Raw genomic sequence first — 72089 nt, 5'->3', positions numbered from 1 at the left:
TATGTTAGGTCAAAACATTCTCGCTAGGTATAACCTTACAATCTTTATATAGCGATTTATCCCCCTTCTTAAGGAGAAAAAAAATCTATTTGGGTCTTTTCCACCAAAATTTTAAAGGTATTAAGGTGCTTCTACTTCTTCGATAATCTCTAATTTGCTACCCATAATCTAAATGCCCTAGAGAAATCTAAAAATGAAACTTCTCTTTCATTTCACTCCTCAAAACCAAAACTGCCATGCACATCATTATAACTTCTCGATAAAGTCCCAATATGCCTATTAAAATCCCTTCCAATGACAAGTTTCTCAGTGCTCCAGCTTCTCACCACCTCAGCCAAAACCTCCCAAAAGCTATTTTTCTCCTCCTCATCCAACCCTGTTTGCAGATCATAGGTACTAATAACATTCTATGTAGATCCTCTAATGACCAACTTAATCAACATCAACCTATCATTAACCCACTTAACCTCCACCACCTTCCCCCTAACATCTTCATCTACAAAGATACCTATCCCATTCCTATGTCTCATTCTACCCGAGTACCAGAACTTATACCCATCCATATCCCTCGCATTAGAGCCTACCCATTTGGCTTTCTTGACACAAACTATTATAATCCTCCTCTTTTTAAGAATTTTCACGAGCTTTATAGACTTAGATGAAAGAGTCCCTATGTTCCAAGACCCAAATCTCAACATAAAATTTCCCTTATCCCACCTAACCATACTACCACTTACCCCTAACCCCAAACTAGATCCTAGACCCGACCCTAACCCATCACCAGAACTAAACCTCGCCCTTACCCCAACCTTAGTCAAGCCCCAACCCCTATTCCGACCAATGACATAACCCTAGTCCACCATCGATCCCTAGTACCTCTACTTAACAAGATAAGAGAAGAAAATAAGGCGGGCTAAAAAACAAATTGGTAAAGCTAAAATGACACAAATATAATAATAAAAGAAATCTACAGGGAAGAATCAAGAATCAATCCACCAAGTATATCAAAAGTAACAAAGCTAGGAAATAGATATGCTAGTCTAAACTAACTCCTACTATGTAAATGAAAAACAAGAGTCACTAATCCCATAAGAGCCGTCAAGATAATCAGACAAGAAACCAAGAGAGAAAGGATAGAAAAAATATATATCAAATACGACAGGACATACCCATATTTAATAGTCAAAAAATCTAGACAAAATAAACTAGAAGAGATGAAATGAGTGTAGCTGATCTAGGGAGAAGATAAAATTGAGGATGTTTTCTTAAATTGATTAGTCAGATTCTGGCAATTTGATGTAGAAATCGGTCGTTGGAATTGTTGTCATCGCCTTCACCTACTGCTAATACCATCCTCAAACTTGATCTCTTGAGAATATAATGTTCGCCAAAAAATGCACTATTTGTCAATAAATGTACACTGCAAGCTGCTATGGAAGCCACTATGAAAAAGGCTGATAAAGCGATCGACTAGCCGCTTTAGTTCCTACACCAGTACCAACTCTCTTCAAAACTTATCTTTGAACCCCAAAACTCATTTGGAACCCTTTGAACATGATTCAATAGTGAAATTTGATTGTAAAACACATTTGAGATGCAATGGAAATCAAATTAATGAAAAAGAGTCATTATCATAAAATTGTCCCTCGAGACCCTATTTACACTATTTTCAAACTAAGGGTTGAAATGGGATCTAAAGGCCATGAAACTGAATCAACCTTGATAGTAATCCTAATTTGATCTTTTGGACTCATTGGTGATGTAGGATTCTCGAAAAGATGTTGTTTTCACAAAATTAACCCTCAAGACCTAATTTCACAACTTTCCAAATTAAGGGTTACAATAAGATAAAGTCATAAAACCACACCAACCATGTTACCAACCTAAAATTAATATTTTGGATCAGATGGCATAGTCCGTTTTTCATTCGATGCACTGATCAATAAATATTGACCGAAGTCAACTATATGATTTTTCAAGCTACCAAAAACCTCAAACTCGGACAAATCACACCAAAATGTATTGAGAACTATGCCAATAATACCAACACCTATAAATATTACAAAGAAATTATGAGAAGCGATAAAATGGTCAAATCATATTGAAATACATATTTCACAAAAATCACCAAAAATCAAATCATTATAGTAGACCCTCACCCCACTGTTATCTTCCTTATTAGTGAATCAAAAAATAGTACAAAATGATGGATTTCATTGTTGTGTTTTAAGCTCTTTAGTCAATAGGATCCCTGCCTCCCTCTATCTAACCTTATCAATTCAAATGAAAAGGATAGGATCAAAAAAGGCAAATTTATGCAATTTTACCCAAGATAAATTCCTAACCTATTTGTTTTCGTAAATGTAGATGTAGTAGGGGTTGTAAACCATCAACCATTGATATGCTCATATTAGTGACATTATTGTTTTAGTGAAGATCTTAAAATATAAGAAATATTAATCAGTAGAAAATACTTTCTGATGTTGATTCTTGAACCAAAAGATTTGTCCTTTTTAATTAACCGAGGAACTTGGAGTTTTGATGCATACAATTATGTTTAATGTAATGGTGATATATAACTAATGGAATTCTTAGAATAAATGAGGTCACCGCTTTCCCTATTAAAACTAACTTTAGTTTCCACATCTCGAGAAAAAAAATTCTGCACGTTAGCACTCCTGCAAGATAAGGGATGCGCTAAGGCACAACAACTTTCTCACAACTGCGACACCTTTGCTGAAAAGTTAGGGATAGGATAGTAATAGGATAACACTTTTTCAATACATGTATAATTTGTAAAGAATCAGGTACTTCCAGTCTTCGAAAATAGAAGATCCACCCTAGATTCCTATTGAGATTATTTGTCCACTATGTCCTGAGATTAAGCTCTTCGTGAATTAGCCTTCTTTCTTTACAAAAAAGGATAATTACCCTATCCTTATAGTCAAGTGGATTTTTGCTAACCAAAGGTGGTGGGTGGATAAACATCTTGCAATAAAGAATGTTCTCCTACTCACAAGCAGTAACTCCTAATAGGAAGTAAATTAGTATGTATGCGTAGGTGTTGAGGTGAAAGCTCAATCCAAGAAGAGTGTTGTGATATGACTAAGGTACTTATGTTTATGATCTTATAGCTTCCCAACATTTTCAAATCAGGAAAAATCTCTTTCCATCTAAAAGAATTAATGATACTTTGTAAATATTCCCAATATCCAACTAAGTCATCAGAGAAAAATGAATAAAACATATTAGGAATTCTCTTTCATGCTAGATTTGTTTTGATTTTTGATTTGTAATGGTTACCCAGACCCTTTGTAGACTAAACTCTCTTCTATTTAGGCTTACGTAGACTAGGGAACTTGCCTCCTTCACTGCTTCCACTCTAACTCAAACTGAAAAAAACTCGCTTTCGTCGTCAGCCTTGGCACTAAATCACTACCCTCATGATTAGACCATGCCTATGAGATTTGATAAAACAAAGGTATATTAGTGGTTAATACATTTTAACAAGATGAGCTGTTAGGAATATTACAAAATGAAAGACTATGGATGCCAAGATGAAAACTTCTCAACACCAATTAAGGTACATTTAATCATTATTTATATATTAGTTTTAGTTCTTATATTTGGCGTGGGGTAGAGTAGTTTAGTAGCTCGTAAGGCTCACAACCTTGGGGTCACAGTTTAAATTCTATGAAACATCTTATTTTACCAAACTATATTAGGGTTGACTCTAGTAACTAGTAATTAATTCCCAGATCAATATGGCTAGTTTTGTAGCTTTAATTAAGGCTTTAAAGCCCCTCTCATATATTTATAACTAAATAGGTAGGAAACCATACATAACTATTAATGCTCTTTTTCAATTGGGTATAGAGTGCACAATGTTATTCAACCTTTCCCTTTGTCTTTACTACTTGATCAGAGGGTTTATGTCCATTTTCCTATTTCTCTCCATTTTATGTCACTAATAGTAGTATAGCAAATGCATAGCTTCATTGAAACCTATAGGAATATGATTTCCTTCCTCACTAGTATAGTACGGTGGATACCCAAAAATCTATAGATAAGAAAGGCATAGTAATCGATGAAATGCTTCTACAGATTAAAATAACTGTCTTAAAATTTTTTAGATAGTTAGATTGATCCATAATACTAACAAAGTAACACTATGTATGATTGTACTTGACTTTTATATCCAGATTGGAATTGGACGTAAGCGTATTTAGATCCTTCTTGGGGCCGATTTTCACTTTCATATACGGGCATTCCAGACTCTTTAGAAAGTATACAAGTGTTGAAAAAGTGATGTTTAGGGAAAATGGGGGCCATTCTCTTTTCCTTATCTATCCTTATTTACTTGTACATCTTTATTTGGGTGTATACCTCAGTTGGTAGAGAATTGGGCCTTTAATAATAGTTTCAGATTCAATCCTACCATACCTTAACCTACCTTAAACTCTACTATGAATAAGGTTTCATGTTTTAAGCAAACAGACAGTGTTCCTTCTGATTCAAGATCAAACTCTTCTTTTGACTATGATTGAGCCTTGCAATGGTAGAACCTAGTGAACCGAGTGTACTGTTTCCAACCTTCTATGGCATTTTCTTCTCTTATGCTTTTTGCTATATTATTTTTGATATTAATTGTCTTATTTAGCATATTAGTCTAGTCACACAAATAATCCACTCATGGAGTGGGTTTGGTATAGTAGTAGTTTGGTTGTAAGAGTTACTTTTTTTATTTGAGCATGATCGCACCCCTACAAGTCACTACAGTGAGGTTATCATTCTTATTTCTTTCTCTTATTAAGATCTTAGAATGATATATGCAACCCCCTACAAGGTTAATTTAGATAGAAGTATTTTCTTTATAAGATTGGCTTCCCCATTCATTGGTTACTTAGTTATAGTCTCTCTTGGATGTAAAATATATGTTTTCTCTCCATCCCTATAGTGTATGAGAGAATTAGAATGTCTATTAAATTAAATAAAATGTATATGAAATAACCATAAAATAAAACTCTCATTATGGTATTCATGCATATGTAAACCCACACAATTCCATAAAAAATAACAAATAGAAATGATAGACTTTAAAACGTCGCCTTCCTTTCATTGTCCAATCCCGAATACCATGACTTGACTTCAAACATAATTCACCTTTAAATAAGAGTAATCTATCTACGAACAACATTTATAATGAACACTAAATTTATTAGGGTCTGAGTCATGTCTTGTCCTTTGGTCTTCTCTATGCCTCTCATGTCCTTCTTTCCTTCACTTGGGACTCACTAGCACACTCCTTGCTTCTTTCGTGTTTGATGGTTAAGTAAAATAATATACTAGTGTAATTGATTATAGAATTTTATGAATCAAGTATGACGAACTTTCTGTCTCCTCACTCCCTGACTTCATTCACTGATGGAAGGATAGTTGAACTCATACTTGCCATTAAGAGAAATTTCTCCTCGGCAGTACTAGTACGAACTAAACTCCTAACCTTTGAAATTAAGCTTCTTCGATCCTAGGAAAGTTGCTTCTTAGGCGTGGACCTCTGGCACAGGATTAAGTAAGGGCACTAGAGGGGGTGTGTAGGATGTAAAGGTTTTGATCCTTTTGTTACCAGAGATATAAGCTCTCATCATATTTCAGCAGGAACATTGGGCATATTTGCAAGCCTATTCCATCTTAGTGTTCGTCCACCACAATGTCTACACTAAGTAATGCGCATGGGAAATATTGAAATCGTTCTTTCTAGTAGTATTGTTGTTTTCTTTTTAGTAGCTTTTGTTGTTGTCTGAAGTATGTGGTATGGTTCAGCAAGTACCCTAATTAAATTACTTAGGTCTTGAAGTTTGTTCGTCTCCTTTGATTAGTAAACCAACTAGAGTAACAAGTGAATAGAGAACTTTAGTTTATGAGGCTTCTTTTTCTCCGAGTTGTGGTTATGGAAGAAAGAAATTGAGAAGTAGGTATCAACAATATCTGGTTTTATTATGGGGCAGCTCATGAAGATCATATCAATCTATTATGTGCCTCTACATCTAGCATTGGGTAGACCTCGTACAATAACTATTCTTAAGATCTCATTCTATTCTAAAAGCTTATAGCGTTGGTCCTAATAAACCCCAATTTAATACCTTGTAACCCGCTCTTACTTTTACTTAGGAAAGGGTAGACACTGAAGAAAACCACAAGGTCTCAAGTGCTCATCCTTTACCTACTGACAACATAGACACCAAACTAAAAAGTTTGCTATATCTCTCCTCACACCCTCCACCAGTAATGCTGCCTCAAGTCCCTATACTTCTTAGTTATCCTAGGGTGAATATAACATTTAGAGCTATGAGCCTACTAGTGTATCAACTGAATCAAATCTTCAACTCTCAAAACATAAATGCAATTGTTGAATCTCAAAATACCCTCTAAATATAAAGTATCCCTCCTAGACTCTCCTTCGACACCTGATCTCGAATGATACATAACCCACTATCCTCAAACTAATAACCCCAATTCTTTTCTAACAAGATAGATCTTGCATCAACACTAGCCATGATCCTTTTGGGATCTGAAATATCAATTTGAATGATGGATAAGGAATGGATCCTAAGGACAATGGTCACTCCAAAACTAAAAGAAAGGCCAAGCTCCCCATACTCATCGCCTTTTGGCCGAAGGCATCTGCTTCCACATTCACCTTGCTCAAATGGTGTAGAATAAAGATATCATAGTTCTTCAATAACTCAATCCACCCACGCTGCTTCTAAATAAGATCCCTTTGAGTCATAATTTACCAAAGTCTATGATGGTTAGTGAATATCTCATAGTGAAAATCATACAAGAAATGTCTCCAAATCATAAGTGCAACTACTATTATTGTCAACGCCAAGTCATGAGTGGGTTAGTTACACTTGTGCACCTTCTATTGCCTCAAATGTTATGCAATAAATCAAACCCAATGCGTAGGAACGCACCCTACACTAATAATAGAAGTATCACAATACATAGTAAACCCATCGCTCTTTCCTAGAAGACTCGTATTAAGAGCTATAATAAGTAAGTTCTTGAGCTTTAGAATGCTCGCCTCACACCCATCATACCACTAAAATAGAACATCATCCTAGTTAATCTGGACATAGGTGCTGCAATAGTGGAAATCCTTCTATGAATCTTTAGCATCCTGCCAACCAAATAAAACTGTGAACCTCAATTAAAGATGTAGTCCTAGCCCAATCACGAATGGCCTCGATCTTTATCAGGTCTAGCATAATCTTGATCAAATTCCATAATAAAGCTATAGACAAAAACAAAAACTCACACTTTTAGAATTTGGCATAAAGACAATGATCTCTTAAAGTGTGAAGAACAATCCTAAAGTAATATTCATGCACCTCTCTACTCCTTGAATAGGAAAGTATTCTATTAATTAAAACAATCATGAAGAGTCTAAATAAGTCCTAAAAACATGGGTCATAAAGTCCATGAATTCAATTTGGGCATTAGTTAATCCAAAAGACATCAACAAGAACTTGTAATGGCTGTATCAAGTTTTGAAAGCTATATTAGAGATGTCCTCATCTCAAATCCTTAACTGATGGTAGCCAGACCTTAAATCAATCTTAGAAAATACTCTCGTACCATGAAGCTAGTCAAATAGATCACCGATATGAGGAATAAGATACTTATTCTTCACTTTTACCTTATTTAGTTGCCTATAGTCATCACGCATATACATAGAATCATTTTTTTCTTCACAAACAAAATAGGCGCACCCAAATACAAGACACTTGGTCTAACAAATCCCTTACCCAAAAGATCCCAAAGCACAATATTTAGCTTCTTTAGCTTGGTAGGAGCCATATGATCAAGTGCAATAGAAATAGGTTGAGTGCCAGACTCAAAGTCATTAGAAAACTTTAGATTACACTCAGGAGGAAGGCCAAGTATGTTGATAGTAAATACATTAAAAAACTCATGAAATACATAGATAATTAAGTAAAGGACTCTAACACTGATGTCACGAACATATGCTAAGTAAGCCATATAACCTCTTGATATAATTCTACTAGCCCAAAAAAAGAAAATAATCCCCATTGAAGTGCAACTAAAGGAACCTACCTCACAACTAGGGATATGCCAAGCATGACTAAGGTAACAATAAAGCAATCCAAGAACACATGATAGGGGATAACCAATCCATGCCCAGAATCACATCAAAATCCGTCATGTCTAACATAATAAGGTCAACCTGAGTTTTATACACACAAAGAGTCACAATACATGATCTATAAACCTAATCCAATACTAAAGAATCACCTACAGGAGTAGCCATGCATAAAGACACAAATAATGGCTCCCAAGACAACTTCAATTTCGGTGCATAAATAGTAGAAACATATAAATATGTGGATGCTGGATCAAATAAAATATAAGTTGGCTGATGGCATACTAAAATCAAACCTATAATAACAACATCATATTTCTCAGCCTCTGTCCAACCAGGAATACTATATAAGTAACCTGACTACCTCTGGACTTAGTGCCTACTGGGCCATCTGCACTACCTACCTGAGGACCTCTTTTAAAACTCCAGGAACTACTCATCTTACCATGTGCACCTCCCCTAGCTAGAGGCATCACTGGTCTAATCAATGAACTCTTTATAGATGGCTCAATCATTCCTTGCCGGGGATACTCTTTGGCAAAATAGCCCATAATACCATAATCATAATATGCCTTGAGCACTCTTCTCCATCAAAAAGGTTTGGTTAATCCAAAATGGAAACCTCAGCCTAAACACCCTATTTGTATACCCCTCAAAGACTAAAAACTACTTTGCCCATTATAATTACTACAACTAGGCTGACCCTTATATGAGATCTATAATGCTGCCTGCAAGAGCCTACTAGACGAATCTTGATGTGGATAAGATTGATGTTGAGGGTACCTACCCTAAAATTCTCTACCTCTGAACTATGAGTTCTTGTGGCTCCTACATAGATACCCTGGTTACGAGGACTTTTACTGTTGCCCCTTAGGCCTCACAATGTAAATCGTCCACAGTATAAGCATAATCAATGATATCAATGATCGATCTACCCATATTATTAGGCTCAGAGCAGCTATACGGAGTGAAAGTCTTAACCCTCTAATAAAGCAGCAGTAGCAACAGTAGTAGTAGTACTAGTCCTAAAATATCATCATAGACTAACATAAGGTAAAAAGGCCCAAATTTTACTAAAAAAGGCCCCTAACTAGCTAACTAAGGAAATAACTGCTAACATAATAACTGAGTTATAGTACCTACCCACAACTAGCACAATATTACATGAAAACCATAACAAAATATAGTTTAGAGAAAAAGTAAGCCTAGCCTACCTGGATGCCACAAAAGCACAAAAATCTTCTACACTAGCGAGAAAATCAATACCTAAAAAACAAACTTATGCTCTAGGTCAAAAATCGAGCTAAAAATCCTCAATGGGGCCTTCATTTAAAATCATAAAATTAAAACCTTTATAGCGTCCTTCTCAAATCAAGGATCATTTTCCCTAAAATTGGGCATAATGCAAACTCAAAAAGTCCTACAATAGTCCCAACGATTCAAACAAATAATAATAAAAAATTGAGAATTATGTTGAATTTAACTCTAGAACTTGAAAGAAAGCAATGATGAAGTAGTCATAAGGACTTCTCCATCTTTATAACACCCCAAAAATTTTAGAACCTTCATGCACCCTATGTTGTATACATAAACTTAAAAAAGATTGACACGCGAGTTTAATTCATGATTGGTAGGTTGGACATATGTGTTTATTCAAGACCAGTGAATCAAAATAAATTGACTCACGAGTCTAATTCATAATTGATAGGTTGGAATAATGAGTCGTGAATAGGTTCCATGACTCAAGGACCAAGTTGTGGATCAGATCCTAAAATTTGTAAAATCCATCTATTTTCCATGAGTTGGGTTCACGAGTCGTGAATAGGACCTATGACTCGTAGACCCAACTCGTGGATCAGGTTTTGAAAACTATAAAATTATATGATTTACATGACTAGAGTTCACGGATCATGAAAGATTCCAAAACCTATGAACCAAGTTGTGAAAATCTTATTCTGAGAAATTTTATTGGGTCAACTTAGGGGCCTTCTAGACATTTTCCTTATAAGATATGACCCTTACACACTTAAATCCCCCTTTGAACAATCAATTGTGGTTATTTTCAAAATGAATACTATTAGAAACCCTTCATCCTCCCCCAAAATATTCTAAGAAGCAAGAACACCTAGGGTTTGAGATTTAAGGCTCATATTCAAGCTATCTCAAATTCTTTTCATCTATAAGGTATGTTGAACACTCACTCCTTTTAATACCATTAAAAAGTGTGAATTTAATTATTATTTATGTATATTATGCTGATGATTCAAAATTAAAGTTAAGGATTTATGTATATTAAAATTTAACATAAATTTCTCCTGTTCTTTATGAATGATTCTTAAATCTTTTTTGGGGTTTTGAGACTAAAATAACTGTTTGAAAATGATAAATCTTCAGGTATTGAAATATTGAGTGTTTAATGAATAATTATTTAATCCATGGTTACGAGGTCTCTTAAAAGTTTGGAATTATGTAAAGAAAAATAGATAATTTCCCATTACTTGTAACTTTGAAAAATAAAAGCATATTTTGAATGTTTGAAGTTATTAATTGAAGCTTATCCATAAATATGTTAATGATTTTAAAGGTCGGATTCTAGAGTCTTAAAATGTGTAATGAATATGATATTTTGGCATGATATAGGGACTTGCAAGCCGTGGTATGACAATTCCAAAATATGAATGCCTTAATGAAATTCTCCATGAATAAAAGTAGAGAAAATGTTTTAATTGGGCTTAAAGAAGAATATATAGTTTCACCGAGAAGGTGTGGTCCTTATGACTAAAACTTGAAATCATTTTTGCTGACGTGGGAGGTCTTTTCTTAAATGAAGGATGACTGTTTTATGCTTGCTTTGTGTAGTAGTATGCAATTATGTTTATTATATGATGGAAAAATATGACTACCTTAGTCCATACGGCTAACATGGATTAGGGCCTCACCAGTTGGTCATAGGCTGGACCCATATAGCCCGTGGGCTACTTAATATCGGTGTAAACTACATAGTCCAAAAGTAAAGGTTTCCAAATAATTATGTTTTTTACCTTTTTCGGTACTTAGTACTTATTATATGCATTTCAAACTTATGACATAAAATTTATAAATTATTTTAAACTACTTTGGTTTTCCCTCCATAGGTTACATACCAGTACTCATTGTACCGACCTTCCTCGGATGCTACATTCATTGTATTGACCTTCCCCGGATGCTACATTCTTTTATAATGTAGGATCCAAAGCTCATCCTCGCAATCCAATCTAGCATTAGGATTACACTAAGGATAAAAACTAGCAAGTAGTGAGCCATCTATCTTTTGAAGGGACATATTTAATCCTTCTAGTTAGACTTGGTTTATTTTAATTTTATGATATTCACTGGGGCCACGTACTAACATAGATTTTATTCTTACTGTTAGATGCTTTGTAGACTGAGTCAAATAAATATTTTCATCTCATATTTTAGAACTTTAGATTTGAATGTTGATTTCTTTGAACTTCATAACTTATAACACTATTTTTCGTACTTTAACTATAAATATGCTTATAAAGATATTCTAAGGGGTCATCTCAGTCCTTTACTAATCTGTGATGCCTATCACGGCTAGGGTCTCAGCTTGAGTCATGATAAACATGGTGTGAGAGCATAATTACAGGTCTTAGGGTGTTTATGAAGCTATGTTGAGTGGATCCCATTTTGTGGATGTGTAGCATGCCACACTTATAGATTGGAGGCTATAAGATATTTAAGAATATTTCTCTTTATTCATGTTCTACTTCATGCTAGAGAGTCTAGTTTCCAATTTCTTTCTCTAACTCCTAAATTTTTTTTGCATTTCAGATTATGCCTCTAAGAAAAACTAATAGCCAAAGGGCTTCAGCTGGAACCTACACCCCTCACTGGAGCAAATGCTTAAGAGGTTCATCCTACTCATAGGATGCAGAACCAAAATAGAGCATACACTCCTGATTCCACTACTCCTACTTGGAATTCACCAATCTTGACTAGTACTCTCCAAGTTCCTAGGATCGGTACCACATGTACTTAGGCCCCATAGGGTAAAGTTTCCAATGTTAAGTTTAGACAGACCATCCATATACTTTCTTAGTATATGTTATCTCAGTCCTGTTATTCAGGTAATGCTAGGTTATTGTTGGTTCCTTGAATACTGCTCAAGTTGGATAGTTTATACGGCTAAACCCACCAACTTTCATAATATGCAAGACTAAGAAAGATATCCAAAAGATTGTGGATGAAATAGAAAAGATTTTTAGGGTGATGCATGCTAATGATATTGAAGGGGTAGAGTTTGTATCTTACAAACTAAAAAGGTTATCTTATCAGTGTTATGATGAGTAGTAGTAAATCAATGATGAGGATGTTGAACCTGCTATTTGGGAAGAGTTTTTGAATGCGTTCCTTGATCACCTTTTACTTAAGAATTGCAGGAAGCTAAGGCTAAGGAGTTTCTTAATTTGAAGTAGGGGAGGATGAGTGTTAAGGAATATTCTTTGTAGTATACTTAGTTGTCTCATAATGATCAAGAGTTGATGTCTAGAATAAGGATTCATATGAGAAAGTTTTCTGGTCTTTCTAGTGACTTGCTACTAGAATGTAAATATGCCATGCAAAGTAGTGACATGTATATATCTAGGTAAGTGGTTTAAATATAATAGGTAGAGGATGAAAATAAGAAATAGGTTAAAGAAGATGAGAGGTAGAATAAAAGGTCTAGGCCAATGAATTAGGATGCGATTCTACAACATAATGGAAAAGGGGGTAGGTAATAGTTAAAGAAGAGATCTTGGGGTAACTTTCATTTGTCAGCTAGTTTACTAGACCCTAAACCTTTGAGTGATAAGTGATTTCAGTCTAACAGTGTCCCTAAGATACAGAGTACTCAATCTAAGGCTAGTATGGCATAATCTGCTTCATCTTATCCTCTCTGTTGCACCTGTGGGAAGCTTCATCATAGAGTTTATCAATTTAACAAGGCTTTATGTTATAATTGTGTCAAGAATAGTTATTATCGGTGGGAATATCCCTCGACAAAGGTAAATTTTGGAGGCAATAAATCCCAAGCTACTACTTTTTCAACCCCAGCTATAAAGGGTGCTACTTCTGATACAGATGAGGGTTACAATCGTCTGTATGCTCTATCTTCTTATCAAAAATTAGAGGACTCACCATATGTTGTCACAAGTATATTATAGATCTTTTTATGTGATGTGTATGTACTACTTGACCCTGATTCCACCGTATCTTGTGTGACCCCTTATGTGGCTGTGAATTTTGGATTTGGTCCTAAAATATTCCTAAATCTTTCTAAGCTTCTACCTCTATTGGTAAATCTATTAATTGTATGAGGGTCTATAGATTATGTTTTGTCCATTTTTCATTGATACTGTGATAGATCTGGTAGAACTTGACATGATAAACTTTAATATAATTCTAGAGATGGATTGGCTCCACTCGTGTTTTGTTACCTTGGATAGCAGAACTAGAAAAGTCACTTTCTATTTTCCTGATGAACCAGTCATAAAATGGGAGGGTAGTTTGTTAGAACCAAAGAAAAGAATCATTTCTTATCTTAGAGCCCAGAAATAGATGTCTAAGGTTTATTTGTACTATGTAGTTTGGGTCAAATATTCTAGTGCTAAAAGTCTCTCACTATAATCCATTTCGGTGGTTAATAATTTTCTTAAAGTCTTTCCCGATGATCTTCCTAGAATTTCTCCTAATAGAGAGATAGACTTTGGGATTGACCTCTTGCTAGATACTCAATCCCTTTCTATCCCAACATATTAGATGGATCACGCAGAGCTAAAAGTGTTGGAAAATAGTTGAAAGACCTCTTTGATAAAGGTTTCCTCCTTCCTAGTGTCTTTTCCTGGGGTGCTCTTGTGTGAAAGAAAGATGGGTCCATTCATATGTGCATAAAATATCATTAGTTGAACAAGGTTACAGGGAAAAATAAGTATTCTCTTCCCATAATTTATCACCTTTTTGACCATCTTCAGGGTGCCAAATTTTTCTCTAGGATAGATCTTTATTTGGGTTACCATCAGTTAAGGTTATGGAAGTTGATACTCCCAAGAATTCTTTTCAAACTTGATATGGCCATTTTGAATTTTTGGTTATGTCCTTTGGTTTAACTAAACCCCTCTCCCCATGGGGCCTTCATGGATCTTATTAACGGGGTGTTTAAGTAGTTTTTGGGCTTGTTTGTTAATGTTCATTCATGACATCCTAGTTCACTCACAGAGTGAGGAGGAGCATTCCAATCACCTTTGGAATGCCCTTTAGACCCTTAAACAACAATAGCAGCAGCATACCAAGTATATTCCCACTAAATGGGGTCTGGGAAGGGCAAGGGTACGCAGTCTAAACCACTACCTCAGATGTGAGATAGAGAGGTTGTTTCTGATAGATCCCTAACTCAAAATAAAACAATCTAGACAAGGAATAGTAAAAGAACAAGATACAATAGAAATTAGCAAATCCAATAATACCATAAAAAAGATACTCCAAGTAATTCAACAAAAAATACAAGATCTTAAAGTCATACTAGCCTTCTATCCTAATCTAACTTCTCCACAAATTCCTATCCAGGTTCATGTGATGTGCTATAGAAATATAACACTTTCGTTGCTTAAAATGAGCAAAATATACAAGTTTCTGAGGGATTTTTTCTATATTTGATCGATTTTGGGTATGTTTTGTAGAAAACCATTATTTGGATGATAAGTTTGTGAAAATGGTGAAAAAGGCATTTTTGTAACTTTTGGAGAGATTATGGATGATTGGGAAGTAGGACCAAAAATTCAAAGTCAACATGTACATAAAGCAGGTGCTGGAAACTCAACATGACAGCATGTACATAAAGCAGGTTCCAAAAAGTCAAAATCTCAAGAGCTAAACATTGCAGGATTTTTGATCCTACTACCTACACCCTGTGCCTGGGCCATAGGTAGTACCTATGCCGGCCAGATCGTAGTTGAAGGGAGTATGTGGTCACCAACCCAATTTTTTCCTATTTCATTCAGGCTTAGTTTTTAGGGTTTTCTCTTGTACTATAAATACGTTTTATGTACTTTTTAGTAAGAGATACATAAGAGAGAGAAGGGATATATAAAAAGACGCACTTTTAAACATATTTTAATTTCAAAATCCATCTTTGATCTTGGGATTCCATTGTATTGACTTTGATTGATTATTCGATTTACGGTTGTAGGTTTTCCTTCATCTTATCACTATGATTCCATCTTTGATTTTCAACATTAATGCTATTTATTTCTTCATAATCATGAGTGGCTAAAACCCATAGTTAAGGTTGTGGAAACCCTGGTAGATTGACAAAATAGGAGAAGTTCAATTGTTGATGAGAAACCAATACCTATGGCATGTATTGATTTATCTTCGATATGATTGATTTTTAATGGCTTCACACATTAGGATCCCACCTAAATATTTCTACTTGCTCTAATAAAGTGGTAGAAACGAGGAAAAAATAAAGACAATAGTAATTTGGGGAGTTAATAGTCGATCCATTATAGCACAATGGTATATTCGAATGACTATTAGCCTTCATCTAATAACATGAAACTCAAAAGGTGATAGTAAAATGGGACTAGGGTAATGGGTAGTAACGCGACACTCAAAGATTCAATATGTAAAAGAGGAAATCGTCTTGCTCATCTAAAAGACTGTAGAAGGTACATAGCTTATCGATTCTAAATGTAAGGTATTGAGTTTATTCAACGACACACATAAACCTATAGAGTTTAGATGCCAAGGGGAATACAATACTAGTGTTCACTCAAGATTGATTTTTATCCAAGTTAATATTATTCTGTGTTCGATATGACTACACATAAATCCCTCATTTACTTTCCTGTTTTGCCCATAGACTTTAACCACCGAGATCTATCAAACCACGTGTTTTCTTGGGATTCAACCCTAACCTTAGTTAGGTTACTATATCTTGACAGTAACTGTAACATTATCTAAAAGAAGGTGTTGCTTGGACGTCATCAAGAAATTAGCGTTGTTGCCGGGGAGCACAATGTTAATTTGTGGATTAAGGTTATTAAAATTCTTGGGTTTTTAGTTTTTCTTTTTGTTCTTTATTGGGAATATGTCGATGTATGCCTAGAACACGGAGTATAGGCAATCCCTTACACTCAATGAATCCAAATCCAGAGAGGATCCAACAAACACCTAGTAGGATTACTGAGCCAAAGAGCGGTGATAATCCTTAAGAGGTTTGTGATATTATATAAAATATTATTGATTGATAGAATGGTGGTTTATTAGCTCAAACTAAAGCCAAAAGAAGATTAGTGGAAGAAGCTTATAGGATATCTAGGGATGCAGATCTAGCTGAACAGAGACAAGCAACAGACAACAAAGTAGCACTCGGTGGGAATCAAGATAGAGCTAAAGGTGACCATGTTCAAGTTATCCCTGCATATCAGTATGTGCATCGATATATAGATGATGAGGAAGATATGGGATATGTTGAGCCGACAGAGAATGGAGCTATAGTACCTCTGATTTTTCCCCAGGCATCAAATTTGGTATCACGAGTGCCATGATTTAACTTCTACATTTAAAGGGTATGTTTGCAGGATTGCCTATCAATGTTTCAAATTTGACCTTTCAAATTTGCACCTTTAAAATTTCCTTGGGATCTGTAACTCATATACCAATCCAGGGGTAAATCAGGAAGCACTTAGACTGAGGATTTTTCTCTTCTCACTTATAGGAGAAACATCTTTATGGTTAGGGGAATTGCCAAGAGGCTCTATGAAAACTTGGAACGAGTTGCGCAGGAAATTCTTAAATAGGTTCTTTCATTCATCAAGGATGTTACATCTTAAGGAATAGATCTATAATTTCAGGCAGTTGTAGTCAAAGTCCATGTTCGAGGCTTGGTTCAAGTTTAAGAAGAAGCTGAACTTAGTGCCCAATCATTAGTATTTAGGGAAAATCTTATCAGAGATATTTTATAGAGCCCTGAACATCAGCTCCAGATCCATGGCTGACACCATCTCTGGAGGTGGTTTTATGTGACTATATTGGGAAATAACTTTGAAGATGTTAGATTAGATCTCACTACCTAATCGAGAATGGAAAACTTGAGAGGCTGAGAGGGGATCTAGTGCTTATTATATAGGTGCTTCCTATGACCAGAGGTAGCTGATGATATAGTAACTCATGAAATTGCTAAGGACTGATTTAGGGGTGATAGCACAACAGTTTGTAGCAGCAAATTATGAGAAAATGAATGCAGTAGCAGCATTGGGGTCAACTTCCAATGTATATGAGTCCGAATTGGAAGAGGAATCTAATAATTTGGATAGTTAGATGGCAGGTTTTTGAGCCTAAGGAAAAGGGAACCAAGGTCAGAATGATTATGATAGGTACAAAGACCATAGCAGAAAGAGAGATAGTGACTGGAGAAAAAAGGATGACTACAGAGAGAAGGGGGATAGATACATTTCACCTGGTAGACGCAATGCAGAATCTTGAATGGAGGAGATGCTAGCTAAATTGATGAAGGGTCAGGAAAATTAGGAGACCAACCTTAATGAAATTAAGGCTGATATTTCAAGATTAACCTAGAAGGTTGAGTCTTATACCACTACTATCAAGCAGTTGGAGCACCAATTTGGACTGATATCGGTAACTTTAAACTAGAGGAGGCCAGGTATCCTTTCGAGAAACATGTGCAAAATCCAAAAAATGATAGTCACATACTTGCTATTACCATGAGGAGTGGTATCACTACTATGGATCCCCCACTACCTGCTACATAAGTTATTGATAATGAGACACATGCTACTGAGCTAGAGAAGGTAACATAGATAGGGATACAGTTGCTAAAGACAAAGGTAAACTCTTAAAGATGTTGAGGGAATGCACCATTACTGTGCAGTCAAGACTAGGTCCTTGGCGCAGAAAAAAGGTGACCCCAGGGCGTTCACTATACCATGCACTACTAGATCATCCAGATTTTCCCGAGCTTTATATGATTTAGGGACCAACATTAATTTGATTCCACTGGCCATCTTCAAGAAACTAGGCTTGAATCCCCTGGAACCAACTTTGATGCGGCAATTGATGGCTGACCGCACAGTGAAGAAGCCTATAGGAATCTTATGTGATGTGATCATTAGGGTGGACAAATTCATTTTCCCAGTTGACTTCATCTTCTTGGACTATGATGTTGATACCGAGATACCTATTATTTTAGAAATACCATTTATGTCTACCGGAAGAGCTATGGTTGACATGGAGAAGGGTAACTAAAATTCTGAGTTAATAGTAAGGAAATGACATTCAACATTCAACATCCAAAAGTCTATGAAGTAGCCAACAGACATGAGGGTAGTGTCGGTATTTGATTGTATTGATGACCCTGGAGCATATTCCTCTAGGTATCTTGATGAATTATGAGCAGTCAAAATACCCATATTGTGCTGCGATGTTAACTCAAGCATTGCATGGGAGGGAATCCATTGGCTTGTTGGTGAAGTCTGAGTAACCAACATAGCTATGTTGTACCGCAATGTTAATCAAGCGATGAGTGGGAGGAAACCCACTATATTTTAGTGTTTACATCTTGTTGCTTTTAGTTTTGTAGGTTTTTAGCTTTTGGACCTTAAGTAGAATACAGTAAACCTTGCTACATTTATCAATTTATAGGTAAGGGGACTGTGTGATAAGCCCATCATGGTCATAAGTCCCACATGGTAAGTTGAGTAGAAAATTGAAAATTTGAAATTTTGAGGATAAAAAATGTTAAGTTGTGGACATTGTCATCTAATTTTACTTTAGAGACTTAAAAATTAGGTTGTGGGACCACAAGTAGCTGGAAAAATGTTAATAAGCCAAGTTTGGGTTGCGAAAAAGCGTGCCAAATATTTTAGCCCAGTACCTACAAGCCGCAGGTGCTTCCTGCACCAAGGACTCGACCGTGGGTATAGGGTGCGGGTATTTGTTGTGGTTAGGTCAAATTTAGGCCCAATTTTTAATTAAAATTTTGGGCTAACCAACATTTATATATGACCTATTATAGCCCCCCACCTATATAAAAACATTCTAATCCTCATTCTAACTCATTCTAATCCTCAAAACATCAATTTTCTCTTTAAATTTAAACTTCCCACCTCAAAATATAAACCAACCCACACTTAAGAAAAGGAAAAATTGATACTTATTTGAGATCCCAATTGTAAAATACGCTATAAACAAGTTTTAATCTTGGTTTTGCTTGAGTTCTTCATATTATCTTCTAAATTTTCATATAAGGGGTAACTTTCTTGGCTCCTAATGGTGATTTATTATTTTATCTATTGCTGAAACAAGTTGATATGTGTAGTGCATTGCTAAATATATTCGAACTATCATAATTGTATGATGGATCCTTGAAATAACCTAAAATCATAAGGTAGAGTCTTATTTTGATTTAAAATTCTAAGTTTAGTCCCTTACCGGAAGTTGAACCTGAATGAACGAAAGTAATGGCATGAGTTGAACTTCTTTGTTTTCTATGAAAGTCATGATTTTTGATTAGTGTGAATACATTGGACTTGTTGGGGTTTCAAATAGGTTATAAGGGTGTGAAAAGTGAGGATAAATTTAAACTTTTTGAATTTTGAATTTTTCTTCAACTTTCACTATCCCTCACTTTTTTTTGGAAACTATTATTTAGTTTTTCAGGTATACATGGAACCTAAAGCAGTGAACAAGAAAGTAGCTAGTAATTCAAGAAAATGGGCAGAGTCTCCTGAGCATAGTAGTTTGGTTGAGAAGTATCCGAGACAACATCATATTGATGCTGCAATGGCAGTGACATAAAGAGCCATATGAGGACAGATTTTCCAGGCTTCTCAGTCAGCCGCAGCCTGACCTAGGATGAATTCCGTGATGATTTCACCACCGTATACCCCACCCGATAATGATGAGGAAGAGTCTGAACCTACTCTATATGCTAATAATCAGGACCCCTAGTCTGAGGAGGGGTCGTAAAATTCTTTTGAGGAGGCTAAGTTGGATCAGTCATCAGTTGTACCCCAGTCTGAGGAGGGTACAACACAGGCTTTCCATGATGTACAGTCGAAGTAAACATCCACACCTGCCCCACATGCACCTTTCGAGAAGGGGCATCTGAGGTGGTGTATGGCTAGGATACATGAGACATATGATATTGAAAGTCATTTTTTAGAGATAGGCTGGCCTATATGTTGTATCTATGAGGAGTGCCGAATCAACTTATTGGGGCTAGAGAAGTTACCATAGCTTCAGGCAATATTTGACAAATATCAGCTCAGGTGGATGACTAGGCTACTCAGCTCATATATACCGACTATGGTATGGGAGTTTTATGCATCCTATTGATCCATCGTTGTCCTCCTTTTGTGCCATTATCTAGGACTGATCAAATTTGTATGATAGCCATAAATTGATCACATACTAAATAGAGGGGTCAGAGCTGATGTTAGAGAGAGGAGACTATCCATAGAGTTATTTTTTGCCCAGATTATACTACACCTACATCTATAGCAGAGTGCAACCATAGACTTAGGATCGCACGAGATTATTATATTATACGGGATACTGAGTATAGAGCTGAGATAATTGATATGGCTAGGTGGATAGCTGGTTACATTATACCACAGGGTAAGGTAGCCTCAGAGATTGAGGGTCTAGCTATGATCAAGAAGGGCCTATTGACACTAGAGGCCAGATTTGGGTGGTTACTAATTCATAACTACCCATTTCTCACTACTTCAAATAACACATTAACATGGGAAAAAACTGTATTGGTTGCCTGCTTGATGGATGGTTATGATATTGATTTTGTTGCCATCCTTAAGTATGAGCTACATGATAGATCCTTTGGTAAGCTGACTAACCTGCCATTTTATTATATGATTTAGAGACTATGTGATAAGGAAGGTATGCCTGAGTTACCAGGTATTGATAAGAGGGAAAATATCACCACGACTATGCAGGCAAAAACCATGAAGGGTTTGGCACATCCAGGCACTTCTAGGAGATCTAGACAGCTGCAGTTGTACTACAGGCTCAATTTGAATGGATATCAATTTCTATAGAGCTTGATGAGGCACATATAGATGATGCAGGTATTAGTATAGAAATAGAGATAGGGGAGTAGAGAGATGCTCTATATTTGAGTACTCAAGGTGAGGAGACACATGCGCTACTTCTACTTTAGCCCCGACTTTGACCTTAAAGCCAGTTGGTGCATCTTTAGAGCCTTCTCGCCCATTTACTGTAGCTTCTGTGATAGGTATGATTACTGTATCTAGTGAGTTTTTGTAGAGCCTAGTAGATAGCTAGAGATATACAACCGCTCGATTGAAAATTGACCGAGATGACTACCATCTTTAGGCAGATAAGATCAAAAGTCAGGATGAAATTTAAGCAGGATGTCGCTAGATAAGAGGCTGCTTAAAAATTTGCACTATTAGAGCTGTGTAACAAGTTTTAGACATAGATTGATGAGCTGGAGATATGGGTTATATCCGAATATAAAAAAAGGTATGCCAGATTTGATTCATATGAGGGAGGATTCTGATAACCTACAAGCAAAGGTACGCTCTTTTGTAGAGAGCTGTGTCATAGTTGTTCCCTCTATGATAACCTTTGTAGTCCAAATATCACGTCTGCGTGTGTCGAGACAATTTGACTTCTTTGCGATAGATGAGGAGGTCCCAACAATTGGGACAAAGAGAGGTCACTTTCATGATTTCCAGGATCCTATTATGATAGAGAAAATGCCCTTAAAAAGGAAAGACATGAATCTTTAGAGACTGCATTCATACATAGGCAGAGGCATGACAGCAGCAGGTGCATTATTTAGTAGTGCACCGTTGCCACCACCGCCTCTTCCATCTTTTATGGCCCCATCTGAGGAGGCTCCTAACTCGGATGCTTAGTGTATCCCAGGTATGTTCTTACTTCCCTATGTTTTGTTTTGTTTTAGAACGTTGAGGATAGTGCACAGTTTTAGTAAGGGGTGGGCATGCCATGTCGCCATGGGTTTTTGTAGTCATGCTTCTTTTCCTGTCGATCATAGTATAATTGTAGAATCGGTATGTCTAGGATAATTATGTGTCGTATTGTGTTTTTTGTATTGTGATGTTTTGTATAATTAGGAGAGTTTGAGTATTTAGGGTAGTAGTCAAATTTTGACTAATTTTTGATAACCTTCCAAAATTTTGTGATTTAGAAATGTGTTGATGTACATATTTGTGAACTCTATAGATCTTGTTATGGAACTAGTATTAGGGACATGATAACCATTTTCAAACAATTGCATGAACTGAAAGGTAGTAGTTGGTGATATTGACTCTGTGCTATGTGAGTGTGAGAGACTACCTAATTCCCTTTGTATGTTAAATTCAGAACTTGTCGGTTAGCCTTTGTTACATTGAAGGATAGTCTATTAGGAAAGGATCATAGTCTCTTTTTGATTCTATTCAACTTTTAGTCTAAATGACCTTCCATGTGCAAATTATATCCCTTGATCCCTATTTTGAGCTTTATAGCCTATTTTCTTATTTCACCTTTTACCTTCCTAATTATATTACAATGAACCTATTTTGGCCCTGGTCTTCCTTGGACATTGTGTATCTTAACATAAGCAAAAAGCCTAAGTTCGGATGGCTATCATAGAGGTGCATAGTGTAAAATGGGTATGAAAATGGGTAAAATAAGAGAAAAAGTTAGTAGAGCTGGGTGTGGTAGAAAAAGAAAAAGAAAAATAAAAATTGTGAAAAAGTGAAAAAGAAAGAATAAAAGACTACATCCAACCTGAGTGTGCAATAAAAGAATAAAAGGAATAAACAAGGGTGGAATAGAAAGGAAATTGTCTAGTAAGTGAGACCCCAAAGTTAGTGTAGTGACAAGGAGGCTAGTTATTTTGAATGTCCATACCTATCATTTTGAATGTCCATACCTATTATAACACTCCCCAAGCTTGCATTGCAAATCAAGAAAAGTCCTATAGTGATCTTGACTTGACTATCTGAATGCTAAGGTAAATAAATAAGGGCTATCATATGGTATTTGACATGCATTGACTTAAAATTCTTCATTGAGAGTAAGTGTATCGTGACCATCCCTATATTGACATGTATGATTTCATATGAGTGAGTGGGACATTTTTGTTGTGAGGGCACTTGAGTCATGTTGCTAGCTATATGCTTGTTTTGAGTAGTTTAATTTGAACATATGAGTGGTTGTTCATTGTTAATGTAGTTTTCATACCCTTATTCCTTTGTGTCACATTGTTGTGCTTTATATGCATACATAATTGGTTTTGAAAAGAGATATAGGAGGGGATGTTGTGATTTGAAATAAATTTGATGCCTGCCTGCCTTGAATATCTTAGATTCACTTAATTAAGCATAATTTTTGTTCAGTTTATTTTTGTTGCCTGACGACATGCAAACATTCTAAGTTGAAAGTGTTGATGTGCTATAGAAATATAGAAATTTTGACACTAAAAATGTGGAAAATATGCAAGTTTTTGAGGGCTTTTTATTAGATTTAATCTTTTTTGAGTATATCTTGTAGAAAATCATAATTTAGATGATAAGTTCGTGAAAATGGTGAAAAGGGCATTATTGGTTACTTTTGGAGTGATTATGGATAATTGGGATGTTTTCCAGCTTGATTGTGATTAATGTATGTTTGAGAGTCGAAGAAGATCTGAAAACTGACTCCCAACACTGACCAAGTCAACATGTGGCTGCAAGTAGGACCTACGGAGTGCATGTATACAAAGCAGATGCAAGAAAGTCAAAATCCTGAGAGTTGAACATTACAGGATTTTTGCTCCTGCTACCTACGTCCACTACCTGTGCCCTGTGCCTGGGCCATAGGTAGTACCTGGGCGCTGCCAGACCTCAGGTGTAGGGAGTAGGTGGCCACCAACCCGATATTCTCTTATTTCATTTGGGCTTAGTTTTTATGGTTCTCTTGTTCTATAAATATATTTTATGTTCTTTTTAGTCAGAGATATATGAAAGAGAGGAGATATAAAGAAAGATGCACTTTTAAGTATACTTTAATTTTAAGATCCATATTTGATCTTGGGATTCCATTGTATTGACTTTGATTGATTATTCGATTTACGGCTGTGGGTTTTATTTTATCTTATCATTGTGATTTCATCTTTGCTTCCTAACATGAATGCTATTTATTTCTTCATAATCATGAGCTGCTAGAATCCATTGCTAGGGTTGTGGAACCCCTGGCAGATTGACAAAGTAGGGGAAGTGCAATTGTTGACGGGAAACTAATACCTATGACATCAATTACTTTATCTTCGATATGATTGATTTCTTAATGGGTGCACATATTAGGATCCTTCCTAGATATTTATGCTTGATCTAATAAAAGGGATGTAACTTGGAAAATATAAAGACAATAGTAATTTGGGGAGTTAATAGCCGATACATTGTAGCACAACAGTTAATGCGAATGGCTATTAGCCTTAATATAATAACTTAAGACTTAAAAGGTGATCTGGGACCAGGGTAAGGGTTGGTAACGCGACACTCTGAGACTCAATAGGTAATGGGTGAAATACTCCTGCTAATCCAAAAAGACAGTAGTAGTTACATAACTTATCAGTTTTGCATACAAGGTATTGAGTTGGTTCAACAACGCACATAAACCTATAGAGTTGAGATGCCAAGAGGAACGCAATCCTAGTGTTCACTCAAGATTGATTTTTATCCAAGTTAATATTATTCTGTGTTCGATTTGACTACACATAAATCCCTCATTTACTTTCCTGTTTTTCCCATAGACTGTAACCACTGAGATCTATCTAACCATGTGTTCCCTTGGGATTTGAGACCAACCTTATCTGGGTTACTATATGTTGATAGTGATCGTATCATCTAAAAGGAGGTGTTACTTGGACATCATCAAGAAATGTCCTCAGTAAACTGGAGCTACTTAATGTCATGTCTAATCATCTCCCTATAATATTTCTTTGGTCTACCTCTCCTTGCTTAATATCATTCCTAGCCAACCTCTCACACCTTCACACTAGGGAATGTATGCTCCTCCTTATCACATAACCGAACCATCTCAACATTTCTTCCCTCATATGGGCTTCCACCAAAGCCACTTCCACCTTATCTAATTCTATCTTTCCTAGTACACCCATGCATCCACCAAAGCATTCTCAGCTTTGCCACCTTTATCTTTTGGATGTAGGCCTTCTTAACAGGATAACACTCCACTCCATACAACAAAGATGGTCTAATTACCCCTCTGTAGAACTTGCCTTTAAGTTTAGGAGGTACCCTTTTTGTCATACAAGATTCTAGAGGCGGGACTCTATTTCCTCTACCCTACCCCAATCTGATGAGTTACATCTTTGTTAATCTCTCCATTCTTCTAAATTATAGACCACAAATATTTGAAATAATCTCTCTTACTGATAGAATGAGTGTCAAGCTTAACAACCACATTGGACTCATAGGACACCTTGTTGAACTTATACTCCAAATAGTTCATCTTAGACCTACTCAACCTAAACCCTTTAGACTCAAGGGTTTGCCTCCAAACCTCTATTTAGCTTTAACTTTACTATATGTATCATCAGTCAAGACTGGATGAGCCACAAAAAGCAAACAATAAAGCACATTACCTTGAATATTCCATATCAAAACATCCATCGCCAAGGAAAAAATAAATGGACTAAGCATCGATCCTTGGTGTAACTCCATTAAGATGGGAAAGTGTTTCGAGTCCCCTTCCCTAATCCTTACCCGGGTCTTATCTCTATCATTCATATCCTTGATTACCCTAACGTATACCATAGGTACATCTCTGGCCTCCAAATATATCCAAAGGACCTTCCTGGGAACTTTATCATATGCCTTCTCTATGTTGATGAAAACCATGTGTAAATCTCTCTTTATTTCCCGATACCACTCCATCAGTCTCGTAATAAGATGGATGGATTTAGTAGTGGAGCTCTTGGGCCTAAATCCAAGCTATTTTTAAGAATAGTAACAATCCTCCATAACCTCAACTCTACCACCCTGTTACAAACCTTCAAAGTATGACTCAATAACTTGATACCCATGTAATTATTGCAATCCTGAATGTCACCCTTATTCTTATACAATGGAATCATTATACTCTACCTCCAAGCTTTAGGCATCCTTTCCATCTTGAAAATTATGTTAAATAACCAAGTCAACCACTCCATACCTTCTCTTTCTGTGTACTTCTAAAAATCCACCAGAATCTTATTTGGCCCTGTCATTCTACCTCTATGCATCCTATGACTAGCCTCCTTAACCTCTACAACCTTAAGACGACTACAATAACTATAATCGTAAAAAATATCGAAATTTTCCAAACCCCCAACACGATGCTAGTATCCCTTCCTTCATCCAGGATCATATAGAAGTAAGACTTCCATCTCTTCCTCATACGACCATCCTCCACTAAAAATTTGTCATCCATATCCTTAATAATCTTCACCTGATCTAGGTCCCTAACCCTCCTCTCCCTAACCTTGGAAATCCTAAAGAACTTTTTATCCCCACCTTTACTATCTAAAATTGTGTATAAACTCTTGAAAGCAACATCCTTAGCCCTCGTGACCACTAACTTTGCCTCTCACCTAGCAGTCTTTTACTCTTTCCTATTATTCCATTTATTTTCTTCATTCTTATTCTTAGCCAACTTTGCATACGTTCTCTTCTTAGCCTCAACCTTTCCTTTCACCTCTTGGTTCCACCATTATTCCCCTTGGCACTTACTCGAGTGGCTTCTCAAGACCCCCAACACCTCTCTATATGTATCCTTGATACAATTGGAAGCATTATCCCACATACTATTAATATCCCCTCTATTTCCCCAAGCCTTCCTTGCCATCGACTTATTTCTTATATCTAGGGCGCTGGCAAAAGTTAGGCTGCCCCATCTAATCCTCAACTGATACTCCACTATTCTCCTTCTCTAATCCTTTAATATGTCTAATTCCATCACCAAAATCCTATGCTATGTTGAAAGACTCTCACTCAGTAAGACCGTACAATCCTTATAAATAACCCTATCTCTTTTCCTGAGGAGCAAAAAGTTAATTTGAGTCTTGGCCACCAAACTACGGAAGGTAACCAAATAAACCTCTTTAATGGGAAAGCTCAAATTAATTACCACCAATCTAATTATCTGAGAAAAATTCAAAAGTGCCACTCCTTCAACATTCTTTATATCAAACCCATTGCCTTTATGCACATTATCAAAACCACTCAAAGAAGACCCTATGTGTCCATTGAAATCCTCTCTTATGAAAACCTTCTCATTACTACGGATACCCCTCACCATCTTATCTATTTTATCTCAAAAGCTCTTCTTCTCTTTCTCATCCAAGCTTACATACAATGCATACACACTAATAATAATCTAAGAAGACCCTAAAAAAACTAGCTTAATTGGCATCATCCTATTGTTAACCCTTTTATCCTCTACTACTTGTATCCTAAGCTCATTATCTACTAGGATACCTACACCACTATTGTTCCTTACACTTCATTAATACCATAATTTATAACCATCTACTACCTCCGCCTTAGTACCTACCTAGTTGGTTTCTTGGAGACAAACTATATTAATTCGCCTTTTCTTAAGAATTTTTGCTAGATCTAATGGCTTCTCCGATAAATACCCTATGTTCCACCACCCTACTCTCAACATATAGTCTCTCTTAGCCTTTTTACCCTTCCTGTCCCTACCCCAGCAAACTCAATTTCAAAGCCTTCTTTATTTCTATCATCAATTTCTCTTTTTTCTAAGGTAATGTTGCCCTTTATTTGGTTTAAAAGTTATCGTTTTGAAAGAAAAAAATTAGGTTAATGCAGAAGAAAAATCTAACTAAGTCTTCTTTTTCAAAGTTAGGGTTTCGTTGTTTCATCTTTAAGAAAGATTAAATATGAAACCCTAAACTTGGTATTTTATTTTAATTTCAGAAATTTATGATATTTTATAGTATATTTTGAGTGAAATATGATTTTTTATTGTTGTTGTTGTTTTCAAAATTCATTTACAAATAATAAAACTTTATTTTTTGTTTTTTGGAGGAATCTGTTATGAAAAACTTCAATAACTATTAAGATTATACTATCACTTTTAGTGAACCCTTAAGATTATATTTTATGTTCTTAAATGGATTAAAAAAGTTAAAATTTTTAATAGACTATTGTTTGTTAGGGTTAAGAAAAATTGTTGTCTTCTCTTCAACGTTAAAGAGTCCCGAGTTAGTGATTGTGAATCAATTTGTGATGTTTATTCTCTCTTAACGCTTAATTGGTTATTGTATTATAAATATAGGGTTATTGGTGTTAATATTGTAAATGTTGGTGTTTGTTGATGTTGTTGGTGTTGTTGTATTGTAAAATTGGTGTTTGTTAGTGTTGTTGTATTATAAAATTGGTGTTGTTCTATCGTAAAATTGTAAATAATGGTCTTGTTGTATTGTAAAATTATAAATGTTGGTGTTGTTGTATTGTAAAACTATAAATATAATGCCCCGAGATCCCATCCTGAGATGTCACACAGTGCTTATGACCCCGAAGGACCACAAGTTAACCTTTTACTGATATCTGTACCCGTACAATGCATAATATCTGAAATAAATGCGGAAACTAGACATAAGGTTCAACACATCTAGGAATACTTATAATATAGAAAACTGAATACTAATACATCCGTCTGAAAAGCCTCTAAACTATCTGGACTCTGGAGTTGATGGGACAGGTCCCCGACTAACTCCATCAACTGAAAATAAATAAAGTCTGAAGCAATAATAATAAACTGAGATTCATCCTCGAAAGAAGAGGACTCACTGCTACTGCTGCTGACTGGGACTGAACTGCTAAGGATACTCTGGATCCTGTGCCTTTGAACCTATGGTGTCAAATAAAATACCATAGCACAAATGCGTCAGTACAGGAATGTACTGAGTATGTAGATGAGGTAGGCTAATGCAAGGGCTCATGTATGCACAATATCTAAACTGAGTAATCATGAAGATGCCGCGTGAGAACACATACATGAATGCACAGACCATGAACACAATCACCGCAACTCTAGATACTAAAACTTGGATACCACTTTACTGCAGACTGAACTCACAAATGACACTGAGATACTGAATCACTAACTCATCTGATATTGATAACTGAGAGTCTGGATGTACTTACATCAAGGACTGAATTCTGACCTTACTGCTTTCGACTGACTGAATTAGAGATCAACTTTTCTAACAGATTATTGCAGAAGCGATTATCAATGATAATAAATATGATCATGTCTAAATCTAACAATAAGAATACTTAACAAAATCTAAGATGAAGATCAAGCCTTTTTGATGGGAGATCTCTAGAGATGATAATAAGAATACTCAACATGGTGTGAGACTGAGATCAAGCTACTCTAACGGGAGATCTTTAGATATGATAATAAGAATCTGTATATGATACCAAGCCTATCTGACGGGAGTATCCATGTGTTAATGAAACTATCTAGGTTCCTCACTGAGATAGACGATTGTACCACACCATCTTGATTTTTGAAGATTGATACTGAAACTGCAACTGTGGGAAGTAGTTACTTAACCAATATGCCCCAACCTACCATAGGCGGGGTCCAACCTGTAACTCCAGCTGGAAGGGTGTCAATATCGTGCCATGAGTAAAGAACTCTCTCTATTCAATCCTCTCTAATGGATGACCCTTACCAGGAAGTCGGCCTAAGGCAACATAATAGTCAAATACTCTCTCTCTGGAGGTGACAGCCTTTATGATGGTAACTCCTATATCATATGCTAGCTACGCAGTTCTGGAGTTCAAGGATTGCTATTAACGACTCCGGCCTCTCTCACTGACTGGAAGAGCTGCCATCCCTTCTCTCTCTCAGTGCTAGTTTATACTCCCAACTGAAAGAATCTGACTGAATCCTTAACTGACTACAACTAAACTGTATCTGATATTGATCATGTTTCTAAAAAAATCTGACTGATTTACACTGAGATTACTTAGTTTTGTATCTGACGAAAAAAGGTATCAAACCATAGTATCTGACTGATGATATAGAGCTTGAATAGATTACTCGAATTGCTTCTGAGATTAGAATTGAATCACTGGAATACTATTAGATCTGAGATGATTACAGGACTGAGGCTAGATTACTAGCAATCTAGAGATTACAGAAATAACTGAGATTACTGAGATTTCTTAAGTTCTGCACTTTTCTGAGGATACAGAGTTCTATAGTTCACTGAGTTCTGAGAATCATGGCTCGACTGAAATTATCAAGAAACTGACACGGGCTCCAGAGAACAACTCTATTATCGAATATAAATACCCCCACGACTCGATAATATAAAAGTAAAGCATAATCATTCTTGACTAGTCATCACCACAATCATTCATTCATCATCACAAGTATTCAAGGGGTCACTTTAAGTATCTCTGAATCACAATCATATAATAACGTAGGGGAAACAAGCTACTAGATCGTACTCCATTCAACAAGTTTTTACCTCAACTATTTAATACCTAAATCAGTCTTGACATTGTTTGGATATCACATGATTTCGGGAAACTTCATACTATCATGTCACAACTTACTTGCTAACCACTTGACATGTATTAAAAGCTTAGCATATATCAAAGAGCACATAATTGGGGAATTTACTACTATCATATCCCCACTTGTTCACTAAGGTCCTTCAACAAAACACTAGACATGCACGGGTTCACACTTATTTGTGAATTTCCATACTATTGTGGCACAATTCATTTGCTAAGGCATTTTATCAAACACTAGGCATGCATGGACCAGCTCACAATTTGGGATTTCTTATTCAACATACTATAATGGCCCTTATGTTTCACCTAAACTTTTATTAAACCTAGGGGGAACATGCTTTGCTTATTAAACCATTTATATACCCATTTGACATGAACACATCACATAGAAAGAAACACAAGGAAGATTCATCAAAATATCACATGGATTCCACCTACTAGGGTCAAGGCTCATGAATCTTGTAAACAAACATGAATCAAAACTCAAAAATACATGTAATATCAATTTCAACTAATACAAATCATTAACAACTCATAAACATAAAAATCTTTGAGTTTTGAAGAGGGTTCTTGAACTTCTTGGATGAAAGGGACCCAAGAATCAACATCTACATACCTTAATCTTTGAAGTTGGATGAATTCTAATGCTTGACACTCTATCCACACATGTAATAAATAGTTCTCGAAGCCCACACTATGAGGATCATGATTCTTGATGAAATCTTAAAGAATTTATGGATGATTTTGAAATATTAGGGTTCTTGAATTTAAACCCTAGATATTTTCTCCTAAGAGAATTGGAAGAGTAGTTGAAGAAATTAGGGTTTGGATGGGGTTCCTCATATTTATAGAGACCTCCAAAAGGAGGGAAAAGAAAAAAATACCCTTGTAAAAATGTCCTTAAATTGCTGGAAAAAAATAGTTGACGGCATCCGTGACAAGCCGTCAAGTTGGTGATAGATCATCACGAATTGTCGTCACAAAAGGGTGAAATTTTGAGTTTCTGGTTAAGGTTGACGACATTGGTGATAAGCCATAACGGGTGTGACGGATTGTCACAAAATGTCATCACCAGAGTTATAAATCTGCCCAGGGATAACAACATTGGTGATAGGTCATTACGGGCATGATGACTTATCACGAATGTCGTCACTCAATTTCTCAGCCTGACATACTGGAGTAAAATGGCCATAAATCCTTGATCCGATATAGGTTTTTGATGAAATTGGTATCGTTAGAAAGATATTTCAAAGAGATTTCATTTGATATATAGTAGTTCCTTTAATTCAATAAACAAAAGGAGTTATGGTCAATTGAAGTTGACCTAAGTTTTGACGCTCACTAAAACTTGAATGATAGGAAAGCTTTCAACTCGTCCTTGAGTTCAAGGACCTCTATGATCTTTATTCATGCTCAAATAAATTCCACACAATTCAAAGTACTTCATACTTGGGAAGATATTTCTAAAACATTTAGACTCAAATTTTAGCTTTACCAAATACGCTCTAAGGCTCAGACTGGAAGAGGATTTTGTGGGGTGTTACATTATCTCCCCCTTGGGAATATTCGTCCTCGAATGTTGCTTGATAGATTGAAAATATGGATCAAAAAAACCTACTCAAGAAATAGAAACATTTCAAGGCATGCTTACACAACTGGAATAACTGACATATAGAGTTCTCACACTACGTATGCATATCTGATACATGGAATACTCGACTGAATCTACTCATAGCTGAATTGTCATAACACTTATGCATATCTGATGCATTGACTCATAACTGGATTGATCTCAAGAATGCATGACTGATCACACACAGAAAAGCAGAACTAATTTCTACTAAATGCGCATATCTAATGCATGAATGTTCGGCTAAGCTGGCTTTCAAAAGCACGACTTGACAATGCAATAACGAGTGATGCTAACTTCATAATGAAAATCTAAACATACATCGAGATGAATCTAATGGCATGCAACATCATAATACTATGGGGTATCTCCCCCTTGGGACTCTATGTCCCTCTAAACACACTTCGTTAAAATACTGGGGAGGTGCGCGGGGCACCTACAGACTGGGTCATAATTGACCGATCAAGATCTAAAACTCATGCATGACTCATGCTAACATATAAGCTCAAAATGGGAGAAAATGATGTATCAATGCATGTCATAAAGATGAAGGGCTCATAACATACCCGGGTCTATTTCAGGGGATCTTTCCTGATCAAGGAGAGCCTAAAATGCACGAAGTATACCTTTTTGTGTTAGCACCATACATTCTCGCATTCTATGGCCTGGCTCACCACACCTAAAGCAATAATCACTACCGGCTCCACACATACCTTGGTGGCTCCTGCCATACTCTCCACAACGTGGATGGGTACGAACACCACTAGCGCTACTATTGGCTTTAAAGTATGGTTCTTTCGTAGATCTGATAGCCTCAATCACAGCTGCGGGAACAGTTGTTGAAGATAGAGTTGGAACTAAAAATCTCCGACCATACTAAGAACTACTACCACCTTGAGACCCTGACTACGAGAAACCACGACTACCTGTCGTGGCTCTCTTACTCACTCTCTCTCTCTCCTTTATCTTATCTGCCTTAATTTGTTGCACATGAATCATCAATCTAGCAAGGTCCATATCTCTATGAAGCATATAAGTCCAACACTCTTTCAACACTAACCCGGATACACCAGTCACAAACTTACTCATACTCGCTCTATGGTCAGCTATCAAGTCAGGAGCATACTTAGCTAATTGGTTAAATTTAAGACAATACTCTTTCATGGTCATAGAACCTTGACTTAGGTTCATGAACTATTCTACCTTAGGCTCTTTTATCTCTAGCGGGAAAAACCTATCTAGAAAGGCACTCTAAAACTCTAGCCAAGTCACGAGAGCTGAATTCTCCCCTCGACTCTTTTCCCACATCACTACCCAATCATGAGCAACATTTTTCAACCTATAAGATACTAACTCAACACTCTTCTCCTCTAAATAAAGCGGTGGTTCCTCACCTAGTACTAACCCAAAGAATTAGGGCGGGTTCATTTTCAAGAAATTTCTAACCCTGGCTGTGGTGGAATTTTCATCTTCCTGAGGTAGGGCTGCAACCTGATGATTGCCCTGAACACTAGTCATAGCTTGGGCTAGCGCTTGAAAATCTACCCAAAACTCTGCATGTGGCACACTCTCATTCTCAGGATCTACTGGCTGAGGGGGCTGATCATCAACCCTGGACAAAATCTTTACGAGGAGGCATACTCTGTAATTGGAAAAAACAAGTGGATTAGACTGAGAACCAACTTGAGCTCATGCTCACTCGCACAAAATGATCACTGAAAGAAGGGAAACTGATCCTAAGAACATCCTGTAGCCTCTTGCACATAAATGTGGCGCACTATGCACCCATGCACAAGACTCTACTAGATGTAGCTTTTCAGACTCCCTATGACACTCTTGAACCTTAGGCTCTGATACCAAGTTTGTAACACCCAGAGATCCCATCCCAACATGTCACACGGTGCTTATAACCCCAAAGGATCACAAGCTAACCCTTTACTGAAATCTGTACCTGTAAACTGTATAATATTAGAAATAAATGCGAAAACTAGCAATAAGGTTCATCACATCTTTGAATACTCAAAATACAAAAAACTGAATACTAATACATCCATCTAAAAAACCTCTAAACTATCTGGACTGTAGAGTTGATGGGATAGGTCCCCAACTAACTCCATCAACTGAAAATAAATAAAGTCTGAATCAATAATAATAAACTAAGATTCGCCCTCGAAAAAAAAGGACTCACTGCTACTGCTGCTGACTGGGACTGAACTGCTAAGGATACTCTGGATCCTGTGCCTCTAAACCTATGGTGTCAAATAAAACACCATAGCGCAAATGCATCCGTTCAGGAATGTACCAAGTATATAGACGAGGTAGACTAATGCAAGGGATTATGTATGCACAATATCTAAATTGAATAATCATGAAGATTCCACATGAGAAAATATCATGAATGCACAGATTGTGAACACAATCACTGAAACTCTAGATACTAAAACTCAGATACTTCTTTACTGCAGACTGAACTCATAACTGACACTGAGATACTGAATCCCTAACTCATCTAATATTGATAACTGAGAGTCTAGATGTACTTACATTAAGGACTGAATTCTGAGCTAATTGCTTTCGACTGACCGAATTAGAGATCAACTTTTCTAATAGATTATTCTGGAAATAGTTATCAATGATAAGAGGTATGATCATGTCAGAATCTGACAACAAGAATGCTCAACAGAATCTGAGATGGAGATCAAGCCTATCTGATGGGAGATCTCTAGATATGATAATAAGAATACTCAACATGGTCTAAGACTGAGATCAAGCCTCTCTGATGAGAGATCTCTAGATATGATAATAAGAATCTATATATGATACCAAGCCTATCTGATGGGATGGTCCATGAATCAATGAAACTATCTGAGTTCCTCACTGAGATAGACGACTATACCACATAGTCCTAATTTCTAAAGATTGATATTGAAACTGCAACTGTGGAAAGTAGTTACTTAACCGACATGCCCCAACCTAGCACAGGTGGGGTCCAACCTATAACCCCAGTTGGAAGGGTGTCAATACCGTACCATGGGTAAGGATCTCTGTTTGGTCAATCCTCTTTGATGGATGACCCTTACCAAAAAGTCAACCTAAGGCAAAATAATAGTCAAATACTCTCTCTCTGGAGATGACAGCCTTTACTGATAGTGACTTCTGTATCCTGCGCTGGCTACACAGTTCTGGAGTTTAGGGATTGCCACTAATGACTCTGGCCTCTCTTGCTGACGGGAAGAGCGACCATCCCTTCCTTCTCTCAGTGCTAGTTTCTACTCCCAACTAAAAGACTCTAACTGAATCCTTAACTGACCACAACTAAACTATATCTAATACTGATCATGTTTTTAAAAAATTCTGACTGAGTTATGCTAAGATTACTTAGTTCTGTATCTGACAGAAAAAGGTATCGAATCATGGTATTTGACTGATGATATAGAGCTTGAATAGATTACTCAAATCATTTATGAGATTAGATTTGAATAACTGGAATACTATTAGATCTGAGATGATTACAGAACTGAGGCTAGATTACTAGCAATCTAAAGATAACAGAAATAACTGAGATTACTGAGATTTCTTAAGTTTTGCACTTGTCTGAGGATACAGAGTTCTATAGTTCACTGAGTTATGAGAATCATGGATCGACTAAAATTATCAAAAAACTGACATGGGCTCTAGACAACAACTCTATTATCGGGTATAAATACCCCCATGACTCAATAACATAAAAGTAAAGCATAATCATTCTTGACTAGTCATCACCACAATCATTCATTCATCATCATAAGTATTCAAGGGGTCACTTTAAGTATCTCTGAATCACAATCATATAATAACGTAGGGGAAATATGCTACTAGATCGTATTCCATTCAATAAGGTTTTACCTCAACTATTTAATACCTAAATCAGTCTTGACATCTGTGTGGATATCACATGATTTTTGGAAACTTCATACTATCATGTCACAACTTACTTGCTAACCACTTGACATGTATTAAAAGTTTAGCATATATCAAAGAGCACATATTGGGGAATTTACTACTATCACATCCCCACTTGTTCACTAAGGTCCTTCAACAAAACATTAGACAAGCACGAGTTCACACTTATTTGGAAATTTCCATACTATTGTGGCACAATTCATTTTCTAAGGCATTTTATCAAATACTAGGCATGCATGGACTAGCTCACAATTTGGGTTTCCTAGTCAACATACTATAATAGCTCTTATGCTTTACCTAAGCTCTTTATCAAACCTAGGGGGAACATGCTTCACTTATTCAACCATTTATACACCTATTTGACATGAACACATCACATAGAAAGCAACATAAGGAAGATTCATCACAAATATCACATGGATTCCACCTACTAGGGTCAAGGCTCATGAATCTTGTAAACAAATATGAATCAAAACTCAAAAATACATGTAATATCAATTTCAACTAATTCAAATCATTAACAACTCATAAACATAAAAATATTTGAGTTTTGAAGAGGGTTCTTGAGCTTCTTGGATGAAAGGGACCCAAGAATCAATATCTACATACCTTAATCTTTGAAGTTGGATGAATTCTAATGCTTGACACTCTATCCGCACCTGTAATAAATAGTTATCGAAGCCCACACTATAAGGAACTTAATTCTTGAAGAAATCTTGAAGAATTTATGGATGATGTTTGAAAGATTAGGGTTCTTGAATTGAAACCCTAGATATTTTCTTTTAAGAGAATTGGAAGAGTAGTTGAAGGAATTAGGGTTTGGATGGAGTTCCTCATATTTATAGAGACCTTCAAAAGGTGAGAAAAGACAAAAATACCCTTTCCAAAATGTCCTTAAATTTCTAAAAAAATAGTTGACGATATCCGTGACAAGCCGTCAAGTTGGTGATAGGTCATCACGAATTGTCGTCACAAAAGGGTGAAATTTTGAGTTTCTGGTTAAGGTTGACGACATTGGTGATAAGACATCACGGGCGTGATCGATTGTCACAAAATGTTATCACCAGAGGTATAAATCTGCCCAGGGATGATGACATTGGTGATAGGTCATCACGGGCGTGACGGCTTATCACGAATGTCGTCACTCAGTTTTCTAGACTGACATGCTGGAGTAAAATGGGCATAACTCCTTTATTCGATATTGGTTTTTGACAAAATTGGTATCATTGGAAACATAATTCAAAAACCTTTCATTTGATATATAGTAGGTCCTCTAATTCAATATATACGTGGAGCTATGGTTGATTGAAATCGGCCTAAGTTTTGATGCTCACTAAAACTTGAACGATAGGAAAGCTTTGAACTCGTCCTTGAGTTAGGGGGTCTCTATGATCTTAATTCATGATCAAATAGATTCCCACATGATTCAAAGTATTTCATACTTGGGAAGATATTTCTGAAACATTTAGACTCAGATTTTTGCTTTACCAAAGACGCTCTAAGGCTTAGACTGGAAGAGGATTTTGCAGGGCATTACATTATCTCCCCCTTGGAACATTCATCCGCGAATGTCGCTTGATAGACTTAAAATATGGATCAACAAAACCTACTCAAGAAGCAGAAACATTTCAAGGCATGCTTACGCAACTGGAATAACTGATATATAAAGTTCTCACACTGGGCATGCATATCTGATACATGGAATACCCGACTGAATCTACTCATAGTTGAATTCTCTTAACACTCATGCGCAACTGATGCATGGAATTATAACTGGGCTGATCTCAAGAATGCATGACTGATCACACACTGACAAGGTGAACTCATTTCTACTAAATGCAGATATCTAATGCATGAATGTCCGGCTAAGATGACTTTCGAATGCATGACTTGACAATGCAATAACGACTAATGCTAACTTCATAAAGAAAATTTGAACATACATCACGATGAATCTAATGGCATGCAACATCATAATACTATGGGGTATCTCCCCTTTGGGACTCTATGTCCCTCTAAACACACTTCGCTGAAATACTGGGGAGGTGCGCGGGGCACCTACAGACTGGGTCATGATTGACCGATCAAGATTTGAAACTCATGCATGACTCATGATAACATATAAGTTCAAAATGGGAGCAAAGGATTTATCAATGCATGTCATAAAGATGAAGGGCTCATAACATACCCGAGTCTATTTCAGCAGATCTTTCCCGATCAAGCCAAGCCTGAAACGCATGGTGTCTACCCCTTTGAGTCAGCACCCTACATTCTCACATTCTATGGCCTAGATCACCACACCCAAAGCATACATCACTACCGGCTCCACACACACCTTGGTGGCGCCTGCCATACTCTCCACAATGTGGATGGGTACGAACACCACTAGTACTCCTATGGGCTTTGGAGCTTGGCGCTCCCTCAGATTTGACACCCCCAAACACAGGTGCGGGTACAGTAGCTGAAGATAGTGTTAGAACTAAAAATCTCCGACCATACTGAGAACTACTACCACCTTGAGACCCTGACTGCGAGAAACCACGACTACCTGTCTTGGCTCTTTTACTCACTCTCTCTCCTTCATCTTATTGTCCTTAATCTGTTACGCATGCATCATCAGTCTAGAAAGGTCCATATCTCTATGAAGCATAGAAGTCCTATATTTTTTCAACACTAACTCGAATACACCAGTAACAAACTTACTCATACTCGCTCTAGGGTCATCTATCAACTCAGGAGCATACTTAGCTAATTGGTTAAACCTAAGACAATACTCTTTCACGATCATGGAACCTTGCCTTAGGTTCATGAACTCTTCTAACTTAGCCTCTCTCATCCCTAGTGGGAAAAACCTATCTAGAAAGATACTCTGAAACTCTAGCCATGTCACGGGAGCTGCATTTTCCTTTTTACTCTTTTCCCACATCATTACCCAATCATGAGCAATATCCTTCAACCTATAAGATACTAACTCAACACTCTGCTCTTCTAAATAAAGCGGTGGGTCCTCACCTACTGCTAACCCACAGAATTAGGGTGGGTTCATTTTTATGAAACTTCTAACCCTGGCTGCAGTAGAATTCCCATCTTGCTGAGGTGGGGCTACAACTGATGATTTCCCTAAACACTAGTCACAGCTTGGGCTAGCGCTTGAAAAGCTACCCGAAACTCTGCACGTGACACACTCTCATTCTTAGGATCTACTGGCTGAGGGAAAACTAAAGCCACCATGAGAAATGGCCTTCCCAAATATATATACATATATATATACACACATACTCCCTCAGGTCATTTTATATGTCGTCATTTCCATTTTAGTTTGTCCCAAAAAGAATGTCATATTTCCTTATTTGGTAACTATTTAATGGCAATATTCCTATTTTATCCTTACTGGTCCCACTTAATAAGAAAAGACAACTAAAAAGTAAACTTTAAGAGGGGAAATTTTGTGAACTTTACAAAGTCATCATTTATTTATTAAACTCTGTATCTGGTCAAAAGGCGATACATAAAATGGGATGGAGGGTGTGTGTATATATATATATATCAAGTGTGTGTCAAGCAAAAGGTCATATAGAACCCCAACGCTGGAAAATGTGGTTTCCAATGTTTTGTCCCCCCGAGACATAAACTTTCATTGTTCGCTACACAACCCCCTTTAAGAAAAAATTAAAATAATTTGCACATAACTCCAACCATTAACCCGGGAGTCATTCATTGAAGCATTTGCCACTTCGTATCGTCATACCTTTATTTTGAAATCTAAATTAATATGTGAAACCAATCCACACAACCAAATTGGACTTCTAAGTTCCATTAAAATCCAAACCATGCCCACCAAGGCCATCCAAATCCATTTTTATATTCATTTATCCATTAATGCAATGCATTGAGTTCAAAAGCAAGTTGAACTATGCTATTTTCTATAATAAAAGTTAAATTCACAAAGTGGGTTGAGGTTCATGCAATTTCAAGCCAAAATTCATCCAATTTGGGGAAACCCGTGTCCCTCATTCCAACCAATTAAATAATGTACCAATTCACTCCCAAAACATCAATTTGAAGCATAAATAATCAATTCAGAACATGGGACAAATAATTCAATCAGTAACAACCAAAACCTCTCAACCCAGTTTCAAAACCCATAATTTAAATCACATAGAAATCCATGCAATTATGCCATAATGTAAATTTAAAGTTTAGGGAAGAGAAACATGGCTGAAACACTCAAGAACTTGAAATAAATTTGAATTTTAGAGCCCGAATGATGAATGCACTATGAAAACCTTGAATATTATTGGGTTTTAAGTTTTAAGAGAGAATGGATGATTTTGATCTTTGAAAACTGAAGAAAAGAGGCTTATTTTATGTTTAAAGTTCGTACAAGAAGTAAAAAGACCAAAAGCCCCTCACCCCAAATAAAAAAACAAAATTGGATGAAATTAACACCTTGGCATGGCACGCCGTTACCGCAGAGGTTAACCTTCGTGCCATGCCAATATCATGGAGGCTAGCCTCCATAGCACGGTGATATCTCGGAGGTACACTGCCTCAGAATTCTAAAATAGCCCTGAACCCGTTCCAAAAATTTCAAAACTTTCCCAAATTACCAATTTAACATCCCTAAATACAATTCAAGTCAAAAATTGATATTACACATATAGGAGGGTCAAAAATAAAATCATCAAAAATTTAAGGAGTCTTATATTATCACCCATTAGGTCATTCATCCCTAAATAATGAGTTAGGACACTTTTAGTAAGAGAATAGAAAGAATACACCAGAATCAATTGACAAACTCACAAAAATGACAAAAGGAAAACTAAACTCATACCTAAAGCACTTTAATCCACCCTGGGAACAATAATGGGTATTTGGCCTTCATATTTTCCTCATCTTCCCATGTAGCCTTTTCTACCTTTTGGTTTCTCCAAAGAACCTTCACTGAATCTACATCTTTGGTCCTCAACCTATGAACTTGCCTATCCAATATCTCAACCACGACTTTCTCAAAAGACAAGAAATCTGTAACACCAATATCCTCAATAGGGACTATCAAGGAAGGATCACCCATACACTTTTTCAGCATGAAATATGAAAAATGGGATGAATGGAACCCAAACTCATAGGCTAATCCAACTCATATGCCACATTCCTAATTCTCCTTAAATTGTGATATGGACCAATGTAACATGGACTAAACTTGCCCTTTTTCCTAAACCTCATGACTCCTTTCATAGGAGACACCTTCAAGAACACCCAATCAGTTACCTCAAACTCCAACTTTCTTCGTCTTACATTTGCATAAGACTTTTAACGACTCTAAGAAGTCCTAAGTCTTTCTCTAATTACCCTTACCTTCTCCATGGCTTGGTGAACTAAGTCAGGACCAAACAATCTAGTCTTACCAACCTCAAACTATCCAGTAGAAGACCTACACCTCATATCATAAAGAGCCTTTAAATGAGCCATCTGAATTCTTGAATAATAACTATTATTGTATGAAAACTCAATAAGAGGTAAATGATCAACCCAACTTCCCTTAAAATCAATCACACAGGCCCTTAGCATATCTTCCAAATTCTGAATAGTATGTTTCATTTGTCCATCTATTTGAGGGTGGAAAGCGGTCCTAAGGTTCACCTGTGTACCTAAACCTTTCTGAAATGAACACCAGAAGTGAGATGAGAACTTCGTTCCTCGACCAAAAATGATGGACATGGCACACAATGCAACTTTAAAATCTCCTGAATGAATAACTTTGCATAATCCTCTCTTTAGTAGTTAGTCCTCACAGACAAGAAGTGATCGAACATAGTTATTCCATTCATAATGACCCAAATCAAATTATACTAATTGCAAGACCACGAAAGACCCATAATGAAATCCATATTGACCATCTCTCACTTCTACATAGGAAACTCTATCGCTTGGGACATACCACATGACCTCAAGTGTTTAACCTTGAACAACTGATAAAACATGCACCCAGTAATAAAATTTTCCATATCACTCATCATATTATTCTGCCAATAGATCTCCTTCAAGTCATGGTGTTGAGCCTAGATGAACTGTATACCTAGACTCATGAGACTGAGTCAAAATCCTCTCCCGTAGCCCATCAACATCAGGAACACACAACCTACCTTGGTACCTAAGACTACCATCTCCCCCAATCCCAAAAACCATAAACTTTTGTTGACCCACATCATCCTTAACCTGTATAAGTATGGGATCCAACACCTACTTCTTTTTCAACTTAGTACCAAGAGATGATTTAACCACTACTTGAACAATGACTCCTTCATTTTTGGAGTCTAAAAAATAGACTCCTAAGTTAGCCAACCTATGAATGTCATTCACTAATACTCTTTTCTCTTTATCAACATGGTATAAGCTCTACATAAACAACCTTCTAAGAGTATCAACAATAATATTAGCTTTACCTAGATGGTAGTGAAGACTCATGTAATAATCCTTAGGAAATTTGAGCCACATTCTTTACCTTCAATTCCTATTGTGTAAACACATACTGCAAGCTCTTATGATCTGAATAGATATCCATATGAACCCCACATAGATAATGGCACTAAATTGACATAACTTGAATCAGGGCATAGTCGTATCGGGTGCCTGAAGCCTAACTAGGACCAAAAACCACCCCCAATAACAAACCATAACCTCCATACACCCCATGTCGAATGAATTATGAATATATATAACATAACAAAATGTAACAATCATAAATCTAATATAGTTAACCGAAATCATCCATAATACCAATACCAATGACAAAGCTAACAAAAATGTCGACACCACCCATACCAACCCATAGTAGTCTCACAAAGCCTCTATCCAAAAGTAAAATAATATTCAGATAGTATATGCCCTGGACCATAGCAAAAACCAAAGTCTAAGAAATAACCAAAGTATGAAGACAAGACCATAACATGAAATAGAGCCATCCGGAGTATGGTAGCTCACCACTTCAATCAAACTTTTAAGTTATTCTTGAATCCGATCAATGAGCAAAAGGAGTAGTATGGCCATTTTTTGCATCGCATGGGGATAAGTGCCCAAAGATAGGTTAGCAGTTGAATGCTAACATGCACTCAGGATAAGGATAAAATAATGCCTATATTTAAAACCAAGTAAATAACCATATGCATTTACATCCATATATATATATATATATATAAAATCCATGTCGGGGAGGGAACCAGGTTTAGCTTGCTACTACCAAAAAAGGCCAAAAAATGACAACCAACATCATGTTACTGGACAAAATCAACAGAAAAGTGATGCGATCACTTGCGTTGTAAAAAGGACCATTGTTTTTGAAAATGACGGCCTGCGTCGCTTATTTTACAATGAACAACGTCGCTTTTTGGAAAAAAAGTTTTTTTAGTTATTTTTAGAAAAAGCGACGTTGTGCGTCGTTTTTTGTATTTCATGTGAAGAACAAATGATGAACAAAAACTAACGAACAACATCATTTTATTAAAGAAAAATAAATATATTTTTTAAAAAAACGACACCATCCGTTACTTTCTAAAAATAATATTATCTTTCTCCAGAAAAGGCGATGTTGTTCGTCGTTTTTTGTTCTTTGTAATGAAGAAAAAAAGCGACGAACAACATCGTATTTTTGAAAATTAATTTTAAATAATTTCAGAAAAGCGACAGACAAAAGGGACCCTATATGTCACATTTCTACATTTTTGTTTGGATGCAGAAATTTGCATTTTCTGCGTCCCATCTTCCAAATAAAAATACAATTCAATATATACATCCTCATGCAATACACATTTCTAAAATAACCATACAATGCACTAGATTATCAAAATATTTAAGCAATTCAAATCAACAACACTTAAACAATCAATCTAACATAAAAAACACTTAATAATTAATCCAACAACATCCAAAACACTTAAAAAATCCCAAAGTTTTTTCATTAGAGTCTATAGGCATCCTAGATTTCTTCTTAGCAGTTGACTTCGAACTCTGATCAGGATGAGGCCAATCACCGTCACCACAAAATGTCATCTGTATGCAAGTTTCTATCAAAACATATAAAAATCAAGTCATTAGTTCATATTTCATGTAACTACACTTAACTATTTTCAAGTTACTAGTACACATTTCAAGTCACTACACTCAAACCATTTTCTAATAGCTAAGTGATATTTTATGTCACTCTACTTAACAATTTTCAAGCAACTAATTCACATTTCAAGTAACTACTCTTAACCATTTTCAAGTCACTACTACACACTTCAAGTCACTACACTTAGCCATTTTCAAGTCACAAGTTTACAACTTCAAATAACTACACTTAATTATTTTCGAGTCACTACACTTAATAATTTTTAAATAACTTATTCACATTTAAAGTTACTTGTATACATTTCAAGTCACTACACTCAAATCATTTTGAAATAGCTAATTGACATTTCATGTCATATACTTAACCATTTTCAAGTAACCATATTTAACCATTTTCAATTCACTAGTACACATTTCAAGTCACTGCACTTAACCATTTTCAAATAACTGATTCACATTTCAAGTCACTACACTTAACCATTTTCAAGTTACTAGTACACATTTCAAATAACTATACTTAACCATTATCAAGTAACTACTTCACATTTCAAATAACTACACTTAACCATTTTTAAGTCAGTATACTTAATCATTCATTTCAAGTCACTATACTTAACCACTTTCAAGTAACTAATTCACATTTCAAGTAACTACACTTAACCATTTTCAAGTCACTAGTACACATTTTAAGTCACTATACTTAATCATTTTCAAGTAACTACACTTAACTATTTTCAAGTTACTAGTACACATTTCAAGTCACTATACTTGATCATTTCAAAGTCACTAGTATACATTTCAAGACACCACATTCAATTATTTTCAAGTCACAAGTTCACAATTTCAAGTAACTTAGTTCACATTTCAAGTGACTACACTTAATCATTTTCTAGTCACAAGTACATATTTCAAGTCACTACACTTAAACATTTTAATATCACAAGTATACATTTAAGTAAACACTTAATCATTTTAAAGTCACAAGTTCACAATTTCAAATGACTAAACCTAACCATTTTAAAGTCACTAGTATACATTTCAAGTCACTACACTTAGCCATTTTCAACTCACTAGTATACATTTCAAGTGACTACACTTGGCAATTTTCAAGTAACTAGTTTAAATTTCAAGCCACTACACTTAACCTTTTTTCAGTCACTAGTACACATTTCAAATCACTACACTTAACTATTTTCAGTTAACTAATTCACATTTCAAGTCGCTATTCTTAACCATTTTCAAGTAACTATTTTTTATTATTTTTAAGTTATTTGTACACATTTAAATACACTTAACCATTTCTAAGTCATAAGTTTACAATTTCAAGTAACTACACTTAACCATTTTCATGTCAGAAGTTCACAATTTCAAGTAACTACACTTAATCATCTTCAAGTAACTACACTTCATCATTTTCAAGTCACTAGTACACATTTCAAGTCACTACACTCAAACCATTTTCAAATAGCTAATTGACATTTCAAGTCACTATACTTAACCATTTTCAAGTAACTACACTTAACCATTTTCAAGTCACTAGTACACATTTCAAGTGACTACACTTGACCAACTTTAAGTAACTAATTCACATTTCAAGTCACTACACTTAACCATTTTTAAGTCATCAGTATACATTTTAAGTCATTACACTTAATCATTTTCAAATAACTAATTCACATTTCAAGTCATTATACTTAACCCTTTTCAAGTTCACTTTTTATATAACTACACTTAACCATTTTCAAGTCACTAATCCACTTCTCAAGTGACTACACTTTATCATTTTGAAGTCACTAGTACATATTTCAAAACACTACCCTTGATCATTTTCAAGTCAAAAATTCATGTTTCAAGTGATAACACTTAACTATTTTCATGTCTCTAATTCACATTTCAAGTGACAACGCTAAACCATTTTCTAGTCATGAATTCATATTTTAAGTGACAACACTTATCCATTTTCAAATAATGAATTCACATTTTGAAGTGATTACACTTTACTAATTACAAACACAAGTTCACCTTTCAAGTAGCTACACTAAACCATTTTCAAGGCACTAATCCACTTCTCGAGTGACTACACTTTGATCACTTTAAAGTCACTAACACACATTTCAAAACACTACACTTTATCGTTTTCAAGTCACAAATTCTTATTTCAAGTGACAACGCTAAACCATTTTCTAATCATGAATTCACATTTCAAGTGACAACACTAAACCATTTCAAGTCATGAATTCACATTTCAAAGTGATTACACTTTACTAATTCCAAAAGACAAATTCATCTTTGACTGATGAAAATTACCATAATTAATCAATTAACAAGGCTGCATGTCCTAATTTTAGGAAAATCACTGGTAAATAATTCATCACCAAATCTTAATTTTACCGAAAATATATGATGCAATATTAGCATATCACATACATAATCAGTTTTCACTCATAAAATTAGAGTTAAACGAAGGATCATAAAAATTGGAGATTTTCAAATATGTCAATCCAAGCACATAAACACATACGAGATTAAAAGATTCGATTCTAAATTCATAATCAAATTTCATAAATTTGAATCTAATAAAACAGTCAGAAAAGAAAAAGAAAAGAAATGATAGAAGACAGTAATAAACTGTCATGGAATTAAACTAAGAGATCAAACTAGGACTGATTCTTTTGAATCTATCACAAATTACAATATATTTCGGCAAAAACCAGTGGGATAGTAATGGAAGGGTTGGGTTGGTTCGTAGGCGACTGAAAACACGACAGTGTGAGGAAGAAGATGAAAATATCAATCGATCGGTGGTCAACCCATATGCAACAGATCGATGATGCTGGGGAGTCGACAACTGTTAGGACCATTTGGTTGGTTGTTATCGTTGATGGAGCACTGGAGACGGTTGGGTTTGCCGATGGATTTCTAGTATTGTCTTAGCAGTGATATAATTGGCTTGGATTCACCAGCGGTGGAAGTAGTGGTTGTTGTGGGGTTTGCTGGTTGAGCGGCGACCATTTGGTGAAGCCGTCGGAGAAAGAGAAAGAAGAGAAGGGAGGTGGGGTTCCATCGACTAGTGGGAGAAAGTGGTGGCTTGGTGTGGTTGTTGTTTTAGGGTGAGAAAGTTGAGAGGGATATGGATGTGTGGCGGCTGATTGAGTGTGAAAAAACATGAGATTAGGTTTGGTTGTTTTATTTAAGAAGGGAAGAAAGGCAACTTGATCTCAACCGCTGGATTAATTTTAATCAACGCTTGGGATTAAAACAATGAAATAGTGATTTAAAAATACGTCAATAATTGAATTTTAATTTTGGGTCAAAATTGATATCAATTCTAGCTAAAATTGACACAAATTGTGTATAAAATGGCTAGAATTTTAATAAACTAGGAAAATTGAATTGAATTAGGTTGATATTTAATACATATAGTAACTATATAAAATTAATATTATAAATTAAAATTATTATTTTTAGATTAATTATAAATAAATTATGTAAATAAAATTAATGATGCCAATCACATAATAATGTCAATGCATTTCGTAATCTACAAACAATTTTCGATTAATTAATTTTTGAATATGGTATTATACACACACATATATATCATAATACCACGTATTAATCTTATGGATTATCGATTAATTAGCTTCATTATTAATACTTTAATAGTTTATTATCACCTCGATCATATGATGTTAATGTATTATTCAAAATATTTGGATATATAGATTCAGTTAGCTAACTTTTGACTACTATGCACATCACTACACAAGAGACATGTATGTGTATATATATGTATGTATGTATATATTTGATTGACTATTAACTTTGAAATACATAATATATACATCACATACATGAGTATATTACCCTCGTAACACAATGAATTTCATATATACTCTAATGAATTATCGTTTAATTTATCTTACATTGTTATATTATAACTTCAATAGTATATTATTATCTTGATCAATTGATCGTATGATATCAATGTATTCAATATATAATTGAATACATTTAGTTAGCTTTGAGCTACATACATAACTACATGAGATATACATACATACATACACACATATATATTTATATACACAAACACACACAATCTCAAAAATGTACATGTGGTAGATTTTTAATTAAAATTTATTTTTATTTTTTTTTAAAAAAGAAAAAAACGACCACAAGTGGTCGCTTACCATCATCCGTGATCTATTTTTGTTGGTCGATTTTTCTGTTTCTTGTTACTAATCTAAGAGAAAAATTACAACCATAGCGGCGGCGGATTAAGAGCAGCGATGACGGGAGGAGAGAGCAGTGGCAACGGATTGAAATTCATGAGAAAGGAAGAGAGAGAAACAACTAAAAGATAAATGAGGAAAAAAGAGAAATAAAATTGGGGTGTTTCCCTAATAGGTGTTTGACTATAAATTTGGATGAAAAAGCGGTGTATAAAATTGTCATTGTCTGTCGCTCTTTGAAAAATTCTATATTTAATTTAATTTTTAAAAATATAAAAATTATTAATTTATTAGTAAATTAAAAATATCAAATATCGATGGATGATGTTATTTTCATAATTTAATTTTTATTTATTTTTTTAAAAAGCTACACTATTGGTCACTTTTTTAAAAAATATAAGAAAATTAAAAATAATTAAAAATTACAATGGATAGCGTTGCTTTTATAGAATTAACATTTTAAAAAATAAAAAATTATAGTGACATTGTCCGTCAATTTTAATAAAAATAAAAAAATAAAAATTAAATTCAAAAATCGACATGCAACATCGCTTTTAAAAATTAATTATTATTATTTTTAAATAAATAACGACACTATTTGTCACATTTATTAAAAAATTATAAATTATTGGTTAATTATTTGACACAATAATCCGCCAAAAAAAGTGACGGATATTAAGAAGTTGGCCTTTGATTTAAATAAAAAATAAATAAAATTAAAACTAAATAAAAAAAGAGACGGACAATGTCGCTTTTCTCATCGCTTTTTAAAAGCGACACTGCTTGTCACTTTTTATGTGTTGTTTTTTGGCCTTTTTTTAGTAGTGTGCATTTAAAATCAATAACCTGGCTTTTTGTAGTTTAACCATCCTAGAACCACCCACGGGCTATATGGGTCCATGTTACCCCTTGAACGTGGCTAGAGCGTGTCGCCGCATGTACTAGAGATATCATAGAGGCAGGGGATTCCCGTGTACCCTTCACCCTCCATGATACATATATACAAGTATAACTTAGGGGATTCTCGTGTATCCCACAAGTATATGGTCGCCATGACCAATCCTTATGTCATAAAACATAAGTTTCCAGTGTCCGTCTATTGGACTCACACCTTCACGGTTAGCTATCACAACCTTCCATTATTGCCCAATTAAAATATTAGCACACAACCAAACCACAAATTTCATGTATTATTAACCAAGGTTATAAGAAGTGGTACGACTATAGCTTGCAAGCAATGTCCTTAGCCAATCACCTAGGGGTTTCCCATATACCCCGTAGGTACCATTATTAGATTTACTTGGGGGATTCCCATGTACTCCACAAGGTTCTTAAATCAAAGCCATGGCTACCAAGGACTTTCCATTTATCTATTAAAACTATTTAACCAATTTAGGTTGCATTACCATATTATATAATGCAAAGTTTTCAATGAAAGTCCAACTATGTAATAAAAGCATTCTCATGGGCATTTTAACAAACATGTTGAGGGTATATAGTTTTCAAAACCAAAACTAAGTACCAATTGACTATTCCATGCAACCACATGTTCAAACCACCATTATAATATGAAATCCATATGTAAAAACATAGGAAAGCATAAATCAAGCATTAATAATTTTTCCATGAAAATGCCTTTAGATGAACTAACAATGTGGGACGAGCAACATGCCTTAGATTATGAAGAAGATAGAGAGAAATCACCTATTTAGAGCCTTAATTGACCACCTTGAAGGAAACCCCAACCTTTGCTTAACCTAAGAGATTGAGAGCGATTTGTGAGAGTTTTTGAGTGTTTAAGATTATAATAATAGGGTAAATAAAGTCCCAATAGTGTTTTAGGTCATGGGGTCATAATGAGTTATGAGGGGAAATGTCAAGAATACCCCCAACTTAAACTCTAAAAATTCTTGTAGGAGGATATGACTCCACCACCCAAACGGTACTCTATCATCAAGTGGTACCCACCACTCGTATCCTATATAGAATGTTGGACCCCAACACTGTCCAGCATATAACCACCAAGTCCACTCGTACCCAAGAATATGATAATTACCCTTAACCCTTACCTATGATAGAATTAAGAGAGGTTAGACACCATCTAACATACGAGTTGGACTATACTACTCGTACCCTATCCCCATGACTCATGGTGAGCCACTTGTACTCAAATCCAAGTTAATTTACCAAATTTTAGATTAAGTGAAAGATCAAATAATCAACCCGTCACGAACCATACAACCCGTACCTACCAAACCGTAACCACACTAGAAACTATCCCACCAAACACTGTCCAACATATGAGATGGGTAACCTGACCCGTACCTTCACCATACAGCTCATATGGTGAGTCTTATGATTAGCAGAAGACTCAAAACTTTAGGAAATTATAAGGATCAAAACCCAGGGTGTTTCAATTCTTCGCCACATGGATCATTCATCTTTGAATGAAAGAAAAAGGCATTACAAGCACAATTCACATCCAAACACCTCAACTCTAAACTTTAACGAAGTTAGAAACAAAGATGCAAGAAAACAATTTTTCCCTTAATAAAGTTTGAAAACAAAGGTATGATGAATAACCCATACCTTCTGCATGAATTTCTAGAATAGAAAATAGTAACGGATACTTGGACTTCATGTCCTCTTATGCTTCCCAAGTAGCTTATTCAACCTTGTTGTTCCTTCATAGAACCTTAACCAAAGCTACATCCTTAGTCTATAATCGACGAACTTGCCGATCCAAGATCTCAATTGAGACCTCTTCATAAAATAAAATATATGAGATACCAATATCTCTAACAGGCATGCTTTGATATGGATCACCCATACACTTCCTCAACATAGAAACATGGAACACCGAATTAATGGAGCTCAAACTAGAAGGAAACTCCAAATCATATGCAACCTTGCCAACCCTTCTCAAACCTAAGTAAGGACCGACATATTGAGGATAGAGCTTCCCCTTCTTAACAAACCTCATCACTACATTCATGGGAGAAACCTATAAGAAAACCTTGTCCCCAACTTCAAATTCTAACTCTCTTTGCCTCGCATTGATCTGAGGTGTATTTATGTGCTTTAGTTTTGTCATCCTAGCCTATTTATCCTTATTTTGTGGACAATTCATACACTTTATGTGTTAATGATGATATAAATAAGCATATAAGTATTTAATTATGTGATTATATTATTTAATGGCGTTTTCAAATAAGTTTAGGTTCAAATTGATCATTTAGAGTCTAGACGAGAAAACTAGTTTTACTAGCTTGAGCTAAGTGTTGTTCTAGCTGATCGCGATGGATTCTATTGTGTATAATGATTTACTAATGGTATGAATGTGTAATTATGTATGGAACAACTTTTATAGTGTTTAAAGTACATTTGAATAAATCCAAGAGTCAAAACCAAGTTAAAGATCAAAGGGGCAAAACTTGTATTCTTAGCTTAAGTTTCTAGTTTGTCGTCTTGGATATCGTGTTGTTTTGAGCTCTAATTTGTTGTTTTTAATGATATAGGATAATAGGTGAGTTGATTATAATAATATATGAATTATATAAAAGCTTCAAATCAACTTTAAACTACTCAAAAAGTCTTGGAATGGATCAACGAAAGCACAAGACACAACTTGACACAATTTGGACACTGGGAATGTCTACGGCGCATCACGGTACCAAACCATGGCCATAGGGATTATGCCACACATGGTTGGCTTAAAAATGGACGCAAAACAGTGGTTATTTATGATAAGGGCATGTGTATCTGTTATACACTCAAAACTAGCCTCACGACGCAGTCTAGAGAAAAATGCGGTAGTTTTGTCCACTTATAAATAGGACACTTGTATTTGATGTTCTACACGTTGGAAGTCTTGGAAACTTGTAGAGGGGATGGAAAATAATTAAATTAGAGTTTTTATATCTTTAATTTAGTTTGTTTATGGATTTTAACATATTTTCCATGATTGTGACTACAGTTATGTCTATTAGCGGCTAAAAGCCCCCTTTCTGGGGTTAAGGCCAGGAATATGTTTACTTTAACTTTGAATTGAATTTGTTTGGATTGCTTATCATATTTAGTTGCTTGTTCATATTTATTTTAAATATTTTAAGGAGTATCTAACCTTAGAATACATATATTGTCGAGCTTGTGAACTCAGGAGGGGGAAAAGGAAGATAGAACGTGGGGATGAATAGAGTAAGGTTCTTATTCTTTTATGAAATAAGGAATTTGAATTTGAATCTAGGATAAGGATATACCTAGAAGACTTTCTTGGTTCACATATAGGATGATAGCTTCATGCATCTAATTTGATTATTACATCCCTACTCAATGTTGTAGTTGTAATGTCCAAGTTAGGTAGAAGATTAGAGGTTGGGAAACCATGGTCATGCAATAAACCCTACAAATCAACAACCATGATAAGTAGTCTAACTAATGAAGTTCAATGTCATAGTATGATTGTTCGTAAGACTTAACCCTGGGTCTCTATCCATTGATTGTCCAAAGTCATTACTTTTCTGCATTAGTTACTTTACTTTTAGTTTACACCTCTAAAACTCGCTTGGTAACTTTATCTCAATAGTTGAACTAAAATTGGATAAGTTGTCAACACAAGTATCTGAGGGGTCGATATTCGGCTTTATTTAAGGCCATTGTATTATTTGGTGAGACCACGTACACTTGTGTGTGCTCTTGTGCGCAACACACATCCGCATAGAACTTTTGGTGACTTTGGGTGAGCCAAATCCGTGCAAAACATCTCTGCCTTACCTACCTCAAACCACCCAATAGGATATCTACATCTCCTACCATACAAGGCTTCAAATAGAGCCATCCCAATGCTAGAGTGATATATATTATTGTAAGAAAACTCTATAAAAGGTAAATGATCAAACCAGCTACCACCATAGTCAATCACATACGCATGAAGCATATCTTCCAACATATGAATAGTCCTTTCTGCTTGCCCATCCGATTGCGGGTGAAAAGCAAAACTAAGACTCATCTTAGTCCCTAACCCTTTCTCAAATTATTACCAAAAGTGAGATGTAAATTGTATGTCACAATCTAAGATGATAGAGACATGTACCCTATGAAGCTTTACAATCTCATCAAGATACAACCTCGCATAATTCTCAGTTGAAAAGTTAGTCCTCACTGGAAAAAAGTGAGCCGACTTTATCATCCTATCCATGATGACCTAAATCGAATCAAAATGATTTCGAGACCGGGGAAGACCAGTAATGAAATCCATGTTGATCACTTTTCATTTCCATTCGGGAAATTCAATTTTTTTGTACAATCTTTTGGGCCTCATGTGCTTAACTTTCACTTGTTGACACAACATTCACTTGGCCATAAAATCTGCCACATCTCTCTTCATACTATTCCACTAATATATCTTCTTAAGGTCATGATACATCTTCGTCGAACCAGGATAAACAACATATCATGATTCATGCACCTCATCCAAGATCCTCCCTCGCAAACCATCGACGTCGGGAACACATAACCTTCCTTAGTACCGTGAGGTACCATCACCTTTTGCTTACCTACATCACCCTTGATTTTTATCAAGGCAGGATCTAATATCTGTTTCTCCTTGATTTCAAAATCAAGAGACGACTGTGCCACCTTCTAAATGAACACACCACCATCCTTAGAGTCCAAGAGAAAAACTCCAAGGTTAGCTAAACAGTGAATACCCTTCACCAATTCCCATTTGTTTTTATCAACATGAGCAAGACTCTACATGGATAACCTGCTAAGAGCATCATCAACCACGTTAGCTTTACCTGGGTGGTAGTGAAGACTCATGTCATAGGCCTTAAGAAGATCAATCCATCTCCTTTTCCTGAGGTTAAGCTTTTTTTGAGTAAGCAAATACTGCAGGCTCTTATGATCGAAGAAGATATCCACGTGCACCCCATACAAATAATGCCGCCAGATTTTCAGTGCAACAACCATAGCTAATAATTCCAAATCATGAGTCGGATAATTCCTCTCATGCACCTTGAAATGCCTAGAAGCATAAGCTATCACCTTACCACACTGCATTAACGTACAACCAAGTCCCTCAAGGGATACATCATAGTAAACCACAAGGCCATCAGTTTCTTCAAGCAAAGTCAAAATCGGAGCCACAGTGAGCTTATCTTTTAGCTTCTCGAAACTACCCTCACAAGCATCAAACCACAAGAAGTTTACCTTTTTCTTAGTCAGCCTAGTCAATAGGGCAGCTATAAAAGAAAAAATTTCCACAAACCTCCTGTGATAACCAGCTAAACCCAAAAAGCTCTGAATATCGATTGAAGTCGTGGGTCTAGGCCACTTCTTAACCACAAAAACCTTTTGTGGATCTACCATGATCTCCTCACTAGAAATAATATGATCCAAAAAAGTGACAGAGTTCAATCAGAACTCACATTTAGAGAATTTGGTATACAACTGTTGTTCTTTCAGAGTTTACAACCTAACTCGAAGGTGGTAGGCATGATCTACCTCACTCTTAGAGTACAATAGAATTTCATCTATGAACATAATAACAAGCAGATCTAAAAACTGATGGAAGACCCTATTCATTAAATCTATGAATATCGCTGGGGCATTAGTCAAATCAAATGACATCACCAAGAACTCAAAGTGCCCATACCGGGTACGAAAATCTATCTTAGGTATATCCACCTCCCTAATCTTAAGGTGATGATACTTGGATCAAAGATTAATCTTAGAAAATAATTTGGCATGCTTCAACTAATCAAACAAGTCATCTATCCTTGGAAGAAGGTACTTATTCTTTACTGTCAGCTTATTCAATTATCGATAATCAATACACATTAGAAGGGAACCATCCAATTTACACATGAAAATCACCGTGCACCCTAAGAGGACACATAGGATGGACGAAACCCTTATATTAAAGATCTTTTAGTTGCTTCTTAATTTTCTTCAATTCAACTGGAGCCATTCTATATGAAGGAATAGAAATTGGATGAGTGTCCAAAACAAGATCGATCCCAAATTCCATCTCCCTATTAGAAGGGACACTAGAAAGGTCATCAGGGAAGACCTCAAAAATCCATTCACCACCAGAACCAAATGCAAAAAAAGACCTTAGAAACATTAACTCAGACCAAGTGATAGAGACATCCCTTAGAGATTAATCTTCGATCTCTAAGATATGATATAAACTTCCTCTTAGGAGATAGGGAACCACCCTCCCACTCAATAATCGACTCATTAGGGAATTTAAAGACAACCCTATGGTTCCAATAATCTAAGGATGCATAGCCTGTGTGTAACCAATCTATCCCCAGAATAACATCAAAATCCATCATATCTAATTCATACAAATCCACCAAAGTCTCCTTACGACCAACAGATACCAAACACCCCTTATAGACTCTTTTAGTAATAATAGAGTTACCTATCAGGTAGAAATAGAAAAAGGGTCTGAAACACACTCCAAAATAAAACCAAAATACACAGCCACAAATGAGGTCACAGAAGAGATACTCTAGATCAAGTAAAAAATGCATCAGGGGAAAAGAGTTGTAACATACCAGTCACGACATCAGGCGATGCCTCAGACTCATATTGGGTAATGAGAGCATAAAAGCAATTCCAACTAGTGTCGAAAGTAGATGGTGCACCCTCTGGTGCTGGAGCTAAAGATGAAGCAATCGAAACCTTGTTTGCCCCAGAGGCAACCTTACCAATATGACAGTTTCTAAGAATATGGTCTTTCTGACCATAACTGAAGCACCTGTCCCTAATCTCATCACAGAAACTCTTATGCAGACAACTATAAAACCTATAGAGAGGACATAATGAAGCCGATTGAGCCCCTCTATCTTGAGATTGGGAACCCTGTACCTTAAAGTTATCACTACCATGGAAACGCCTATCACGTATGGTTTTGGGTAGGGAGCATAAGCCATCAAATAAGAACTAGAGTTGCGCCACTTCTTCTTGGGCCACTTACCGCCCTCCCTGCCACTCTGCTATTGGCCACCACCCTACTCAAAGAACATAAACCTCTCACCCTTCCCCTCTTCTATTTTAGCCTATTCTTCTTCTCTTCTTCTATTTGTTGCATGCAGAAAACCAACCTAGAGATATCCATGTCCTTGATAAACAAGGCAACCTTACTTTCAAGGATCAACTTATGATACAGTATTGAGGCAAACTTCCTTATCCGGGCCCTTATATCAGACACCATCTCCATAGCATTCCGAGACAACTGGTGAAACTTCAAGGCATACTTCTTGACATAAATCCTCCCTTGCTTCAGATTGACAAACTCCTTCGCTTTCACTTTCCTCAACTCTTGAGAAAAAAATAGTCCAAAATGCATTAGTAAAATCCTCCTACAGTGATGCTTTATTAGTTTCACCCCTTGCCTGATCCCAATCCTCGTATCATTGGTACGGTACATATTTCAGCTGGTAGGCTGTAAACTCCACCCCTTCCACATTCGTGGCATACATAATACAAAAAATCTTTTCTATCTCATCTAGACAACCCTGAGGATCTTTCTCCATCTTAACACCAGTTAAGGTCGAAGGATTCAACCTCATGAACTGGACAACCCTTGTGGCCTTAGAAGATAGAGTAATGGGAACACCATACTTTGACTGAGTAGCTACCAACTGTGCCAACATATGAACAGACTGGTGAAACTCAGCATTCATTGCATCAGCTTGAGGAGTCTGAGAAGGAATAGGGGCAAACACTGGAACTTTATAAGAATCCAGAACTTGACCCCTAGAACAAGTATAGATCCCTTGAGTAGAGCATGTCCTATCAATATTGTCCCAAGTTAGGACAGAGGAATTTCTGTGGACTTTAGATTGTCGAGGCATGATTTAAAAAGAGAACAAATGGGAATAAGAGAATATTTTAGGATTTAGACTCCAAAGCTTGAAAATAGAACACAAGAAAGAGAAATATTCCGAAATGCCTTGTATCCTCTCCCTTATGAGTGTGGTGCACTACACACCCTTAAAAGAGACTCTACTTGACACGTCTTTATGGTTTTCCAATTGACCATAAACCTAGGGCTCTAATACCAATCTGACATGACTCAAACTAGGTCCTAGTCATGTCGGGTGGCTCAATACCAATCGGGACCAGAGACCACCCCTAATACCCAACCATAATCGCCTTACACCCTATGTCGACTGAATTCTGAATTATATAACATAATAAAATATCACAATCATAAATTAAATACAGTAAATCGATATCAGCCATAATACCAATACCAATGCCAAGGTTGACACCAATATCGACACCACCCATACCAACCCATAGTAGTCTCACAAAGCCTCTATCCAAAAGTAAAACAGTATTCGATCGGGACATGCCCTGACCATAGCCAAAACCAAAGTCTAATATATAACCAAAATATAAAGACAAAACCATAACATGAAATGGAACCTTCCATAGTATGGAAGCTCACCACTTCAATCCAACTCTAAGTTGTTCCCAAATTCGATCACTGAACAAGAGGAATAGTATGGCTAGTTCCTACATCGCACGGGGATACAATGCCCGAACACTGGTTAGCGGGTGAATGTTAACATGTACTTAAGATAAGGGTAAAATAATACCAATATTTAAAACCAAGTAAATAACCATATGCATTCACATTCATACATATATATATAACATGCTGGGAAGGAAACTGAGTTTAGCATGCATTTAAAATCATTAACCTGGGTTTGTGTAGCTTAATCATCCTAGAACCACCTACGGGCTATATGGGTCCAGTGTTACCCTCTAAATGGGCCTAAGTGTATGTAGCAGCAGGTACCAAATATATCATAGGGGCAGGGGATTCTCGTGTACCCTTCACTCTCCATGATACATATATACAAGTATAACTTTGGGGATTCCTATATACCCTACAAATATATGGTTTCCATGACCAGTCCTCATGTCGACATACATAAGTTTCTAGTGTCTGTCCATTGAACTCACACCTTCATAGTTAGCTATCACAACTCGCCATTATTGCCCAGTTAAAACCATTAGTATAAAACCAAACCACTAATTCCATCTATTATTAACCAAGGCTATAAAAAGTGTTATCGTCATACCAACTATAGCATGGAAGCAATGACCTTAGACAATCACTTAGGGGATTCCCATGTACCCCCTAAGTAACATTATTAGATTCACTTAGGGGGTTCTCGTGTACCCCCATAAAGTTTTCAAATCAAATCCATGGCCACCAAGGCCTTGCAATTTAGCCATTGAAACCATTTAACTAATTTAGGTTCCATTACTATATTATACCATGCAAAGTTTTCAATGAAAGTCCAACTATGTAACAAAAGCATTCTCATATTCATTTTAACAAACATATTAAGGGCATATAATTTACAAAACCAAAACCAAGTATCAATTAACCATTCCCATGCAAGGACATGTTCAAACCACTATTATAATATGAAATCCATAAGTAAAAACATAGGAAAACATAAATAACCCATTAATAACCAAAACCCCCAACATATAATTTAAAACCCAAAACCATATCACAATTTTGCAATGAAAACCATCCATAAAAGGTGCCTTTAGTTGATCTAACAATGAGGGAGGAATAACATACCTTAGATTATGAAGAAGATGGAGAGAAATCACCCCTTTAGAGCCTTAATTGACTACCTTGAAGGAAACCCTAGTCTTTGTTGACCCAAGAGCTTGAGAGAGATATCTGAGAGTTTTTAAGTGTTTATGAATAAAATAATAGGGTAACTGAAGTCCCAATAGTTTTTTGGCTCGTGGGTTCATAATGGGTTAAGGAGGAAATGTCCAGAATACCCTAACTTAAACTGTAAAAATTCCCGCAAGAGGATACGACTTCACCACCCAAACCATACCCTATCATACGAGTAGTACCCACCACTCATATCCTAGATAAAATATTAGACCCCAACAATGTTCAACATCCGACCACCAAGGACCACTCGTATCCGAGCATACAATAAGTACCCTTAACCCGTATCCTTAATAGAAGCAAGAAGGGTTGGACACTGTCTAACATACAAGTTAGACTATACCCCTCATACCCTATCCTCACGACTCATGGTGATCCACTCGTACTCAAATCTAAGTTAAGTTACCAAATTCTTGATTAAGTGAAGGACCAACCGACCCATCACCCACCATATGACTTGTACCCAATAATTCATAACCACACCAAAAACTCACCCACTAAACACTAGCCAATATACGAGATTGTTTACCTAATCCGTACCCTCACCATATGACTCATATGGTGAGTTGTATGATTAACAAAAAACTTAAAACTTCATAAAATTCTAAGGATCAAAACCCACGGTGTTTTACAAATCCTCAACCAAAAAACCAGTCTCCAACTCTAAATCATGAGTTGAATAATTTCTCTCATGAACCTTAAGTTTCCTAGCAGCATAGGCCACGACCTTAGCATGCTAAATCAAGACACAACCTAATCCCACATGGGTTTTATCACAAAAAAATAGAAAAACCATCAGTACGATTAGGGTCAAAGCTGGCGCACAAGTCAACTTATCCTTCTACTTCTTAAAACTACCCACACAAGCATCGGACCACAAGAACTTAACCTTCTTCTGAGTCAACCTTATCAGTAGAGCAGCAATAGAAGAGAAACTCTCAACAAACCTTCTACAATACGCAGCCAAGCCCAAGAAGCTCTACTATTGGTTGGAGTTAGGGGTCTAGGACACTATTTAATTGCCTCAACTTTCTGTGCCACCTTGATCCCCTCACTAGAAACTACATACCCTAGAAAAGTCACAACATTCAACCAAAACTCACACTTAGAAAATTTCACATACAATTTTTGGTCCTTAAGGGTCTGTAATAAAATTCAGAGGTAATTGGCATGATCCTCTTCACTCTTAGAATACACTAAGATTTCATCAATGAAAACTATCATAAATAAATCTAGAAGCTGCCTGAAAACCCAATTCATAAGATCCATGAATGCAGTCAAAGCATTATTTAACCCAAATGACATCACCAAAAACTCATAGTGACAATAGCAGGTTCGAAAAGTTGTTTTGGAAATATCAACCTCCCTAATTTTCAACTGATAATAACCTAAAAAGATCAATCTTAGAGAAACACCTAGCACCCTAAAGCTGATAAAAAGGTGACCAATCCTTGGAATGGGATACTTCTTCTTCACTGTCAACTTATTCAACTAACGATAGTCTATACACATCCAAAGGGACCTATCTTTCTTTCACATAAAAAGTACAGAAGCATCCCATAGAGAAACACTAGTAGAAATGAACCCTTTATCAAAAGATCTTTTAACTACTCTTTTAGCTTATTTAATTTAGCTAGAGCCATTCTATAAGGAGGAATGGAAATAGGAAGAGTATTCAGTTGAAGATCAATCCCAAAATCTATTTCCCTATCATAAGGAATTCCAGGAAGATAATTAAGAAATACTTTAGGAAAGTCACTAACCACAAGGACAAATTATAAAGAGGGACCTTCAGAGTTAGAATCCTTGACCCAAACTAGAAAATAAATATACCCTTTTGAAATCAACTTCTAAGCTCTAAGATAAGAAATAAACCTCCCTTTATGTACTAAAGAACTTTCCTCCCATTTAATTACTGGTTCATTAGGAAAGTAAATCCTGACCTTTTCGGTCCTACAATATAGAGAATCATAGCACTAATAAAGCCTATCCATACCTAAGATAGCATCAAAATCCACCATATCTAGCTCTATCAAATCCACCAATGTCTCCTTATGAAAGATAGGCACTATACAAACCCTATAAATTTTTGTAACAACTATAGAATCACCCACCAGAGTAGATACAAAAAGGGGTCAAATATACTTTTAGGACCAAAACCAAAGTACATAGTCACATAAGAGGTCACATAAGAGAGGATAAAACTCAAATAAAAAAATAACAAACATCATGGAAAAAGAGTTATAATATACAAATAACAACATCAGGAGATGCTTTGAATTCCTAATAGGTGGCAAGATCGTAGAGATAACTTCGGCTAGTGCTAGTACTAAAAGTAATACCCTTTAGCACAGGAGCTAAAGATGTGGAAATCAAAACTTTATTAGCCCTAGTGGCAACCCTGGTTAAAGGACAATCTCGCTGTATGTGACCCAACTAACAACAATTATAACACTAATTCCTTTTTTCCTCACAATAACCACAATGTAGATTCCCATACAACTGATGAGGAGGATAGGGTGGGGATGACTGAGCTCTACTAGCTTATTACTGGGCACTCTGTGCCTTAGGACCACAGCTAGTCTAAGAGCGACGATCAACCAAAGGCTTAGGATAGGGAGCACTAGCAGATGAATAAGAATTGACCTAGTTCTTCTCCTTGGTCCACAGTCTACAATCCTTCATACTATTTTGTTGACCCTCACCCTTCTTTGAATACCTAAACTTTTTGTTCTATCTCTCTCCTATCTCTACTTATTTCTTCTTTTTATCCTTTACCTACTGCATATAAATGAAAAGCCTATAGATATCCATATTATTGTTCAACACTGTAGCCTTAAACTTTAATACCAAGTAATGGGAAACCCTAGAAGCAAACTTTCTCATTTTAAATCTCTAGATAGACACCAACTACAGGGCATAACAAGACAGTTTCTAAAATTTCCAGGCATACTCTTTCACACTCATCTTACCGTTCTTCAAATTCACTAACTCCTTAGCCTTTGCTTTTCTCAACTTTTGAGGAAAAAAGTGATTAAAAAAGCACCCAAAAAGTCATCCTAGGCTGCTTTCTCTATGTCATCACCTCTCATAGTTTACCACTTCTTAAACCACTGATAAGCTACACCTTTAAACTAATATGCAACAAACTTTATATTTTTTGAATAAGTAGGATGCATCACTATAAAAATCATATCCATCTCATCATAAACCCCTAAGAATCCTCCTCAACCTTACAACATATAAAAGTTAGGGGTTTCAACCTCATGAATAAGCCAACCTGAGTAACCTCAGATGAAAGAGCAATAGAACCAACATGATCCAACTAATGAGACTGAGATGTCACCAACTGAGTACGCAAATAAATGCACTAGCGGAACTCCACATTAGAGATATCCCCCTGAGGTAGCTAATCATAAGCATTACCACCTCGAGTAGACCAAGAAGGACTAGTTAGGATAGGTGAAACTCTAAATGGGTTGTCACAATTAGGAGTAGGGACCCTAGAATGTGTCTACACTCCATACACAAGGCAAGTTCCCTCCATATTGTCTTAAAGTAGGATAAAGTTCCTAGTAGAGTTTCTATGAATATCAAATATTTAGGGAGGTATGATCTGAAATGTGAGAAAGGTAGGAGTTAGATAAGTTTCATAACACTGGACTCTATCGCCCAAAATAGAACACAAGAAAGGGAAACATCCCTAAATGCCTTGTAGACTCCTCCTTATAAGTGTCTCATGCTACACACCTATAAAAAGGAATCTACTTGACACAGCTTTGTGGACACCCAATGAACCTAAACCATGCTCCGATACCAAGCTTCCCATGACCCAAATATGGACTTGGCGGTGATGGTTATCTCAAGTCCACTACAGACCAGAGACGACCCTCATCACCTAACCTCATGAGCATAAAGATAGTAATAATGATAACAATACAAAAACCAATTAAACATAAATTATAAGATAAATAAATAACTCAAAGAATACTAAGAGTTAATAAAAGTAACCGACCCACATCTGTCCGCGAAAATCTCTAAACCGGAATAACAACTAAGTTGGGACATACCCCCTACTATAACCAAAAAATCCAAAAGTACTAAATCAATAAAGAAAGAATGGTGGAATAATAAGGCCTTCCAATGGATGGAGGCTTGCCACTTCACAGCGACTAGACAAACGTGTTAATCCACCTAATATTGCATAGAGAAACAAAGGTGTCTTCAGAACCTACATTATAAAAAAATGCAGCATCCTAGTACGGTCATTGAGATAAGCACTGGCATATAACTCAGGAAAAGTAATAACATAATGCCATATCAAAAATCAGAAAAAATCATATGCACACAATCATATATAAATATATATAGGATGCTGGGATAGGGTAAGGGTCATGAACATGAGAGTTTTACCAGGGCTGTATAGCTCTATCCATCCTAAAGGCACCCATTGGCTACATGGGTTTATCTCCCCTACTGAAAGGACCCATGCGTGTTAGCTGCCCGAATTGAGGAAAAACTAAATCCACCATGCTCTATAGCTATCCCAAATATATGTACATATATATATATACACATATATAATATACATATATATATATATATATATACACATATATAATATACATATATATATGTGTATATCAAGTATGTGTTAAGCACACAGTCATATAAACCCCTAATACTGTCAAATATTGTTTTCTGTGTTTGTTCCCCTGAGACTTACACCTTCACGATGAGCTACACAACCCCCTTTAAGCCCAAATTTAAATAATTTGCACATAATTCAAACCATTAACCTAGGAGTCATTCATTAAAGCATTTACCACTCAGTATCGTCATACCATTATTCTTACAATCTAAATTAAATATGCCAAACCAATCCACACAACCAAATTGGACTCCTGAGTTTCATTAAAATCCAAACCATTCCCACTAAGTCCATCCAAATTTATCTTTATATCTATTTATCAATTAATGAAATGCATTAAGTTCAAAATCAAGTTAAACCACACAATTTTCCATAATAAAGGTGAAATGAACAAATGGGGTTAAGGTTCATGCAATTTTAAGCCAAAATTCATCAAATTTGGGAAAAACCATGTCCCCCATTTGAACCATTTAAATAATGTACCAATCCAGTCCCAAAAACATCAATATAAAGCATGAATAATAAATTCAAAACATGAACAAGTAATTCAATTAGTAACAACCAAAACCCCTCAACCCAATTTCAAAACCCACAATTTAAATCACATGGAAATTCATTCAATTTATACAAAAATGTAAAATTAAAGTTTAGGGAAGATCAACATGTGTGAAACACATAAGAATTTAAAATCAATCTGAAGTTTAGAGCCTAGATGATGAATGCACTATGAAACCCTTAAATGCTCTTGGGTTTTGAGTTTTAAGAGACAATGGGTGATTTTTATCTTTGAAAACTAAACAAAAGAGGCTAATTTTATGTTTAAAGGTCGTACAAGGGGTAAATAGACCAAAGCCCCTTACCCCAAGTAAAAAAAATAAAAATAGATGAAATTAACACCTTGGTGTGGCACGTCGTTATCACGGTGGTTAACCTTCATGCTACTCCATTATCGCGGAGGCTAACCTATGTGGCACGGTAATATCAAAGAGGAACACTACCTTGGAGTTCTAAAATAGCCCCAAACCCTTTTAAAAAATTTCAAAACTTTTCCAAAATACCCTTTTAACATCTCTAAACATAATTCTAGTTAAAAATTGATATTACACATACGAAAGGGTCAAAAATTAAATAATTGAAATTTTATGGGTCTTATAGATCTATTCGGGTTAAGGTGTTGAGTGATGAGGCTAAGAAAGTGTTGCTTGATCTAGCTCATCTCTTAAGGATTGATGGTCGAGTTTGTGTACATAGAGTGGGTGATTGGATTAGAATGATGTTGGTGGAGGCTCATCATTATAGGTATTCCATTCATCCAGGAGTGACCTAAAATGTATTGTGATTTGAGACAACATTACTAGTGATGTGATATGAGGAAGGATGTAGTAGATTTTAAGGCTCATTGCTTATGTTTCTAGCAAATAAAGGCCAAGTATTTGAGACCTGGTGCTTTCCTCTAGAGGTTACCCATTCCCAAGTAGAAATAGGAATGGATCACTATGGACTTTGTGATTGGGTTGCCTCATACTTCTCGTGCTGGTAGCAACTGGGTTATTATAAATTAGTTGACCAAATCTACTCATTATATTTTGGTTTAGGTTTATTTTAGTATAGAGAGGTTGGCTTGTATCTATATACGTAAGATAGTTCATCTTCATAGTATGTCAGTGCCTATAATCTCATATTGAGGTTTAGTGTTCACATCCCACTTTTGGAAGACCTTTCAGGAGGAGTTAAGCACTCGAGTCAATCTTAGCATGAGTTTTTACCCCCAAATAGATGGTCAATTGGAGTAGACTATTTAGTTTTGGGAGGATATGCTCCGCATTTGCATTATGGACTTTGGTGATCTATGGGAGTAGTGCTAAACTTTAGAAAAGATTTTATATAATAATAGCTACCATTCTAGTATTGAGATATCTCCTTTTGAGGCATTGTACAGTAGGCGATGTCGATCTCTAGTTGGTTGGTTTTAGTTTTCTATGATTAGACCCGAGGTATGGACTTGCTTCGTGAGTCATTAGATAGAGTCCAGATCATTCAAGATAGACTTCGAGCGGATCAAAGTAGGCAGAACTACTTTATAGATGGTAGACTTTATGCCTTGAGATTTAGTATTGGTGATCAATTTTTCATTTTTGTGTCACCCATGTAGGGCATGATGAGGTTTTGAAAGAGGGGCATGCTTAGCCCCAGGTATATTTGGCCATTAAAGATTCTTCGTACTATTGGCGATATGGCTTAGGAATTAGCTTTGCCCCTAGAATTATCAGCTATTCATCTAGTTTTTCATGTTACTAAGCTTTGACGTTACATTTGGATGAGTCTCATATCATTTGATGGGATTTATTTTAGTTAGATAATAGGTTGTCTTTTGTTGAGGAGCTCATCTCCATTTTAGCTAAAGATGTTAGATGATTGTGTTCTAGAGATATTCTAATGGTTAAGGTCTAGTGATGTCATCGACCTATAGATGAGGATACTTGAAAGGTTAATTCAGATATGCATAGTAGTTATCCCCCAGCTTTTTATGGTCTCTGGTATTTCTCTTGCCTTTAGCTCAAGGATGAACTAGATTTTTAGTGTAGGATGATATAACGACTTAATTTTTTGTAATTTATGTGAAAATATTTAATTTTTTATGATTTGACCATTTTACTCCTACTCGTGGTTTCTTTGTGGTATTTACGGGGTATGGGGATGATTGGTATGGTTCCTAATGCTTTTCGATGTGAATTATGTGAAATTGTGGTTTTTGGTGGCTTAAACAGTCTTATAGTTGACTTTGGTCAACATTTATTGACAATGCATCGGATTGAAAATAGGACTATGCCAGTAGATCTATAATGTTGATCATAGGTATGTAACATGGTTGGTGTGGTTTTATGGCTTTTATATCTCATTCTTACCCTTGGTTCGTGATCTGAGGAGGATTTATGCACCTTAGTGTTGTTATCCAGACTTATTTAGCTTAGTTTAAAGGACTTCTCTTGTTCTTAATGAGTAATTCTTGGTATAAATAATCATCTAAGTGTTATGTTATGTAAATGTAATGTTCAAGTTCTGTTCATAGTGAATTTGCAGTCAAAACACCAAGTTAAGAATTATGGGACAAAACCTAGTACCCTTAGGTTGAGCTATGGCCTTTAGTAGTTCATCGTCTTGAATTTTATGTTGTTTTGAGCTCTAATTCTTGGTATTTTATGTTTTAGGAATCTTGGTATGTTGATTATGGTGATAAAGGGATGGTAAAAAAGCAGGAAATCACATGGAAAAAACACCACAAAGCTTGGACTTAATGGACAAAAGAAATGGACAATGCTTGATCAAAGTTGGACATTTTGATGTCCTTGGCATGCCACACTGCCTAGGTACTGCGACATGGCCATGAAATGCTATTAGAAACTTTTTGATGTCAAATTACAGTGTTCCTATGCATTTTTGGTGTGCCACACTACCTATATGGCACGATATTGGCATGGCACGCCCTTAAGCCAAAATCGACAATTGTTGTCCAAGTATAAATAGGACACTTAGTTTTTATGTTGGACACCTTGGATGACCTTGAGACTTGAAGGGAGGACAGAGAACAATTCAATTAGTGTTTTTATCTTTTTACTTTATTTTTTTGTGGACTATACTCTTGTGATTCTTATTACATCTATGAGTGGCTAAACACCCTTTCTCGGGGTTAAGGCCAAGAACATGAGTACTATTTATTGGAATAGATTTTTTTATGGTTATTTATTTATGCTTATTATCACTATATTAAGGATTCATGATCCTTATAATACATACTACATCTCTATTGTGAACCCAAAAGGATGAATGTTAGAGTAGAACGTGGGACGAATAGAATAGGATCGTAATCTTCATCGAATGATGTTATGATTTGTACTTAGGATAGGAATATACTTAAGTACCCTTTTCGGTTAAGTATGGGATAAATACAAAAGAATTTAACTTAGTTCTTGTATCCCCACTCAACGATGTAGTTACGAGGCTAAGTTAGATAATTGTTTAGATGTTCGTAAGGCCATAGTTATAGTATAGACCCTGCGAACCAACAACAAAGATAAATAACCTAACTAATGATGTTCTATAATGTAGTGTCATTATTAGTGCCTTGACCTTGGATTTCTCTCCATTGATAGTCCAAGAGATTTAATTTACTGCATTATTAAGTTTACTTTAGTTTTCAACATTTAAACAATGTTCGGTTACGTAGCACCTCATCAATCTTAATAGTTCAACTAGTCTTGGATAGTTTTTAACACAAGTCTCTAAGGAATCGATAATTGTCATGTAAATGTACACTATATTACTTGGTGAGACCATGTACACTTGTATGTGTGCAACAAGTTTTTGGCACCATTGCCGGGGACTTGTTAATAGGCAACTATCTTAGTTTGTTTTAAATTTTTGACTTCTTTGGTGTTTTTCACTTGGTCTTGTTTTTTGAATATATAGGCCATATGTGAATAGTTTAGTAAGCTGGCAAGGGATAGGGATTCGGTTGAACTAAACCCTGATCCAGAACAATTCTTACACCAGCGAAGGGGAGAAGTACTACTTCTCTACCATATCCCGTAGATTCATGAGGAATGAGATATTCTTGCTCCCATGAAAAAGGATCAACTAACTCGCAGGATAGTTCACGAAGTGGAAATCCCACTTACAACTAAAGTGACCTATGTTATTCACAAATTGCCTGCCGAAGGTAGATATGAAATAAAGTAGAATATGGTGTAGCTTCTGTATAGCAATGGTTAGTTTACCGAGCTATCATATGAAGATCCACGAGTCAACTTGCAAAACTTTCTAGAGATCAGTGAAATATTTATCCCGATGAGAGTGTTAACTGATTATGTGAGGCTAACACTCTTTCCCTTCTCACTTTTAGGGGAAGCAAAGAAGTAGTTGAATATTGATCCAACAACTTCAATCACAACATGGGATGACTTAGCCTAAAAGTTCCTCATCCAATTCTTTCCATCCATTAAGATTTTGAGATTGCATAGTGAGATTTTGAGCTTCAAGCAGAGATCAAATGAGAACCTATATTATGCTTGGGAGATATTCAAGTTTCTTTTTCACGATTGTCCACATCATCAGTGGACCAGTAATATTAAAGAGACTTTGAAAAAGATTTTGGCCAACCAAGAATAGATATATGTTGAAATAAAAAATCAGAAAATTGCACAAAAATAGGTAGAGCAACAAGTGGGGAAACTAGTGTAGGCATAAAATACAAGGCCTTAGGTTGGTTTGTCAGGTGATAATAAACCTCCAAAACGTGTAATGGAAATCACTTTGAGGAGCGGTAAAGAGCTAAATGATTAGCCTCCAAAGACAAATAAGGAGGTAGATGCAGAGTTGGTTCCTCAATTAGTTACAAACAAAGTTGCTAAAAATTTAGGGAAGTATGAGTTCCTAAAAGCAAAAGTTATTGAGAAGAAAAAACCACCACTGTTCGCATAACGGTTCCAAAAAGCAAAGAAAGATGCATGCTTTAAGAATTTCTTTAACACATTCAGAGAGCTTCACATTAACCTTCCTCTTTTAGATGTTTTGCAGGGAATGCCCAAGTACGCTAAGTACTTGAAGGACACGGTGACTAAAAAATTTAAGTTACAAGATATTGATACCATGGCATGGACAGGAGAGTGCAACTTTGTGGTAACAAAAAAAATTCTGGAAAAGCTTAAGGACCCTGGGAGTTTCACCCTCCTTATAAAGATTGGTGACAATAAAGTGGTACATGCCTTGAGTGATTTGGGGGAAGGTATAAATTTAATGGCTCTGTCCATGTTCAAAACTCTTGGGTTATGTGAGCCGAGACCATGCCCTTTGATATTCTAATTGGCAAATAGGACCATAGTGAAGCCCGAATGAATAATTAAGGATGTCCTAATAAAGGTTGGTAAGTTTCTAATTCTGGCTGATTTTATTGTTATGGATTTTTGGTGTAGATAGCAGGGTACAAGTCATTCTAGGACGTCCGTTCTTAGCCACGAGAGGATCATTAATAGACGTGAGAGAGGGAACTCTTACAATGTGATTGGATGATAAATTGGAAGTTTTTAGAGTGTATAAGACATTTAATCCACCTTACCATTACAAATATTTTTCTATTATTACAGTGATGGAAGTGGATAAGTATGGGGTGGTAGAAGCCAAACCACCAAGAACGTCTTTGGATTGCCTCGTAGAGTTGTCCGAGCCACCACTTAAGCCCAAAGTGATGATGATTGATGATTCTAAAAAGGCCATTATTGAAAAAGATATTGACCTTGAGAGTACACACTTAAGAGGTAATAAAAAAATAATAAGAAGGCCTCCAAGTAGGCAGAAGAGGATAAAGAAATTTAGCTGAGTCATGATATTGAGTCGTGCCGAGACACTAAATCGAGCGCTGCTTGGGAGACAACCCAAGTTAAGGTAGTTTTTATTTTTAGTTTTTTTACTTCTGTAGTGTTTGTTTTTGTTGAGTCACAGGTTGATGGGAAGTTTGAGTACCAGAGACTTGAGCTAAGGAGCATGGCAGATACTAAGTGTGGGGTCCCTGAAACCTTTTGATAGTTAAAAGATGCTACTAGATAGGGCTAAAGGCTTCATGGAGTATTTCTGTCTCTACTTTAAGTTTACTTTGGTGATAAAGAAAGTCTTAAGTATAGGGTTGTTCCAATGGTTTTGGGTGAAACGATGTTTAGGGTCTTAGTTTTAGTATTTTCTTAGTCTGTTTTGGGTTAAATTTGAAACTATTACAAAAAGATTTTCTTTTAGTTTTTAGTTAGTTGGGTCAGTTTAGGTGCACACTTTACCCACCCTATGGTTGTTCTTTTTGGTTCTTTTCCACGGTGGTTCCTTTTGAAGCCAACATCCTTTTTCATTTTAGGAGTAAATTTTTAATTTTTTTGATTAGGTAAGTGAGATGTTCTTGTTGGTGCTATGTATGATTGCATGATGCAAGTGAGTTTTGTTTGTAAAAGCATGTTACTTGTGTGAATGACTAATTTTGAGACTCCTAGGCTCTAGTTTATAACTCTTGTAAGTTGTTGGGTTAATCATAAATTCATGTGATCGCATGATTGTGAGTCTATGATTATCCTACTTGAGTTGATTATGTTCTACGTGTGAAGTAAGGTTATGTGTATTCCTTGTTACATGTGATGTGTACAACTTTCCTAGTGTATGTTCAAAGCAAAATAAAGAGTGTGGGGTCGATGAGATGATATAGGCATTTCTTTGATAGCCATGTTTTATACCCTTTGTGACCTACCCTTCTGCGTAATCCTAGTTGGACCCGTTAAGCCTTCAGCCTATTTTGTTGGTAGCCTCATATGTGGCTTGTACCCTTTCTTTGTTTGACCTGAATTTGGTCCAAATCTCCTAAGATTTTTAGTTGAAAATTAGTGAAGTGAAGACATGTAAAAATAAGAAGAAAATAGGCAAAAGTGAGGCCCAAAAAGTAGCTATTGATGTTGTGAAATTGATACATGTTGTGGTTAAGAGTTGTGTGCGAGAAGATTTTCTAGTTTGTGTGAAAATTTAATCCTGAGTTGATGAATAATTATCCCTCCATGCTATCTATGAATGAGCTTAATGATATGGGGCAAAACAAAATATTAGTGTAGAGAGAAGTGGTGAATTGGTTGTTAATAGATGGATCTTAATGTTCATGTGATGGATTAAGTACTTAGGGAAGTTAGTCACTACTTTTAGCCAAATAGTTCCTACCTGCCCCTTAGCTTATATAACAACCCATAAAGACCTATTTGTTCTTCAGACTTGACATTCTTATATTAGTAGAGTACTACACTAAGGGAAAGCCTATGGTTCATCTTGTGTGACTTTTCAATTGTTTTTTAGAGTGAACATAATTGATTCTTATACCCATTTCTGTGAAATTGCATCTATGTGAGTGATTATAAGTAACTCTATTATTGTGAGGGCACATGTTGGATGATAGTT

The sequence above is a fragment of the Capsicum annuum genome, chromosome 9, assembly GCF_002878395.1.
Source record: "Capsicum annuum cultivar UCD-10X-F1 chromosome 9, UCD10Xv1.1, whole genome shotgun sequence".
In the NCBI taxonomy this organism is placed as follows: Eukaryota; Viridiplantae; Streptophyta; class Magnoliopsida; order Solanales; family Solanaceae; genus Capsicum; species Capsicum annuum.
This window is presented reverse-complemented; position numbering follows the sequence as displayed.